The 61,385-nt window shown below is 65.4% G+C and overlaps 2 protein-coding genes across 13 annotated transcripts; one reads left to right on the forward strand and one right to left on the reverse strand.

Moving 5' to 3' along the window:
- The first annotated feature begins 640 nt into the window (after nucleotides 1–640).
- Rflna (refilin A) lies at nucleotides 641–12,461 on the forward strand. 2 transcript variants are annotated; one of them, XM_076866508.2, is made up of 3 exons: nucleotides 641–917; nucleotides 10,344–10,453; nucleotides 11,082–12,461. In XM_076866508.2, the coding sequence occupies exons 1-3, from the start codon at nucleotides 717–719 to the stop codon at nucleotides 11,389–11,391; spliced, it is 621 nt and encodes a 206-aa protein (XP_076722623.1). In that variant the 5' UTR covers nucleotides 641–716; the 3' UTR covers nucleotides 11,392–12,461. The 2 variants fall into 2 exon arrangements, with proteins under 2 accessions (XP_076722623.1, XP_076722625.1); XM_076866510.2 differs by having other exon boundaries at nucleotides 10,362–10,453.
- A 2,762-nt stretch (nucleotides 12,462–15,223) lies between these two features.
- On the reverse strand, nucleotides 15,224–56,427 carry Ncor2 (nuclear receptor corepressor 2). Of its 11 annotated transcripts, none has more exons than XM_077109079.1 (33): nucleotides 55,948–56,427; nucleotides 54,030–54,172; nucleotides 49,038–49,185; nucleotides 46,750–46,800; nucleotides 45,941–46,553; nucleotides 40,004–40,124; nucleotides 39,128–39,296; nucleotides 38,868–38,960; nucleotides 35,513–35,674; nucleotides 35,177–35,316; nucleotides 34,483–34,585; nucleotides 34,171–34,275; nucleotides 33,849–33,952; nucleotides 31,270–31,420; nucleotides 29,780–29,920; nucleotides 29,384–29,470; nucleotides 28,691–28,989; nucleotides 27,476–27,830; nucleotides 26,554–26,775; nucleotides 25,863–26,117; nucleotides 25,294–25,443; nucleotides 25,093–25,212; nucleotides 24,807–25,017; nucleotides 23,837–24,258; nucleotides 22,644–22,790; nucleotides 22,405–22,550; nucleotides 21,817–22,010; nucleotides 21,188–21,334; nucleotides 20,729–20,874; nucleotides 20,131–20,184; nucleotides 17,813–18,040; nucleotides 16,740–16,919; nucleotides 15,224–16,312 (listed from the first exon to the last, which is right to left on the reverse strand). In XM_077109079.1, exons 1-33 carry the CDS (start codon nucleotides 55,991–55,993, stop codon nucleotides 16,131–16,133), a joined length of 5,835 nt encoding a protein of 1,944 aa, XP_076965194.1. In that variant the 5' UTR covers nucleotides 55,994–56,427; the 3' UTR covers nucleotides 15,224–16,130. The 11 variants fall into 11 exon arrangements, with proteins under 11 accessions (XP_076965194.1, XP_076965193.1, XP_076965183.1 ...); XM_077109078.1 differs by having other exon boundaries at nucleotides 24,798–25,017; XM_077109068.1 differs by having other exon boundaries at nucleotides 23,723–24,258; nucleotides 24,798–25,017.
- Between the last annotated feature and the right edge of the window lie 4,958 nt (nucleotides 56,428–61,385).

The raw sequence follows: 61,385 nt of genomic DNA on the forward strand, positions 1-61,385 counted from the left end.
GAAAAAAGAGGACAGGGAAGTGTCATGCTCTTGAGCACAGAAGGAAGGGGCCACATCAGCAACACCCTTGTCAGCAAGGGAGACGTTGCTTGGAGAAGACATGCAGGAGCGGCTGGGGCAGCCGTGGACGGAGGCTTCCAGCCGGTGTGTCGGACCTCGGGTCCTCCCGCACCCCGAGACTTCCAGCCCAAGGCCCAGGGGTTTGCCTCCGTGTCCGGACGACCCGAAGCACCAGTTAGGGGCGGTGGGCAGCTAGGTGTGGGGAGGAGAGGAGCTCGGAACAGGTCTCCTCGAGGAAGCGTGTCCACCCCTGTGAATTGCAGATCCTCCAAAATGGAGAAGCTCCTGCAGATCTGTCACTGGGACTTCGGGGGAGACCGGCGACCGGCGACCTCGAGGGGCCCCGCGGGGCTCCAGCCCCAGCCTCGCCTTCCGCGGGACGCCCGGGACCCCCAGGTCCGCGCTGGCGCCGCGGGTGCCGGCGGCCGGAGGCGCGGTCGGGGAGGCCAGCGCGGCCGGGGCGGGGCGAGGCGGGCGGAGGCGGCGCCTAGAAAAGGCGGCGCGGGCCGGTGCGGGCGGCGGGCGGCGGGGCAGGGCCGGCGGGAGCGCGGCCAGGCGAGGCCGGGGCGCGGCAGCGCGGGCCGCGGGGCGCCAGGCCTGAGCCGGGCGCGCGGGAGGAGCCCGAGGAGCCGCGGCCCGCGCCCCGCGCCCCGGACATGGTGGGCCACCTGCATCTGCGGGGCATGGAGGGCAGCCCGAGGGAGCAGAGCCGCGAGGGCCTGCTGGACAGCCCCGACTCCGGGCTGCCCCCCAGCCCCAGCCCCAGCCCGCCCTTCTACGCGCTGGCGCCTGGCATCCTCGACGCCCGCGCGGGGGGCGCCTCCTCCGAGCCCCCGGGAGCCAGCGAGGCCGGAGCGGTAAGGACGCGCCCTCGCGCGGGGTGGGCGAGGGGGCGGGACCTGCTTCCTCCTTCCCGAGCGCGGTGCCCGGCCGCTGCCCAGCGCCGCAGGTGGGGACAGGGGCCCGGGTGGGGTGATCCAGCCTGACCCCAGACCTGCTCCCTCGCGGGCCTCCCTCCAGCGTCAGGGGAAAGGGTCCCGAAGTTGGCTGCCTGGGATGGGCTCAGCCGGACGCCCAGGATGCAGGACGTCCCTGCCCCTGCCTGGGCTGCCTGTGGACCGGGCAGTGCCAGCGCGAACCTTTTTTTCTAACCAAACCCAGACAGAAACCCTCCTTCCCCGGAGGCTGAGGTGTTGACGTGGAGCTGGGGCCTCCAGGGGGGAAGGCTGGAGCCCCAGGTCGGCAGGCCCAGGTCCGGCTCCTGCCAGACCCAGCTTAGCTTCCCGCTGTGCCGGTAGGAACCCAGCTTGGCGGCTGGACCCACACTGGATTGCTGGGACAGTGCGGGCAGAGTGGGCACCAGCACAATTTGAGGAAATGGCCAGCCAAAGGGAGGGGAGGTTGCTGCCAGTCCAGTGCTCAGGGGTGCCATCTGTCACCTCCAACCTCTGTTCGCAGGGTGGATAGTAGCACCGCTCTGCTCTGCTGGCCCGGGATGCTGACTTGGTACCCCACCAGGCCTCTCCGTGCCTCTCCCTGGTAGCGGGCACTTCACTGGCCTCTCTTGCTCTTTTGCTGAGTGGCCCCCAAGGGGGCTCTTTAAAGTAGATCCAGCCTGCAGCCCACTCCCAGGCATCCTGGTTGCACTGATGTAGGGCACAGCTCCCACAGTGGGATTTTAAAAAACCCTCCGTTGATTTCAATGTGGGGCACCGTTTGGGAACCAGAGTCGTGCAGTGAACTTGAACTTTGTTCTGTCTTTGGGGGGCTGGGGTAGAAGGGGCACTGGGGATCTCCCAGAGTTGATGAAGGGATGAGGCTCTTTGCAGGGAACTCGGTCTTGCTGTCCCATGGGCCACTGTCCCACAGTCCCGCTTCAGCCTTGGCACATCACTCAGCGGGGACTCGGGCTGCATGTGTGGTGATAAGTCCCTGTGGTGTCTTCCATGAGGAGGGGACAGAGGTGGGCCTTCTCTTTGATGCCTGGTGTGACCCAGGCACCCTCTCCCAGGGCCTTCCTGCTCCCTCTGCCTTCCAGGCCCAGCCCGTGGCGACCACAAGAATGGCCGGGCTTGCTTGCCTGGCTGTTCTGTTGGATTCTATTTTTCCCTTTTCTTGCTAAACCAGATGCCAGGTGTGAAGCGGTGCTGCCCTGGTCTTTTGGCTGCAAATTAAAGCCTGGCCCCCCTTCTGTACCAGTAATGAACCCTAGCAATTGGGCAGCCCTTGCTTCGGGCCAGGTGCTGTCCCCAACCCTGGACCTGCATCATCTCCGGAACCTTCTCAGCATTCCTGGGAGTGGACTCACTCCTTTTGTTCCCGTTTTTCCAGAGGGGACCCTGAGGCACAGAGAAAGTGAGAAACGTCCAGAACTTCACAGAAGGCTGTGCTGGGCTGGAGCCACCCAGGAGCCTGACTCCAGGGTCCACCCCTGAGCCCGAGGCCCCCCTGCCTTTTCATGGTGTAGCTGATTAATTACCTCTTAAAATTTCTCAATAGAAAGACAAATGCGCCCACAGGTTTGAGAAGTTGCATTTAATAAAAAGAGAGGAAGTGGTTGCCATGGGCAACCCCCTCAGCCTCGGGGCTCTCCAGCAGATGTGGCCCCACCCACCACCCTGTGCCCTGGTCACTGGAGTTTGCTGATCCGGTGCTCCGCAGCACCCCGCTGGCTGGTGGCTCCCAGGCCCTCCCAGACGCAGATGTGGGCAGACTATCTGCTGCCGGGTTCCCCCTGAGGAGGAAGGCACTGAGACCGCTCTGTGTCCCAGTCGACTGTCCCAGGTGCCCAGGGAGGAGGTGGTGAGCCAGCCAGGTTCCTCCGCATCTCCTCGACCCTGGGTTGATATCTGGTTACTGGCACTGCCTGCCTGATCCAAGCTGGTGGCCCACACCCTGGCCAGGGGAGCTGCTGTCCTGTCCTCAAGCCCTGGCCACTAAGGTCCTCAGCAGCTGGTCCACTGCTTCATGGTGCTGGACGCGCCTGTTAAAGTTGACCGAGCTTTACTTCATCAAGTTGACCGAGCTTTACTTCATCAGTTTCCCCACTGTTCATTTGTTTGTTTTCTGGTACCAGGGACTGACCCAGGGGCATCTGACCACCGAGCCACACCCCTGACCTTTATATATTTTATTCAGAGTCAGGGTCTTGGTTGCTTAGGGCCTGGATAAGTTGCTGAGGCTGGCTTTGAACTCATGTTCCTCCGCCTCAGCTTCCTGAGCCCCTGGGATTATAGGCATGTCTACCTTGCCCTGCCCCTACTTTGTTTTGATAAGCTGGACTTGCCCTCTGGACAGTCCCCTGCTGATCCAGAGCTTCCAGATTGTCCCCAGGACATAGATGGCATTGGGACCAGGCTGGGGATAAGGGGCTCCTTCCCTCGTAGACTATGGTTTTCCTGCTCATGCTGGGAGCACAGATGGCACCTTCCTGTTGACTCCCAAACCAGAGACCTGGGGCCGGTCCTGTGTCCCACCAGTTACCTACTGAGCACCTCAGTGAGCCCTGCGAGGCTTGGGGACATGGCAGTGCACAGGCATTCGAGGTCCCTGCCCTCAGGAATTGGCCTTCTACGCGGGGTCAGGTGGAGTGACTTGCATCCCTATGACAGAAACTGGGTCAGGTGCCACAGTTTGGGCAGGCGGCCCGGGCAGGGACACTTGACTAAACTCCACAGTGGGTTGGGACAGGACTGGAGTGCGTCTAGGTGCAGGACAATGGCCAGGAGGCCGGGCGGCTGGAGCTGAGCTCCAGGGGGTGGGAGACCTCCAGGTTGAGCTGAGGCTGAAATCAAAACCCCTGCGGGTCACTTTGTGCGGTGACTGTTCTCTTTTAAAAAGTATCAGCAGCCCCCACCCCTGGGGGGCGCTGGTGCAGGGCACCTGGGGCTGAGCTCTGAGTGCCCAGGACACGGAGCTGGACCCGGGGTGTCTGCCAGCTGCGTTTGGATTACTGATGTCCAGCCGGCCAGGCAAGGGGCACAGCACCCACAGACAGGCGCTGGAATCCCAGACGGAGTGAGCGTCCCTGTCCTCCCTCCCTGCTGCGACCTGCCTGCAGAGCTGTGGGCGCCAGGCTGGCTGAGGAGCCGGGAGGACCGTGGGGCCGATGCCCGTCTCCCCACGTCCACGCGAGCACTTGGGGAGTTGGCCCGTCCTGTCTTACCTTCCTCGGGGAGACTGCAGGTGGCGCTTGGGATCTGGCCTTGAGCTCTCTGGGGTGCACAGCTCCCCCGAGGCAGCCAAGCACTGACGCACCTGGAGGTGACAGGTGAGCTGCGACCCCCTCTCCGACTCGGAGGTGAGAGGCCTTTCACCTTGGGTTCCTCCGGCTGCTGGTGGCCTGGTGTCACCGGGTGCTCCTGGGCACAGGGCGTTCTTTCCCAACCCTCTCTCCTCAGGGGTGCACTGAGGGTTCCCCAGAGGACGAGGCGCTGGCTGTCCCCGTCCCCGCCGTAGAGAGCGACCTGTGGGTCAGACTAGGGGGGAAGCTGGCGGGGCTGACGCCCTTCCCACCCTGGAAGATCCCTCAGCCACCACTTGGGGCCTGGCTGTCACACTCAGGACCCTGGGTCCCCTCATCCATCCGTTTGTGGCCTGCGATGGCCAGGCCAGGCGCGACAGGAGAGGCTGAGGGACCGGGGAGTCAGGGCCGGGGTGAGAGGACAGAGGTGCCAGTGAGCTCTGCCTCCCTGTGACCAAGAGGCCTGACCAGGACAGCGCAGAGGAGGGAACGTTGATCCGGGCTCGCGGTGTCGGAGGCCCTGTCCATGGTGGACGCTCCACTGCCGTGGCCTGGGTGAGGCAGGACGTCGTGGTGGGGGTCGGGGGAGCAGCTCAGGACGTGGCACCAGGAAGCAGGGAGAGCTGTGCTCACCAGGGACAGAACATGAGTTCCACAGGCACCTGCAGTGACCCCTTCCTCCAGCCACACCCTGCCTGCCCACAGGTACTGCCCAGGTAGCTGTACCAGAGGGAGACCCACGGATTAGGTTAAGGCTCCCACCCCCGGTCATGTCACCTCTGAGCATTCTTGCCCTGTTTCACACACGAGCCTTGGGGGGGGGTCACCTTACATCTAAACCAAAGCAGATGGCCCATGGGCACCAAGTGGGTGAGTGGACAAATGAACACAGATGGGAAGACAGATAAAGGGATGGAAGGGTGGACAGGTGGGTGAGTAGATGAATGGACAGATGGAATGGACAGATTAACAGGTGAATGGATGAATGGACAGATGGGTGGGTGGATGGATGGACGAGTGGATGGACAGGTGGATGGGTTGGTGGGTGGGTGGATGGATGGGTGGATGGACAGGTGGATGGATGGATGGATGGATGGGTGGGTAGGTGGATGGATGGACGGGTGGATGGGTGGGTGGATGTGTTGGTGGGTGGATGGATGGGTGGATGGGAAGACTTAGAAGACAGGAATCAGTCCGCCCCATGGCCCCAGTAGGCCCACAGGGGGGTCCCTGGCCAGCGCAGGTGTCGGAGCCTGCTCAGGGGGAAGAGAACCAGGTGTATTGGACCAGGTGGGAGGAGCTGTTTGCAGGAAGGGACACTGTGAAGACGGAGGGGAGGAGAATGGACGCTGACGCCTCCTTTCAGCCCGTCTGCTTCTTCCCCGGGGAACTGGCGTCTTTCAGGAGGTCAGCCGCGTCCCTGACCGTCCAGCTCCCTGCAGCAGGCTCTCCTGTCTGAAGCTCGGTTTTATCGGTGGCTTTAGTATGAAAAGAAGACCGACAGGTCACACCCTGTGGGTGCCCTGGGATGTGGACGTGGGCAGGAGCCACTGTCATGGGAACGATGTCGCTGACAGGGCCTGGCCTGACTCTCAGGGCAGGTGTGGTCAGTCCTCCTGGCCTCCTGGCTGGGGCGACCCCTGAACCAGCGACACCATCTGGGCCGTATCTGAACCACAGGGTGCTGAGGTGCTGCGGGGCCCCTTGGTGGCAGCAGGTGACGCGCACTTTCTTTGGTGCGGGAAGTGGGCTGTGGTCTTGCAGCCGCCCGGCCACTCCCTTACCTCTGGAAATGGCCATGCTCTGAGTCTTCAGGGAGACTCTGCCCAAGCCTTTGACCCAGAAGGGGGCCCTGGGGCCCTGGGCTGGTGGCCCACCTCTGGCCGGCAGACCCTGTGGGTGCCATCCCACTGCCCCAGGCTGCTGCCACACAGTGCCCCATGCTCATGGCTCTCGAGGCCACCAGGTCTGACTCGGGTGGCAGGGCCAGGCTCCTGAGGGCTGCAACGGAGCAGGTGTCCCACGCATGTCCTGGCTCCTGGTGGCCGCTGGCCGTCCTTGGCCTGTAGGTGCACCAAGCCTGTCTCTGCTGCCTCCACACGGCCCTCTTCCCTCTGTGTGTCCTTCGGCCAATTTCACCCTGAGCCAATGACCAGTGACGCTGGCCACTGGCTGAGGGCCACTCTAACCCAGGATGCCCTCATCAGACCTCAATCCCCTCTTAGACTGTTTCCAAAGGTCACTTCTGCAGGGGCTCAGGACCGGACGTACCTTTGTGGGGGACAGAAAGGAGTGGGCCCTGGGGACATGGCTGTCCCTCTGGCCTGCCTGTCCTGGGGAGCGAGCCCACTCTGGTGCTCCTCCTGGCCCAGGGTTGTGTGCTGTCTCCCTCCTGGTGTCAGAGCCTGGGGACTTGAGCTCCGTGTCCCCTGAGGCCTCGAGGCTCTCCGTGCAGCATGGTCCTCCGGGCCTCCTGGACTCCTCGGAAACAGGCTCTTTCCACGGCCCCCAGTGGCTGCCCGAGGTGCCATGGGAGGGAGAGGAGAAGACCGGACCCCAGGCCCAGGATCTGTCCACAGCCAAAGCCCTGCAACGTGGGGACAGGGACTTGTAGTGCTTCAGTAGCCCTCCCTTGCTTCCTTTTCCTTGTGGGGACAGGTCAAGGCCAACCGTAGCTCTGCACGTGAGCCCTTGGTCCCAAAATATCTTCTGTAGCTGGGCACACGCCTGTAATCCCAGTGGCTCGGGAGGCTGAGGCAGGAGGATCGTGAATTCAAAGCCAGTCTCAGCCAAGGTGAGGCTCTAAGCAACTCAGTGAGACCCCGTCTCTAAATAAAATTCAAGAAATAGGGCTGGGACGTGGCTCAGGGGTTACCCCACCCCCCAAAACAAATACCTTCCAAGCATGCCAAGCATGTCACAGCTGATCCCTGTAGCTACGAAGCCATCCTGCCCGAGCAAGGCCACTCGAGCCCTTGCCGAGGCTGCACGTGGCTTGGGTGAGGCCAGGACCTCTGGCCGGGCAGGGCTGTCATTTTGTGGCCTGGTTATGTCCCCTGCTGGCTGTGGCCCCTGGCCTGGGCCCGGCAGCCTGGCTGAACCTCCACAGCCCTGCGTGTGCTTGGACTCCCAGCCACCTGCGCTCTTGTCCTGGGCTGCGGGAGGGCACCTAAGTCACCAGGCCAGGGCACTGGCCCTCAGCCATGTCTCTGGGACCCGCTCCCTTTCTGACCTCCCTGGGGCCCCACACTCTCCTGGTGCCCAGGGGGAGGGCAGGCCTGGCTGGCCCAGCCTGGAGCAGCAGCTGGGACCAGGGTCTGAGCCAGCTGCAGGGTCCCTTCAGGGGACAGTGGGGGTGGAGTCAGGAAGGTGGCGCTGGGGGAGGGGAGAGGGGCCAGCGTCTGGCTGCCGGCCATTTGTTCCTCCTGTCCCTGCACCCGGTGCTGCCCTGGGATGCAGACCCACCAGGGAGCTGGCCAGTCTGGGCCCCATGCCTCTCGCACAGCCCCTCAGTGCCACTGTGGGTCCTCACGATGGCACTGCCTCCCGTCATGAATGACCAAGCCCCGCTCGGTGGGCGACAGCCAAGGAGCTCGGCAGATTCTCTTCAGGACAGAATAGCCTGGCTGGGGACAGGGCGCCTGGGCAGGGGCCGGGCTGGCCTGTCCAGGAGCTTTGGTGCCGCAGCCAGGGAGCAGGGCCCAGCAGGCAGCCTGGGGGTGCGTCCCCACCCTGTGTGGGCCCAACTCCGTGCTCCGGGCGACCGTGACCATCCCCGAGGGGTGTCCCGTTCCAGGGTGGCTGGCTGTCCTGCTGGGGCCTCAGTGTGCCTTCCTGGTCCACTCTGCCTGCTGGCCGGGGAGGTCCAGGGGCCCCGCTGACAGGCCGCTCGGTGCAAACTCCCCCAAGGCCCCGTGTCTGCCCTTCTCCTCTTGGGAACGGTCCCTGGAGTCCTGAGCGAGGACTTCAGGAGCCGTCTGGCCAGCCGGGCCCCCAGCCTGCGCCCGGTTTTCACCGGCTTCTGGTATCTTGATGGCGGCCTCCGGTGTGGGCAGGGCCCAGATGTTTTTCCAGCGGGGCCCCTTGGAAGGCGGCGCCCAGAGCTTGGCCCCGGGCCCAGCCTGTGAATCGAGCCTTGTCTGCCGGCCTGGCAGCAGGTGGGGGAGACCCGGCCGGCGGGAGGTGGCTGTCCTCACCCAGCCTGCTGCAGCCGCGCCAGAGGCACCAGAGGCTTGGGAACGGCCAGTCGCGGCTGACCATGGTGTGACCGTCTGTTGGGGGATCCGCAGTGAGGCTCAGGGAGCCGTGGCTCCGCCTGCACCTCCAACGCCTCTGAACCCCGTTCACACCCCACGCCAGCCTGGCCCCTGCCCCTCTCCTGGGGCCACTCCCTCTTGCAGGGGCCACACGGGGCCACCTGGGAGGTGCTGTTCCTTTGGCCCCAGCATGCAGCAGTGCCCAGCGAGCACCTCGTGTTTGTGGAATGCCCTGCAGCAGGGAGGCCATGGCTCCCACCTTACAGCCGGGGCTGGGCCCTGACTTACCGGGAGCCGTGGTAACCCCTCAGCCTCTACAGCTCTGGGTGGGCTCCAGTCAGGAAGGCAGAAGCCTCATGCAGGGATGGTGTCTTGTCTTCACCCTGTGCTGGACACTCCCGTGTGGGAAAGGGATGCCACTCCCTGCCTGTGGGGGCAGCCATGGGGGAGGGGAGCAGACGGCAGCAAACCCAGAACTAAATGCACGTGTAAACCTGGCCCTGGCTGGCTTGTGACAGGGCCAGGCGCGGGCAGTGGCTGCTGTGGCACTGTCCCCCGTGTCTGTAGCATGCCCGGCCCAGGGCCGAGAGGCTGCTTGCTAGTGGGCTTGTGGCTGACCCGCCCTGGGGCAAGGGAGTTTCCTCCCCCGGAAGGTTCTTCCCACACCAAGGGCAGGGGACAGCCAGTCCCCAGGGGCCAGCTGTCACAGGTAGGACCAACTCTGCTGGGTCCACACTCCCGGGCTCCCACGAGATGAGGTGAGGCCAGTCGCAGCTGACCATGGTGTAACTGATCCATAAAAGTGGGAACAAGGCAGCGTCATGGAGGACTCCCAGCAACGGATGGACAGGGTTCTTGGGGAAAGCCTGAGTCTGGTGAAGACCCCTTCAAGTGGAAAGAACAGGGAAGGAGACAGTTTGGCTTCATGCTGGGCGGCAGGCACAGGGTCTGTATTTTAAGAATCAATTTGGGGCAGGATGTGCAGCTTCAGGCATGGTTTGATCCAGGCAACCACACATGTTGGCAAGACTAAATATTTCACCGTCTTTGATTTCAGTTCTTCTTGGTGTTGCTTCAATCTCCAGTGGGGACAAGTTGGTCATTCACCCTCTGTCTGCTTCGTCACTTGGGGTCTTCTCTGGCAGAAAACCTGGGTAGCCCTCTCATTGGTCGCACGTGGGCCACAGGCCATGGCTAAAGCTAACCTGGTCCTGGGGAAGACATAGGCTTTTTCTGGGAGAGGTGGATGCTGGGTAGGCAAGACCAGGGCGTCACTGCCCAAGACTTCCCACTGGTCTCCTGTGCCTGTCTCGGTGCTGGGGGCTCCCCTGTGTCTCCCCGGCAGATGAAGCCCAGACACCTATTCAGTGGGGTTCCTACCCCTCTGGAGCCTGCTGCAGCCTCAGGTGGTACCAGGGACACTTGGCCTCCGAGGAACACTGTTCCCGGTCCTCATAGGGTGTCACCCCTAGGGCGCCCAAGAGTGGTTGTTCCCGTCCCGCAGGCCTCTGAGCCTGGCTCTGGGGCTTGCTGGGGCCTGAGTGGCAGTGGGAACGTTACTGGGTCCCCTTCCTGAGAGTCCAGGAATGGGGTGCAGGCTGAAGGGTGGGTCCAGGTGGGCGTGCTGGGGCAGAGGGACACTGGGGTGACTTCTCAACAGAGCCCACAATGCAGCTTCCAGACCAAGCCAGGGTTGGAAGGGGTCGGGTGGCCAGACTGTGCCCAGCAGGGAGCTGAGGTCCAGCTACAGGGCTCTGCGGCCCCTGTCCACGAACCTCCCGCAGCCCTCTGCCCCCCTGCAGAACCCCCCGGCCCCCGAGATGAGGCCCCGGATGCTGCCGGTGTTCTTTGGGGAGAGCATCAAGGTGGACCCGGAGCCCACGCATGAAATCTGGTGAGTGGGTCACAGCCCAGTGGGGCAGGGGCGCTGGCCCTGGCCGGGGTGGGGTGGGTCCAGGCCAGCCTGGGGTTTTGCAGGCCCCTCCCTCTGGGTGCTGCCCCTTGCCCATGGCCCCTCCTGGAGCCTGTGCTTCTGGCTCAATTCCAAGACGTCTAGAAGGGCAACTGGGGCTCGGGTCAGTCACTGAGGCTCTCTCCTCTGGGGGCCCCAGGGGACCTTCTGGGACATCTTTGATAAACTCATTGGAAGTTGTGTGAACAACTCGCCCCGTGCCCAGCAGGCCCCAGATTGGGCATCTTCCTGCCTCCCTTCTTCCAGAGGCATGAGAGAGGGCAGGTGCCACCTTGCCCTGTAACTCCAAATACGTCCCTATTAAGGGACACTCCCCCATGACAACAGCTTTGTTGTCAAAACCAGTAAGTCCAATGTCCTCGACTTCTATCCTCAGCCCCAATCACGCAGGTTCATGCCAGTCCAGGATCCACGCAGGCTCGTGTGTTGCGTTGGGTCGTCCCCTCCTGGGACAGCCCCTGGGCCTGCCTGTGACCTCCTCCTGACCAGGGGTCCTTGGGTGGGGGACGCGGGGGACGCCTCCTGGCTCACTCCTCCCTCCCGCCCCCAGCTGCAGCTCTGAGGTCCAGTTCTCCTCCGAGAGGCGCTTCCGCGACAAGGTGTTCTACGCGCCGGTGCCCACGGTCACGGCCTACAGCGAGACCATCGTGGCGGCGCCCAACTGCACGTGGCGCAGCTACCGCAGCCAGCTGACCCTGGAGCCGCGCCCGCGCGCCCTGCGCTTCCGCAGCACCACCATCATCTTCCCCAAGCGCGCGCGCAGCTCCTTCCGCACCACCCTGCGCTGCAGCCTGGGCCGCGCGCGCCGCTCCTTCACGGCCAGCGTGCAGCTGCGGCTCTGCGCCCCGCCGGCGCCCTAGGCCGCCCGTAGCCAGCGCCCCGCACCGGCCCGGCCCGCGATGCCGGCCTCCAGCCGCGCAGGAGCACGTGGCGGGGTGGCGGCAGCTCCAGGGAGGGAGGACACCTGGCTGTCCTTGCTGGGCACAGAGGTGTCCCCGGCTGCGCAGGCGCCGCTCTGGGGCTGTGTGAGGGCACAGCGGTGCCACCCACGCCCGCCCCGCCCCTGGAGAGGGCGCTTTCCAACATGGGCCTCTCATTGGTGCAGCCCACGTGGCCAGTGGCCCTGAGACCAGAGGGCTGGGCCCAGCCCAGCACCAGCTCTGGAGGCCATTGAGCGGGAGGTAGCAGAGGCCAGCGCTAAGGCTGGAATGTGCCTTGAGCCCCTGCCATCCAGGGTCCTGTGGCCGCCAGTGTGGACAGTCCAGGGCCCTGCCTGCCAAGGAGGCCTTTAGCCTCCACACCCTGAGCCTCACTGCAGGGAGGCCCCAGCCAGCACCTGCCACACCACCATTACCCTTGGCGCTGGGACTTTGGGACCTCAAAGCCATCTGCCAGGTGCCAGGGGGAGGCTTCAAGCTCCTGGGAACCTGAGCCCTACCCAAGGCCAGTCTGGACTCCAGGCTCTGAGCATTGCTGTCTGCTTAAGGAGAGACCGCAGGGCCTCGTCCATTCCTGCCAAGGCTCCAGCTGACCACGTGATTCTGAAAGCCAGGAGCCCAGCCATACATGCTCTGCTCCCGCTCCCTGGGACACCTCAGGTGGCATGGGGCCACGCCCGGGCCACTGAGCCCACACCCCAGAGGCCCCTGCTGTGGTCACAGAGATGTCCCCCTGAACCTTCCTCCCCCAGACCTGAAGGCACCCAGTGGGTGGGCGGCTGGCTGGCTGCTGCTCCCCTGGGAACCCCCAGGAGTGGAGGGGAAGGGCCTCTGGGGCTGCAGCGCCCCCCACCAGGAGCCAGGAGGGGCACGAGGAGGTGAAGCCAAGTGACCTATGTATTTTTATGTCTATGCAGACAGCGGTCCCAAGGTACCTCCCTGATTGACAGATAACTTAAGAAGTCAATTGATCATCGGAATAAAATGTGCAAACCCCAGGGGGCTTCCTCTCCTGTGTCTGAGACCCTCCCAGCACCGCTGGGGTAGGGATGGGGAAGCCAGGTGTCCCTGGGTCAAATCTCCCTTGGCCCCACCCAGTTTCTCGGGGACCCTACTTCTGGGGGACAGGAAGCAAGTTCACCCCTATCCTGCTGACAGCCAGCCTCAGTGTCACCCCCACCAGAGGGCTGACCAACAGACGCAGAGGCCAGGTCCCCCCCGGGCGGGCAGCCTAGAAGTCCTTTATTTTGTAGTGCTGGCAGCTGACCCCTGGGCCTCGAGTCGCAAGAGCTCTGGCACACAGCCGCGCTGAGTCTGGGATAGGCTGTCCTCCTTTGCTCGTCCAGGAGTCCCTGTCCAGGGGTCCCAGGCCCACGTCTCCTGGGAGCTTCACCCCACCCCTCCCACTGGGTTGGTTAAGTGCATAAGACGAAGGTGGCATTTTTGGAAAACCAGAAAATGACCTCACTGAGCAACAGCTGACCCTTTCTTAGAAACTCTGGGTCCCCCAACTTGGCCGGTATCTGGTCACCTGATCTCCAAACAGTCCCCAGCTGAGCCTCACATGAGCCTGTCCCACAGCCTTGTCTCAACCCATCTCTCCCCAAGACTGCCACCCCCGGGAGGGCATCCTGACTGCACCCAGCAAGCCCCGGGGCCTGGAGGCCTGTCCACTCCCACACCAGGACTTCTGCAGAGCCCCGTGCCTTTCCTGTAGTCACTGGCTCAGATGGGGAGGCAGAGCCAGGTCCCAGGTGAGGGTCTAGCTCCAACCTTGGGCACCATACCCACCGTCATAGAGGGGGCTCCAGACAACCCCCCAGCCCGGCTCCAGACCTGGGGTTCCCTACCATCCATGTGGGGCAGGAATCTCATTTCTGCCAACCTCCCAATGTCCTAGAATATGGTGACATTTGCCCACAGCTGTCCTCTATGAAGCACTTTCTAATTTTCTGTTGTTTGGAGGTTGCAAGAGGTTTGGAGCAAAATACAGGGTCAGGAGGGGAAGGGATGAGCTCCACTCCACCCCCGGGGGTTCTGCTTGGTGTGATGGGCACAGCCTGCCCTGTGCTGAGAGGACGTGAGGGGGGCAGTGAGTTCAAGGACAAATGCCCTATTGGGTTTTGAAATGTGCCTAGGAGTTTTCCTGGGAGACGAAGGTGAGGGGAACTGCATAAGTCTGCATTTTAAAGATAGAGGGAGGAAGAGTCCACGGGGGTGGGGGTGGGGGTGGGTGGAATGGCCTCCGGCTGGATGCAGGTGGGAGATGGCCATCAACCAGGTGGCACCAGATCACACCCTGTGGTGGGTTGGGCCACCGTCCTTCAGAGAAGGCAGATAGAGAGGCCCCGTGGCTGGCCTCTGGTCTGTCCCCACACAGCTCTGACTGCAGCCGAGGGAGGGGCCAACCCCTAGCAGCTGGTGTGGCCAGCTGGGACTGACCCATCTGGACCCCTGCAGGGGGCTGGTGTGTGTGGAGGAAGAGGGTCAGGGAGCCCACACTGCCACCTGCCTGCCACCTTGGTACTATAGCTGGGGAGCAGGCTGACCCCCGTCGGGAGGCGTCGGGATCCTCTCTGCAAAAGAGAAATAAAGCCCTTGAGGTGGACGCCACACCTGGAGGCCAGGCCTGCACGGGTCTGAGGCCCTCGGGTCCCCACCACAGCGGTGGCTGAACCTTGCCGGGCATTGAAGGCTGGGGTTGACAGCAGAGGCTGGGCAGGGGTGATGATTTCTCTCTTCGGGGACCTGGGCTCTCCTCTGTGCTCTCCTCAAGGCCCTGCGAGGGTTGGTCTCTGTGGGGCCAAATGGGAGGCTGGAGACAGGAACCGGCTCAAGCCCGGCCGTCGTCCCCCGGGAGCCTGTCGGAGCCTCGGAAGCGGCTCTCCAGCTGCATGACCCCTGACCCAGGCCAGACATGGTGGCCCTGCTAACCAGCCACTGGGCCAGGTGGGCCTCCTTCTGGGGACAGGGGGCCATCTGTCCCCAAGTGGGCTGGGGCTAACATCCTGGGGTGCTTGGGCCTCGGAGGCTGAGGGCGATGGCTGGCTGGGTGCCATGACCTGGGACTCCCGTGCTGGGCAGGAGGAGCAGAGCCACCCCTTGGTAGACACTGCCGGGGTGCTCACCCTCTCAGCCCGCCCTGGGCTTCCCTGGCTGTCCTCTGCCCACATGCCTGGTCAGTCCTGGGGCAGGGTGGCTGGGCAGGGCTCCGCAGAGGCCAAAGGAAAGAGCAGGAGGTGGGCAGAAGCCAGGCTTGGCCGAGGAAGATCGGCGCTGTGGCTAGTTCAGGCTGAATCTGCAAAGGTGGGCAGCTGCAGACCAGGAGCTGGCGGCTGCCCCCCTCTGCCCGGGGTTGGAAGTGAGTGTGGGGAAGGCTGCCCACTCCTTAGCACCAATGTAGGGGGCAGGCGTGACAGGAAGACCAAAGGACCAACAGTCATAGGGGACCTGTCACCACAGCTGACGTCTGGACACACCAACCAAGGTGTAGATGCTGGGCACCTCCTCCAGGGGTCCGCCGGTGTGAACACTCAACACCTCTGCCATGGGCAAGTGCCATGCTCCCTCACCACGTGACTGCACCTAATGTGACTTTTCAATGTCCCGAGGATGACACCCTTCCCTTGCCTTTCTCATGGCAAAGGGTGAGTCAAAGGGGATACTCCTAGCGTCCCTTGGCCCCCAGTTGCCCGCCCTCTTGGCTGCCCCGTCCAAAGCAGAGAAGACACTTCTGTATCGAGTATGATTCGCTTTTTAATTAGAACAACGTGTGTAAATGACAGAAGGCCACCACCATGCGCAGATGGTGGCCACAGAACACGCATCAAACTCGTTCTGCCCAAGGAAGGGAGGGATGGAGGGCGTGGCGGCTGTGAGCCGGCGGCCTGCCCCGGGTCCCGTGGACAAGGGGTCACCGGTGGTCGGCCTGCACGCTCCCCAACGTAAGCGGAGATCCAAAGCACAGCAGCATAATACTGGGTGAGTCCTTCCTCGCATAAAACATCTGAATTAATTCATCGAAGGTATCAAAAATATACCCTGTAAACCAACACGTCGCCCCGCGCCCCCCCCCGCGGGCAAGAGGGCCACATCCAGGTCCTGTGGTTCTGCTGCCCCAGGCCGTGCCCAGCCCTCCCGTCCCCCGCCTGGTCTGACGTGGTTCCCAGCAGTCTTGTGGGGCAGCCTATGGGGACTGACAGAGCGCTGCAGGCTGGACAGTGCCCGTCCGTCTGTCCCGAGCGCTAAGCGGGATGGGGGCGGGGGCTAGCTCAGTTTAGACTTTGGTTCCAAATGGAGAAAGGGGAGGCAGTGGCATGGAGGCGCCTGGTCATCCTCTTTCGGGTCCCTGGTCACCCCGGCTGCGTGCTTGTGGTCACCATGCGCTCACTGTGTCCCCTCCCCGGCCTGCTGCCCTCCCCTCCCCTCCCGAGCACCAGGTGAACGTGCCCTGAGTACGGTCACTGTGCAGGGCCAGCCGGGGTGGGGGTCTTAGTTAAGGCTTTAGACAGGCAGGATGCCAGCTCCGGGTGGACAGACGGACGGACGGAAGGACGCGCGGGCAGACTTGGGGCTCCTTCCTTGGTGGGGTGCGTCGCAGCCACCTGTCTGCCTCCTGGGCCGTCCTGCTGCGGGCGGGGACCTGCACCGTGCCCACCGGCTCACTCGCTGTCGGAGAGCGTCTCGTACTGCGAGCACAGGAGGGGCTTGGGCTCCTCCTCCCAGGCGTGGTGGGGGCCGGCGAGGGGCCCACTGCCCGCAGGGAAGCCGGGTGGGGGCGGGGAAGCCATGGCACCCGCCTGCAGCCGCACGAACAGGGGGTTGTAGGGGAAAGGCGTGGAACCTGTGGCAAAGACAGGCAGCTGCTCAGGAGGCCCGGCCACTGCCCTGGACTAGGCCTTCCAATGTCTGCCCTCGGCCCCACACTCCTGACCCCCAGGCCTCTACCTGGGTCACCTGGATGGCAGCAGTGACCTGTGCCCCACCGTCTGCTCCTGAGGCCTGGGACCCCTCCAGCATCCCCAGACCACCCATTCCCTACTCAAGGCCTGCAGCGCTCCCCGGTGGCCACAGAGGGATGTCCAGCTCCATCACAGACTGCCAAGCCCAGTGCCACACCTGCTCCCGCAGCCTGGTCTGTGGCTTCCCTGGCAGCTCCAGTTACACTGTGTCCTAGCCTGTGCCCGTCAGCCGCCAGGACGCAGCTGGCCAGGCCTGCACCGTGCTCAGTGGCCCTCCCTGCCCAGGCCCCATGGCCGACCAATGCCCACCTGCGGATGAGGGCCGGTCTTCCCACACACGGTTGGTGAGTGGCGTCCGGCGGTTGCAATCTCCCTCCGAGTGCACCGAGGAGACAGAAGGTGGGCGGTCCCCGGACGCCAGGCCCGGGGCAGGGGACTTGGCTTTTCGACTGCTGGGTCTGCCAGAGACCTTGGCTTTCCCACCACCACCTACAAGGGGACAAAGTGGGAAGGGCTGTGTTGGACACTGGAGATGACACATGCTGCAGAGGGTGGGGGAGACATCCTGCCCAGGGGAAGCCACCTGCTTCTGGGTCCTCCGAGGAGAGGCCAGAGCACAATGACTCCCTGCCTCCAGGAGGCCAAGGTCGACCAGATGGCCAGACCCAGTATGGGCCTGCAACTTGGGAATCAGTCTCCCCTGAGGCCAGGCTGCTGGCCCCTCAGGCTGCCCTGCACCTCCCCACACCCTGGGGCTAGAACTCTGGGCAGGAAGCCTCTGCTGGACTCTGAACATTGCCCAGAATGGCACTGGGGCTGGGTGGGCTGCAGGCCTCTGCCAAGAAGCCGGACCCTGAGGCCAGGCCTGACCCTAAGAGTCCAGAACCTCCTGGAGCCTCAGTGTCCAGGTTGGACACCGAGCCCAAGGTCCCCGCTTGGCTCCCTGCTGAGAAAAGCAGGTCCTAACAGGGCAGGGAGCTGGCCCTTAGGCTCTTGGGCACGATAGGAATGTGGGGCTCCCTTCAGCCCCAGGGCCAGCAGGCCACATGCAGGGGACCTGGCTGCTGACCCCACTGTCCACGCAGCACAGGTAGGTCCTCCCTGCAGCCTGGTCTCCCCAGGGAGACACGAGCTGGGCACGGGCACGGGCAGAGGCCCAGCGGGGGCGGGGGCAGCCGTGGGCAGCAGTGAGCGTCCAAGAAGCAGCAGGCCCGGGCCTCGTGGGCACTGGGTGCCGCAACCCCAGGTGCCAGCCCAGCTGCAGATCAGCAAATTCCAGAGACATCAAATGCGCACAAAATAGTCACAAGCTCCAAAGCTCAAGGGGGGCTCAGAGGATTAACGACACAGGGACGGGACAGAGGGGCGGGGGGCCTGCAGACCTGGCGAGGCGAGCGTGTGGTCGCTCCGTCCGTCAACAGCGGTTATGGGCATAGCGGCAGCGGGCAGGCTGGCACTGGCATTCAGAGGGTTAAAAGCATTGGCGCCGAGTGGCGGGGGCTCTTCCCACTGATCATATTTACCCATGAGTGCCTTTCTAATAATGGCCTCCAGCCCCATGTTGGTGCTGGCGTGCTCCTGCACGGCCGGACTTCTAGAGGTCATAAGGCCTGGGGGAGACAGACAGACGCACACAGAGGGTGGCCACACATGGGGCGGCCGGGGAGAGACACGTGAGCACGTTTCTGCAAAGCAACGCCCTCCACCTCCCGCTCCTCCTGCAGGGTGAGGTTGCCTCCGGTGCCTGGGCAGGCTGGGCAGGCTGGGCTGGCAGGGCAGACAGCCCTCGGCCTCGGCTAGCCGGGCTGCTTTGCTGTGACTCCCAGTGGCCCTAAGAGGAAAGGTGGGGCTGGGAAGGGCGGGGCCGAGGGGACACAGAGGACGGGGTGGGGCGGGGAGACCCGGCCTGGGGTCTAGGTGGTGGGACTGAAGGGACCTAGGGAGGGAAGTGACTGGTTGTCCTCCCTGTGCCCTTCCCCTGAGAGGCCTGGGGCCCGCTGTCCCTGCTGATGCCCCCAGCTGGGCCTGACTCTGCCCTCTTCCCTCTCCCCACCCAGAGCCAGAGAAAGAAGGGCCAAGACGGGCGCGAGGAGAGGGGGCGCGAGGTGAGGGGTCATAGCCATGCAGTTATGTGCGTGCAGGGACAGGGTGGAGCTGGGGGCAACTGCGGACAGCCTGGCCACCCCACTGGCACGGCCCCCCATGGGACACAATGGCCACCAACACATGAGCCCTGGCGAGCCGGCCACAGAGGCCCTCTGTGCGGTCCCGCTGGGCCTCCTCTTGAGCCACAGGCCTCCCCCTCCATCCACGTGTCCACCTGGGCCTCTGCAGCCCCCTGCAGGCACCTCTGTCCTCGGCATTTTGCTTCCAAAAATTTCCGAGGAACCCCCAGCACAGGACAGGCGGGGCTTCGGCTGCCCTTCACTGGTCTTAAACTAGCTCACGGCTTCCTGAGCCAAGGGGCCACTTTTAAAGCCCCCGCTCCTGGGGCAGCAGATGGCTGTTCACTTCCCTGTCCTTCCCTGGGTTCAAGGGTGCTGGCCACTGGGACCCCTTGCAGCTACTGGGCCTCCCAGTCAGAGGCAGGGCCCAGTGCAGCCAGTCAGGTCATCTGTCAAGGTGAAACCTGGGCCCAGGGACCAGGGCCTGGGGAAAGTTGGTTTTGTGGACTAAACTGCTTTCAAGAAACAACAACAAAAAAATAATGATAAGAATGTTTTTAAAACCCTGGTACAGTCTGCACTGTCGGCTCGATGCTCCACACCTACGCGCCCGCTACACCCCACCAACGGCCATGTCTAACCATCTGCTGCTGCAACCCTTGTCCCCTTGTGCCTGGTGCACGGGTCTCTAGCAGGGACAGATGGACACGGTCCCGGGGACCATAGCCCCTGGTAACATCCAACACTGTCCTCTGCTCACCACAGTCTAGGGCTCTAGGCCACCAAGAAGGTCAGCACAGCTCCCCTGCCCTCCAGGAGGGTGATACCAGGTAAATGCAGGAACCAACCCCACAGACCCCAGCTCCTCAGCCGGCAGGGGGTCACCCCAGTCTGCCCTAGGCTCAGCCACTGCTCAGAGGTACTTCACCAAAGCCCCACCCCTCTGCCTTCCACAGGGACAACTGTGGACGGCCCAGCCACCCTGCTGGCATGGCCCCCAGTGGGACTCGGACAGGGCCCCACTAGAGGCTGGGGTTGGGGAAGAGTCTATCCAACAAAATATCACAGGAGTCTTAAATTTCAGTGTAAAAACACGTGAGCTTCAACCCAGCAATTCATACGTGTGCATTTGATTTGGCAAAAGTCCATCCATCGTCCCCCGCCCCACCCCCGCTTGAATTCGTGAGTAAACTGGAGGCTCAAGCCATGGAAAGTGACCACCAAGACCCCAGGGCTTCGCTCCTTGCCTGGGCCCACACCTGGTCTGAGCGCTGCAGCCTCCACCAGAGAAACCCGTCTCCGGGCAGCGCCCACCAGCGCTCACTGAGCTCAGGGGACCGTGACCTTGAACTCCAAAGACACCTCATTGCAGCCATAGCTCGAGTGCCTGCCGTGGGACTCTGGACCTCACGGCAGGGGGGGACTGGGAAGAGGGCCACCCCTGAACTAGGAAAGGCTCTTGGTCCCCGTGCAGCAGCTGGGGTGGAGGTTGGGTGGGGAGGTGGGCAGCCAGCGGCCAGCGCAGGGTGTGTTACCTGCTCCAGTGATGGCGGGCATATTGAAGATCTCCGTCCCAGGCTGGCCGATGTCTGCAGTGGGACAACAAGGTGGGTGAGGCTGATGACTCGCAGTCCTGGAGATGGCCACCCACACCTGTCCCCTGCCTGCGTGGTCTGGCAATACCCTGGGACCATGCTCCTCAGACAGGCTGCAGGTCTGGGGTGGCAGTGACACCCTGCACTCCCAGCGACCACCTGGGGTTGGGCTGGGGCCCCAGGACACCACATTGCCAGCCAGGTCTGGAGGGACTGGCCTTGGCGAGGGTCAGTTTCCTCTCCAGCCCCACAAGGGTAGAGGCCCCGGCCGGGCATCTGCAGAGGGGGCTTCGAGGTCCTCTGCACTAAGTGCGGGAGTCCCATAGCACTCAAGGGGGCACTGCCACCCAGCCCCTGTGGGTGGAACCAGCCCCGGTGCCCCGCACCACTCCTGCCACTGCATCTGTGCTGCTGGGCGCCTGCAGAAGGACCTGCGGACAGGACTTCCCAGGGTCCTTGAAGGGGGGCCCCAGGTGGGCTCAGCAGTGCTGGGCTTGGCCTCACCGGGGCCCACTACAGGGCAGCCGGGCTCCCTTACTGTATTCCGGCTCGTTCCGGTTGTGCGTGCTCAGCTTCTTGTTGATCTCCTGCTTCTTGGACTTGACCATGGCCGAGTTGCTCTCGGTCAGCTTGCTGAAGAAGGCCGGCGGCTGGCTGGTGTTGCCTGGGGACTTGGAGCCCGTCCTGCAGCAAGGGTCAGACACCCATCAGCGGCCTGCCTGAACCTCTGTCTGGTGCCCCCTGGCTGGCCCACCACACTTAGCCCGCCTTCCAGGTCCTCAACAGGGCGAGCGACATGGGCCTAGTCTGAGCTGAGACCCTGGCTCAGGGCACAGTGAGGGCACACACCCCGTCCCCCAGGTTTGTGGCATTTGCTTGGCAGGCCTGAGGTCACTCAGCCTAGCCTGCTGACCCCCACTGGCAGGGACCAGCAGAGGACAATGCTGGGGGAGGGGCCAAGTCATAGTCTCTGAGGGGCCCTGTGCTGCCAGGGTACCTGGGCTCTGCCGGCTCCCCGTCCCGATACAGCAGGGGGTACACGGCACTCCGGGGGTGCCCTGACTCTGACATGCCCTCTGGTGGGGACACAGGTTCAATGCCATCCTCGGTGCCTAGGACTGACGTCTTGCTGGGCTCTGGAGACCTGGGTGAAGGGAGGGTCCCAGCTGTAGTTAACACATCCCTAAGTGACACCCCTGTCCCCAGTCTCCATTCTGGCAGCCAGGATGCGCTTCCCGCGAGTGCCCAGGCAGCAGTGTCCATCACCAGCCACCTCCGCTCCTGAGCCACACAGAGCAGGTCCTGGGCTGGGTCTTGACCTCTCCTCTGACCCTGGTGGCACCCACGCCCTGCTCCCCAGAGACACCTGCTATCTGCCTCACTTGCAAGGCACGCCCTCGGGGGGCCACCCGCCACCACGGAGCCCTCGGTGGGAGTGTGCACAGGCCTGTGGTCACACGTGTGTGCTGGGGGAGGTCCCAGGAGCCAGTGACCACTTCCCCAGGCCTCGTCTCCTCACCTGTCAAGGGGCACGATGTCCCTGCGCCCAGGGGTACAGGGAGGCTCCCAGTCCCCCCACGTGGTAGACTGCTGGCCAGGTGCCCACAGCCCCCACCCCGTGCTCACCTCTTGCCCCCTTCGCTGTGGGGGGAGCCGCGGGCCGGGGCACCGTGGTCCGGGGGTGGGAGGTAGAGATCACTGGGTGGGCGGCGCAGGTCCAGGACGGGGCAGCTGGCTCCGGGGAAGGAGTAGAGGGGGGCGGGCAGGGGTGCGCTGAGCTGCTGCGGGTGGTGCCGGGTGTAGTCCTGCGTGATCACCTCCTGCAGGCGGGGCAGGGGTTAGGAGGCCCTCCACCAGCCCCTCCGGATGTGCCAGGGGCTGGCTTGCTCAGTGCTCAGCTTCCTGGGCTCTGGACCTGCCCCACTGCCTTGGGGCCTCCATGCCCTGTGCGCCAGGAAGCGGGCTTGGTCAGAGGTCTCCAACCAGCGCCCCCAGGTGGGTTGGCCTCAGCTGTCCAGCAACATGCAAAAGACTAAGGACCTGTGCAGGGTCTTGGCACTCCTGGAGAAGTGGCCACGGGAGTGGCTGGTGTGGGCACTGCCTCTGGGATCTCGCCCGTTGGCCACCCCGCCAGGACTGAAGGGCCATGTGACCTCCCCCCTCCCTGGGCCTGGTTCCCACCCCAGGTGCAGAGGGCAGAGTACAAGTAGTTACACTGATGTGCTGTGCCAAGGTGACCACCCGCTGGTGACCTTTGACCCCAGGGGCAGTCTGGAGCAATGGGCTGGATGCAGGCTGGCTTTCAGGCAGCGGCCGCAGGTGTGGGAGGTGGGTAGCCTCAGGGCCGAGCTTCGCGGGGCCTGTGGGCAGAGTCCAGTCAGCCAGGGGCGGGGGCACTCGGGGCCAGCTGAGGGACAGGCCAAGGCTGTTCCTGTCTTGTGAGTGGGACCCACCTGGCTGCTTGTGCCGCAGCTCGGCCTCCAGGTGGCTCTTGTCCAGCTCCTCCAGGTGCTTGGGGAGCCCCTTGTCATGGGTCAGGCTGGGCGAACTCACTGGGCTGACGGGCTCCACCCCATCGGGGCTGTACCCACCGTGGTACCCTGCAGGAAGCAGCTGGACTCAGGTGCAGGCTGCTGACTGGGGTCCAAGGGGAGAAGCTGACCCCCGGCTGGCTGGGCCCCTGGGGTCAAGGGGAGGGGGCGTGGGGCAGGGTGGAGGCCTGAGACAGGGACCTGGGATCGAGGGAGATGACCCCCCAATTGGGGGATCTACAGGGACCAGTGGACACGCAGACAGACCAAAGTAAGAGCCAGACAGCAGATGCAGAGAGGCAGGGGAGGGAGGGTCAGACTCAGGGCAGGACAGAGGGGACAGGGCAGGAGTGTGGGGTGGAGCATGGGACAAACAGGCAGTGGAGCAATGCCCGGCCCAGGAGCCCTGCCTGGGCCCAGAGGCAGCAGAGAGGCTGCCTGCAGAGGCGTCCCGGCCTCTGGGCACTCGGGGCTGGGCACGGGCTTTCCCGGGCCCCTTCATGACCGGGCAGGACGCAGAGCTGGGATTCCTGGTCCTCCTGGACAGTGCGGCCCCCTCCCCTCCCCTCCCCAGAATCTCCCTCCTGGGCTTCCTCCCAATCCAGCTGGGCCCACGGCACCAGGCTGAAGCCCCTGGCCTCCCCCCCTGCTCCCCAGATGAGGGCGTGAGCGGGGAGATGCAGGCACGGCCCCAGTGCAAACCACAGGTCCATCCACCAAAGGGAAAGCGAAAATCCAAAAAAAATATAAACAAATAAAAATAAAAATAATAAAAAATCATGATAAAACAATGTGCGAATGGTGAGGTGTCCCCAGGTCAGAGGGACAGGCAGCAGCTTGAGGATCGTCAGAGCGTGCAAATCCACAAGAATGGGCTTAAAAACAAAATGCCAAAACCAACAACAACAAAAAAAGAAAAAAAAAAAATGGGGGAAAATAAAAAGCAAAGATCTGAAACGTCTCTGGGCCCCGAGGTGGCGGGGGCGGGGCCGGGAGCTTACCATCGCGAGGGGAGTCGGCGGCCAGCGAACCTCCTTCTCGCGGCCCTTTATCGTGAGCAATTTGACGCATGATTATCGCGTCTATGAAGGTGGCCGCTGTCAGGGTGGTCTTACCCAGAGAGCGGAGCTCCATTTCCTGGATGGAAAAGGGTTTACTTTGAGTCTTTTCCCGGTGCAGGTCCGAGGCCGAGGCGGACGGCGCCGGCTGGTCCGGGCTGGCGTGCTGGGCTGCGAGGCTCTTGGCTGGGGTGCGGGCGATGGCCGCCGCATGGCTGGAGCTGGGGGGCGCGAGGGGCCGGGGCTCGGAGGTCTTGCCGGGGGAGGAGGCAGGCTCACGGGCCAGGGGCTTGGGGAGGAAGGCATGGCCGGTGTCCGCACGGGGCCGCTCGGGCCGCGCCACCCGGGAAGCCTCCTTGGGCAGCAACACAGGCTCCATGAGGGTGGGGTAGACCCCTTCGAGGGTGCCTCCCAGCGGGCAGTGGGTGGCGGGCGGGAATGTGGCAGCTGGGCGGACAGGCGAGGAAGTGGAGGTGGACCTGGGGTAAAGAGAAGGGGGTCAGGTGGCTGTCGGCTGGGCCACTGCCTCACCCCGCCCCACCCTAAGTGCCCTGCAGGGGCCGACTTGCAGGAGGGCCAGTCCCACGGCCCCACCCGCCCCAGAGCTGGCTGTTTTAACTAAGCACCTACTAGGAACCAGCCCCTTGGAAAGGGCAGGGAACAAGATGGCCAAGGGCACCATGGCTAGCTCCTCCGGCCGAGAGGCCTTCTACAGACCAGCAAAGGGCCAACTGACTGGCTGAGGGCAGGGACTGCTTCTCCCCAGAAGGGCAGGGCAGCCCAGAGGGTCCCTGGGGTTCGGTGCTCCTGCACGTCCAGCACCAGCCCCACATCCCTGTCCTTTGCAAGCTCACTCCTGGGGCCTTGGTGTCTGGTTGTCACCACCCCACCCGCCACCCTCCCCTCAGGCCCGGCCGTCTGCCTGCCCACCTGCCCCGGGGCCCTGCCACCACCCACAGTGTCCAGCACACCTGCCGCCCACCCTCGCCCACCCTGCCCTGCCCGCCCTGGTGCCAACCTGGCCCACCTCAGGACCGTGGGCGTGCTAGGCTCCACGGGGGTGGCGGTGCCCTTCATGCCCGTGTTGTGCAGCACGCTGGGTCTCTGCTGCAGGGCGTCCTGGGTCCGGGGGGAGATGGGCGAGTGCTGCTGGCCATGAGGGTGGGGCGCAGGGCGGCTGCTGTTGGCCCCACCCCCGCTGCCACCACTGCTGCTGCTGCTGCTGCTCTGCTCCGTACCTGGGTACAGGCTGTCATCAGGGAGCAGCCCAGGCCCCCGGGGACCCGTGGGCCCGGGGTGGAGCCCACGCCTACCGGGTCTCCAGATGGGCGCGTGCTCCACGGTCGCTGTGGACGTGAGGATGGACTTGTCCCGCTCCCGCTCTCGCTCCCGCTCTGACGAGGCTGTGCCCGTCGGCTTGGTCAAGGCACCTCCTGGGGACCCAGGCCAGACTCAGCCCCGATCCAGGGAGGGCTTCTCCCTGCTCGCACCCAGTGCTCGGGGACCCGTGGTACCTGGGGACAGTGGGGAGCTGCTGTGCCGGCTGCTGAAAGGCGGGGGCGCTGTGGGCAGGTAGGCCAGGCGGTCCATGGCGGCAGCTGGGGTGCCTGGCGTCGGGGGCACCAGCACGGGCAGGTGTGGCACTTGGGACAGGTCGATGATGCCTGGGGTGGGGACAAGGGGCTTAGCCACAGAAAAAGGGGCATGGCGACGGCCAGCAGCCCCGCACCATCCAGGGAGAACAGACTCACTCCCTTTCCCAGAGTGTTGGACGGGCAGCCCTCGCCCCCACCCCCGAGGGCCACTCCCTGCCTGGGTGGCCTGTTTTGGGGGCTGTCCCCTCACCACCAGCCTCACCCAGCCTCACTGTCCGTAATGCCAGCGACGGGTTCTCGCCTGCATCACTACTGCCCAGCGCCCAGGACACCAGGGCTGCCCCCTCCAGCCCCCTCCAGCCTGAGTGCCAGGAGAGCACCGTGCACACACACGCCTGTGTCATAGCCCCACACCCCCAACCAGTGGGCGCGCAGTGACTTCTGCACCCCAGCGAGCCCACAGAGCCAGGGAGAAGCCCACCGCCCACCTCGCGGGCCGGCGGCGTAGTTGAGTGCCAGGGAGGACTCCCGGGGTGAGAGGCCCCTCAGCATGTCCGCGCGCTGGGCCATGGCGCTGGCCGCTGCGTTGTGGTGCATCTGCTGCGAGGTGATGTAGTCGTTGATGATGGTCTGGCGGTTCTCCAGCGCCGCTGTGTCCGGGTAGCCGCGGATGAGGTAAGGCGGGTACAGGTGTGGGTACGTGGGGTTGGGCGCCAGGTGTCGCGGGAGGTAATAGGCAGTGGCTGTGGGGAGGGGACCGAGGTCAGCCAGGCCACAGGGCATGGAGACCCCTACCGTCCTTCCAGGTGACATGGGCTCCCGAGGAACGAACAGTACACGCCTGACCAGGCCACACGGCATTTCAGCTGAGGTGCCCACGCGAAGGCCTCAGGAGGGGCCTGCTGACCCCCCAACAGGTCTGTCCTTGGACAAAGGCCCCAACCTGGCCGTGTGGCAGAAGCCCCTGCCCAGCCTGATCCAGCTCAGGTCCAGGGCAGAGCCAGCCCCCAGCCCAGGGTCCGCTCCAGGCCCAATGCGCCCACCCGGCGCTGGCTCCTCTAGGCCTCAGCACCCCTCCAGGGAGTCTGGCTGATGATCCCTGAGGGTCCCTGTGCTGGTGCTGCTGAGGTCCCCACCCGTGTCCCACCTCCCAGGGCGGGGGTCCAGACCCGCAGTCACCTGCGTCCAGAGGGATCCCGCGGGGTATGGAGGTGGGGTCGAAGGCCAGCGGGATGTGTCCCCGGTACAGGTCCACGCCACTCACGCCGCGCAGCAGGTGCTCGTAGGAGGAGAGGGGGTGCGGGTGGTGCTCGGGCACCGCGCTGTGTGGGGACTTGGCGATCTCGCGGGGTGTTGAGGTCAGCTTCCGGTCCTGGGACGCCTTGCTGGAGGACAGGCTGCCTGCAGTGACAGGGGACACCTTGCTGGAGGACAGGCTGCCTGCAGTGACAGGGGACACCTTGCTGGAGGACAGGCTGCCTGCAGTGACAGGGGACACCTTGCTGGAGGACAGGCTGCCTGCAGGAACGGGTCACAGGACCCGGGCAGGGTGGGGGCTGGCGTCTGGGGAGCTGCCTCGGGGAGCTGCCTCGGGGCTCCCCCAGGAAAGGCTCCTCCCTGGGCCGCGGCCCTCTCCCCGCCCCCCGCATTCTCTCTGCAATTCCTTCAACAGAACCCCTCGTCCACTCCTTCCCTCTGGTTCCTTCATTCAATCTACCAAACATCTGCGGGCCTCCGCCTGGCACCCAGTGCTGCCCACAGCACGAAGCCCCTGGGGCAAGACAGACCCACATCCCAGGGACAGACAAGGACTCCAGGACAATAAACATTCAGAATGAATTGACCAGAACTGAGAGGAGGGGTGTAAGAGTGTCCCGAGGATGTGACCTTTGAACAGAGGCTGGGGACTGGGCTGGGCAGGGGAGGTGCCGCTGGGGAAGGCAGAGGGGTTGGCACGTGCAAAGGCCCTGAGTGAGGACCAGGCAGAGACGCGCTCTGTGGGCGTTTGGAGGGAAGGCATGGAGGGGGGAAGAGCCCCTCCCGCAGGCCTGAGGCCACGGTGGGCCCCTGAGGCAGGAGCCCACCGCGCCACCCATCTCACCTTCCTGCAGGCGAGGCGTGGGCTCCCGGGTGGTCACGGGCGAGCCACGGGGCAGGTGGCTGGTGAAAGGTGCTCCATGGTCCTCGTAAGTCAGGGGGCTCTGCCGTGGCTTGCCGAGCTCGGGCACGATGACCGGGGCCCCACGGGTGATGGAGCCCCCGGAGCTGCCCACAGCGCCCGGCCGGCCCTTCAGGCTCTCCTCGTAGCAGGCACGCTCCAGAGCCCGTGCGTCCGCCATCACGTCAAGCGGGTGCACAGGCGGGAAGGTCCGGCCAGGGCTGCCAATGATGGAGCGCACGTCGTGCTTCTTGGAGCCCGTGGAGGACGAGCCCGTGTCGTACTTGAGCGGGGTGCCCTGGGGACAGAGGGCGCCAACTCTCACGCCCAGCCCAGGACAGATGCCGGCGTCCTGCCTGCCCGGGCCTGGCCTCATCCTGGCCAGAGCTACCTGGGAGCTGCAGGAAGGGGCAGAAGGCTCAGCTGTCAGTCAATCCTCCCCAGGCAAGTGGTGGACCCTCCACGGTGTGCCCAAGACCTGGCTGGGAACCCCTCCCCGCTGTCCTGAGCCAGGCAGTGGGTGCCGAGCTTGAGGACGAGGTTCACGTTTGCTCTCTGGCCACAAAGGGCAGCTGCGGAGCCAACGGTGAACAAGAAGCCAGGTCTCCCAGGAGCAGAGCCTGCTCTGTCCCAGCAGGCTGGGGAGACGGGGTCCATGCCTGGTCCTCTATTCAGCCATGTCTAACCAGTTTCCTGAAGAGGAGGAGCGTTCTAGCTTCTGGGAGAATATTCTAAAATCAGCCTTGCCCCATCTTGGACACAAGGTGGGTCCTTCCCAATGGCTCCACCGCTGCCCAGAGCCGAGAGCCAGTCCTTCCCCAGCCTCTGTGCCCCGGGGGGTGTGGACATCTTCACCCAGAGACATGGTGCCGGGAGCCCTCCTGACCCTCCTCACAACTATACACCTGGCCACCTCCGACCATGAGGGGACAGTGGCCTGCAGGGGCTCCACAGACTCCTACTGTCACCATGGCAGCAGGTCCTCCCCGCCCGGCTGGGGCCGCAGGGGCTGCCACTTGCAGGACACAGGCTCGGGTTTGCTGGGACCCTGGGTGAGTCCTTAACTTCTCTGAGCCTCGGTGACTCACCAATAAATGGGGACGGAGAACCACGAGGGTCACCGTGATGCCCCACGGCCCGCCACCCCTCTGCCCGTACCTGGGTGATGGAGCCCTCCTTGAGTGGCCGTGGGGCCAGGGGCAGCTCGGGGGTGCGCCGGAGCTCCTCGCGGGGGATCTCGTGGATAGAGCGGCCAGCTTCCTTCACAGTGGCCACCAGGCCCTCGTGGGCTGGCTTCAGCTTGAGGGGGCCCAGGGCCTCCAAGGGCCGGGTCTTGTAGGCCTCAGCCAGGTCCCGCGGGGGCGGAGGTGGCGGGGGCGGCGTGCCCTCACGCTTCAGCAGCTTGGCCTCCCTGCGCAGGTAGTCCTCCTGGGCTTCCACGTAGGACCGCGGGATCCCTGCCGGGCGGAGGGCCGACCTCAGCACACGCCACACACCCTGCTGGGCCACCCGGGGTCCTCCCAGCCAGGGCTGGAGCCCAAGTCCTCCCGGTGTGACATCCCAGGGACAGCACAGATCAGGGCTGGGTGCAGCACCTGCCCACCTGGGCCAGCCTGGGCTCCACCCCAGACCTGGGAACAGGCACAGGGCTGGTACCTCTGGCCACGCGCACCACCCTCTGCAGGCCCTGCTGGACCACCTCCACCCCACAACAGGCCCCGCAAGGCGATCCCTGGAGGCCCGTCCACCCTCACACGCCCTGGGCAAGCACCTGCGCATCTGCGCCCCCCAGCTCCCACCCTGCTCTGCACCCTGGGCTGGGCCTCAGCCCCACAGGCGCGGGGGCCATACCTTGGGTGATGGAGCCGCGGATGTGGTGCTGCTCCTTGAGGGGGTGGGGGCTGTGCCGCTCGGGGGGCATGGCGCGTCCCATGAGACCTGGGGAAGGCAGGGCGTCACGGCACATCTCCAGCCGGCCGTGGGCAAAGGGCAGGGTCTGCTAACCACTAAACCCACGACACAGGCTGGGGCACAGCAAGTGCCCGTCCTCTGGGCCTCGTGCTGCCTCCAGATGGAGTCCAGCCTCAGCCGTCTGTGAATCAGGACCAGCCACCCCACCGCCTCCCTGCGAGGCATCCAGAAACCACTCACTTTCCCTTGACACCCCCCAGCTGGGAAGCCCAGGGCAGGAGCGAGGGCCCACACTTGTGTCCCTGGGGTGGGCAGTGGACGGCGGGCGGAACCCACCCTCAATGCCTGCTGAGGAAATGGTCCTGCCCACACGGCCCTCCATCACATCATAGGTGCGCTTGGGGGCCGTCGCCTCATGGGGTGCACCTGAGCTGCTCCTGCCGTCCTCCTTGGAGCACTGGGACACAGACATGCCACCTGGAGAGCAGACGGAGGCACCTGAGGAGCTGGCCTCTGCCCGCTGTGGGCCTCCCGGCATCCCGGGGCTCCTGGACGGAGAGGCAGAGACGCTGCCTGCTGCCACGGCCCAGGCTCTCCTGCTGGCGAGAGGGCATGAGTCTGGCCCCACGCAAGGCCCCCGGGAGGTGTGGACATGGGCACGCATGTGCAAATAGTCGTGAGCCTGCCGCAGAGGCCTGTGGCCATGGACAGAGGGGTGACAAGGGACACCCACACAACCTGTCTGGGCGCACGCGCAGATGTGCGTGTGCCCTGGGTCAATGCACATGGGTGAAGGAGTCCCTGTGGAGAGGTGACTCCTCATCCCCAGGCAAGGCAGCATCTGTGCAGAGGGGACAGAGGTCAGTAGCCGTCCCCCAGACCCCATCCCCCGGGACTCCACTGGGGCTGAAGAGGCAGCTGCAGCTCATCCCCAAGCCACAAGGCATCGGCTCCACTTCCGGGGTGCGGGGAAGCAACTGGATGCAGCACCTGGGGTCCGCACCACTGAGTGCCCAGAGCTGCCAGGAAACGCCCATGGCACTGACCCCTGCCCACTCTCACCCCAGGGCTCCTGGTTCCAGAATCCAGAGGTGGAGGGGAAGGACTGGGAGGGGCAGGGCCAGTGGGGACTGGGGTCATGCTGGCCACGGGAGCATGCAGAGCTGGGCCCAGCGGGGAGCACGGGAACCTAGGCTGACCACAGCGCTAGTAATAAAGAACTGGGCACTGGGAGAAGGCCCCGGGCCAACAATTGCCTGGCCTGCACTGCCCTTCAGACTGCACTCCTAGTCTACTCTACCCCAGCCTGCCCGTGAACCACATCCAGGGGTCAGGCCTCATCCCCTGGTCCTGCTGTCCGTCTCCGAAGGCCAGGAGGACGCCCACATTGGGACCTAGGACCTGGGTAAGGGGCACCCTGTCTCCTCCACCCGGCTCTCAGCACAGGAGCCAATAGGAGGCAACCCCTGCCCTGGCTTGTCCACAGGCACCTGGCTGCTCTCCCATGCCACTGTGGGTCTGGGACACTCCCTCTTAACCAGCGGTGGACGTGCAGAGGCCCATGGTCTGGTAGACAGGCCTCACGGGAAGGGCAGGTTTCCACAACTCAAAATTAACAAGGGACTTCTGACTCGCCTCTGCCGTGGTGTCCCAGGAGCTAACAGGGTGGGACGTGGCCTGGTCTAGCGTCTGCTCTGTCCCCAGCCCTGGCAGTGACCAAGTGACGAGCTCCCCAGCACCCTTCTCCTCCCAGCAGTGAGCTCTGGGCACCAGAGATCCCTGCGATGGGGGGAGGGGAGGCCAGGGGCTGCCCACCCTGCACTCACCCTCATAGGACAGCACATGGCCCTTCTTTCCCTCGTAGATGACGTGGCCCTTGGGCAGGCTGTCCTCCCGGGCCCGGTCCAAACGACTGGGGCTGTCCTCGCCGATGATCCTGGTGATGGTGCCCTTGTACAGGACGTCGGCCGGGGTACCCTGTGGGGACGGAGAGCTGAACACGGAACCCTTGGTGACCTGATCCACACGTGGCCCACCTGAGCACATGTGTGCACACACGTGTGGCATCTCCATGGGGGCATAGCCCACGGGGACACAGGGCACAAGGCGAGATGCACCAGGACCAGGAGCCCTGCTTTACAGAGGGCTGCCACGTAGCGATTGCCTGCCCACCCCATCCTGATCTCTCAGTCCTGGGACTGACCCAGGGTGGACAGGGCCATGTGCTGCCTCAGACAAAGCGGAGGCTCGGGTGAGGTGCTCCGCCCAGAGCTGCCTGGCCAGCGAGGTAGGAGCTGGACTTGACCCGAGGCCTGGGCTGCAGTGGTCCCACCCTGTGCCAGGTGGGGCGCCACTATCGGGGAGCCCAGGGGTCAGATGTCTCAGGGCAGCTGCTGGCCCAAGACTCAGCTCCTGCCCCGGGTCCTCGACTAAGTGCCATCGCCCAGGCTTCTCGAAACCAGGACAAAGGCTCTGCTCAGTGCTGGGTGTCAGACACTGGCTCCTGAGCCTCCCAACCTGGGGCTGGTGACTCTGGCCCTGGCGAATGGCTGGCAGCGACCCTGGCCTGGACATGCCATGCACACTCCCCAGCCCCTCTCCCCAAGCTGTAACGATCCAAAATATCCCCAGATGCTGTCCAGTGTCCCCTGGGGGTACGACTGTCCCCAGTGGAGAGCCACCCTTTAGAAGGAGCAAGCCCCTGAGGGGTGTGCTCACGCAGAGGGCAGGCCCTGCTGGGCGATTTCCAGGAACACTGGACACATCAGGACACCACTCTAAAGACAGGTCTTTGGGGAATCAAACAGCAAGCTGACCCAGCTGACGTGTGGCCTTTGCCAAGTCCCTGTCTGTGTGGACCCCAGTTTGCACATCTACAAAATGAAGCCCCGACTCTGTCTGAGACTCTCAAAGGCACCTGGTACAGACAAGGTGTCCCCAGATCCGCAGCTCCCTCTTCCCTTCTGTGATCTCAGGAACAGACTCAGTGATGTGGAGTCCTACTGTGTTCCAGGCCCTGCCCTGGGGAACTGAGTCTCCTGTGGGACTCTGCTGAGGAGTGTGCCCTGGGGTGGGGACAGTGCCTGGCAGAGGCTGCGAGCCAGGACCCCTTGCTGTGACATGGGTTCAGAGGCGCAGGTGAGCATCAGTCAGGCCAGGTGGCAGCTCAGCTCACTGGGAGAGTCCTCAGCAGGGGATCCGACATCCTTGCAGCAAAGGCCGTACGCGAGTTGCTGGCATTAGTGCACCTGTCACCATATCTTGGGTGACACCTGGTGGTTGGGGTGGAGCAGTGTCTGCTGGAGCTCAGGGGCTTCCCCACAGCAAGGTTCACTGGCAAGACGCAGGGGCCTCACGTGCGCCCCACGGCAGGGCGGATGACGGACACACAGCCAGGCTGCTGGCCCTGTCTGGGAGGGTTCGCTGGACAAAGCCCGTGGAATACAGATGCCTGTGCCCAGGCCTGTGGCCACTCGATGTCGGCCCCATGAGCTTGCCCCCAAGTGGAAAGGAGTGCCAATCAGGACGGGGACGACCTCGGGCTTCCAAGCTGATCGTGGGGCAAGGTGTCTCAGCGACCAGCGCCCCATGGCCAAGCAACGCTTCTGCGTATGGTGGGCAAGGGCCAAGTCCACCCTGCCCTCACGGCAAGGCTGGGAGCAGTGTGACCCTCACCTGCCTCAGATTCTCTGGCAGCTGCCACTCTGCCAGGATCAGCCAAGGGGTGGGCGTGGCCCAGACAGCTTGGTCCTGGCTGCCTTGACCCACGGCAGGTGCAGGTCAGGGGCTTCCACACTGCCCCTGGACCCCTACGACCTCACCATTGGCTCTCCGGCAGGGTGTGTCCCTGCCTGAGTGTGGCAGGGCTGGGACCCAGCTGCCCTCGGCTGGCCTTTGTCCCTCAACCTTGCTCTTACACCCCACAAGGCTGCTGGGATTTCAAAACCTTCCCTTCCAGAGGCACAGCACTGAAGGGCACCGTGTCCCCTTGGTGGCCACAACTCCACTGAGTGTGCACACATGGCACAAGGCCGGGAGCATGTGGTTCCTCCTCCAGCAGGCGAGCCAGACATGTCTGGCACACTCAAGGGTCTGCCATCCCAGCAGGCCAGAGCCACCACCTCGGCCCTCTGCCTGCGGCCCCTGCCCTGGATTCTGGCTACTCTGGCTCACAGCCCCCCGGTTGCCCACTAAATGACTTTTTGGGGAATAGGCCTGCCAGCCGCGGGGCTTCACTGGCTTTAAAGTGCTCCATCCTCTGAAGCCACCCTGCCCAGCTGCCACCTGTCCACAGCCACTCCCTGTGCTACACGTGGGCTTGGAGGGCAGCGAGGCTGCAGCTCTGCCCGGCGTCCCAGCCTGACCATGCCCCAGGAGGCCCACCCCGCCCTGCCAGGACACCTACGTGGGTGATGGAGCCCCGGTAGGCGCTGGGGCTCTCGGAGGGCCCCCGCGTGCTGGGTATGCCTCTGGTGATGCTCCCGCCCGTAACGGAGCCCAGAGATGTCCCTGCAAGACATGAAACACGGGCGCTTTGGGTGTCTGCAGCTGCCCCCCAGGGCCCAGGTTGGGGGGTGGCCCAGGGGCAGATGTTGGGGACCGAGGGACGGAGGCTGGGGACCTAAGGAAGTGGTCCGGGGGCAGATGTCGGGATCCATGCTAGGGTGACATGGGGCAGAGGCTGGGGACCTGGGGAGGGGGCCGGGGCTGCTGGCGATGGCCCTCACCTCTCAGCACAGACATCTCCTGGGCCGTTGGTGCACCCAGGCTCTCGGGTGGGCCGGCCTGGCCCCGTGGCGACAGCTGTTCTTGCTTCACCCCACTGAAGGGCGCTGCAGACCAGCGAGAGGGTGGGCCGTGAGGAGCAGCCCACTAGCCCTCATCCCAGGGCTGCTGCCCGGGGCTGCGGGTGCAAGGCCCCCCACAGGCATCCGGCTAGGACTGCTGGGCTGCCCACTGCTACCTAGAGCCCCACAGGCCCAGACTCCCACCCTCACCCCCTCTGCAAGGCCACCAGGTGGGCGGGCCCAGGTTCTCACCAAGCTTCTTGGGGTCCATGGTGAGGGGCAGTCCCATGCTGATGGGGCCCACGGGGGCCTTGGCGTGCTCGGAGTATGGGACGTGGAGCTGGACCGACATTCCCTGCAGGGCCAGAGTGTCGGGTCACAGCGGCCCTCAGCCAGAGTAGCCCGGCTGACCCTGGGCTGACCCTGGGCTGAGGCTGGAGAGGGCTGCAGTCCACCTGCTGTGCACCCGTGTGACCGCACTCAGGCAGCACCCAGCCCTCCCCTCCCTGGTTCCCTGGTGCAGTTCAAAGAACACGGTAGGCAGAAGCAGCTCAGGCCAAATGGACGCCACATTCCTGAGCTGGCTACACCAGGGGCGGGGGGTAGCCCAAGAGGTGCTGGGCAGCTGGCCACACACCAAGCACTCACCCTGGGAAGCCCTTCACTTCTATTAATCCACCCACCACTGAACAGAGGGCAAGCTGAGGCCAGAAACCCTGACTGGCCCGCAGGAGGCCACGGTGCGCTGGCTGCCCCACGAGCGACCTCCAAGGACCAGATCCCAGGTTTCCAGGGCAGGCACAGACCTAGCACTGAGTGCAGGGACCCGGACCCTAAGGAACCCAGGGCTCCAGGGTCCCACCCCATAGGTGGGCAGACCCAGCTCCTAGGGGGAGGGGCCACGCCCTGGCACCTGGCCACAAAGCTGCTCCACAATGCCCCTCACCTGGGAGATGGCGCCCATGTGCCTCTCGAGGACGCCGGGGTGTTTGGTGGAAGAGATGAGGGGAGGTGGGTTGGAGATGGCGGGTGGGCGTGGCAGGACAGGCCGGGCACTGTCGTGGAGGCCCAGGGGCAGGGGGTGACCTGCAGGGCACATGTCTGCTGTGAAGACCCCACAACCCTGGACATCCTCCACCTCCCTCGTCCCGACAGGAGATCCCTGGCTGGCCCCCAAACCCTCTCTAGGTTCTGGACCAGGGCAAACAGCCGGGGCCCAGCGACTGAGGCCGGGCTGAGTAAGTGTGTCAGCCGAGAAGCCGAGACTGGACCAAGCACTCACCAGGTGGTGCGTAGGCAAAGGCTGAGGGGTCCGGGGCATGTGGGGAGGCCTTGATCACCTCCCGAGGGGGCACAGGGAAGGGCAGGCCCGAGGTCCAGCAAGGGGGCTCTGCAGGCAGCTTCTGGCCCTCGGCTGCGAAGGCTGGGAAGAACGCAGGCTTCTCTGTGGAGGGCGTGAGGTGGGCAGTCAGGTGGTGCCCAGCTGCCTGCCTCTGGCCACCCAGCAGCAACAGGGGCTGTGCTGGCCTGGGCATCCTCCTGCCTGCATCCTGGAGGCTGCGCTGTGTCCCTGTGACCTGCTCAGCAAGGATGCACAGGAGGTGCCTCAGGGTCGGGGCCACCCTGGAGACCACAGGAACCTCCGGGGACAGGAATGGGCAGTTGTACTGAGGGCACAGAACCAATGCCAGGGAGTGAGAGGGCCTGGGGCGCCACCCTCACCAGGGCAGGGCTGCTCTCTGAACTCATCTCCTGCAGACTGAGTGGCTGGGCTGAGGTGTCCACAGAGGGGGATGCGGCTCGCTGACCCGGGCGCCAGCCATCTGCTGAGCAAAGTGCCAGCACCATGCTGAGCCTGGTCCAACAGAGGCACCTCTACCAGGGCTAGTGGAAAGTGGGGTCCCCAGCAAGGCCCTCTGTGCACGCAGCCCTTGGATGGGCAGCTGGCACTGAGGTCCAGCTTCCAGCCCTCGTGAGGTCCCTGAAGGTGCCCAAGGGTGACACCCAGACACAGCAGCAGTCACAGCCAGTAAGTGGCCAGGTCATGATTTGAACCGGTGTGGCGGTCAATGGTGACAGGAATTGCTGCCCTCCTAGGGCCTCCTACAGACCGACGCTGAGCACGTAAGCCCAGCTGTCCCCACAGCACCCTCCAAGGCCATGGCTACTGACCTCTGTCCCCTCTGCACAGATGCTGCCCTGTCTGGGGATGAGGAGTCACCTCTCCACAGGGACTCCTTCACCCCATGTGCATTGACCCAGGGCACACGCACATCTGCGCGTGCGCCCACAGACAGGTTGTGTGGGTGTCCCTTGTCACCCCTCTGTCCATGGCCACAGGCCTCTGCGGCAGGCTCACGACTATTTGCACATGCGTGCCCATGTCCCTGTTTCATAGACAGGAAAACTGAGGCCCCAGATACCAGGTGGGAGCTTCGAGGAAGGAGGCTCGGCGCCAGGCCTGGCTCTTCCCCTCCTGGCCACCAGAAGAGCAGCCACACATGACCCTCAACTGACACAGCCAGGAGCCCTAGGCTCAGGTCTGCCTTCACAGTGTCCCCCCACTGGCCCCTGACCCTTTGCTGAGTCGGTGCTAAGCTCGAGACAGATGCTAGGGGGCAGAGGTAACTAGTTCAGAGGTGGAGAGGGACACAAAGTGGCAATGACGGAGGTCTGGGGCCTGGGGGCGGGACAGTAGGGAGGTGTCATCTTTGTCGGCCTGTGGAGTAGGGCAGGGGAGTGCCGGGATGGATCAGTGATGCCCGCTGTGGGCATGGCCTGGGAGGGCAGCCTGCAGGCTGCAGAGTGGACCTTGCCTCCTACGAGACGTGGCGCTTCCCCGCACTGTGTGCTGGAGGGCAGCTGCCGTGGGCAAGGGCAAGGGCACAGAGGGCCTCGCTGGAGACCCCACTTTCCACTAGCCCTGGTGGAGGCGCCTCTGCTGGGCCAGCCCAGGCCAGGAAGCTCTGAGAATACCCTGGCTGGCCACACTGGCCAGCCCCCGCCCACCTCCTCAGCTGCTCTCCACTCTGGAGGGCGGGGGAGGAGGCCTCGGCCTGGGAGGGACTTGGGGCCCGGCCGGGCTGGCGGGCAGCCGAGGGCTGGGAGACAACCTGCTCCTCCAGCTGGGCCCAGGGGAGCCCCGGTGGGGCTGCTCTGCAGAGGGGCTGGGGCCAGGGCCGGGGGCTGCTTCCTGAGAAATGAGAGGGTCCTGGGAGGAGCCAAGCTGCCGACCAGACCAAAAATGCCAAGAGCCAGCGCCAGGTGCGCCATGTCCGTGGAAAACCGCGCCTAGGAGCCGGCCCAGGCCCGAGCTCATGGAGACCTCTTCCCCAGGGGCTTGTGACCCAGCCCAGCTGGCTCTGGCTGGCCCCATGTGGTTCCTGCCCCACTCCAGCTGACACCAGCCCGAGCTGTCCAGGTCCCTGATACACATACACAGCTGTCCCCAGGCTCTTGTCCTGAGCCTGGAATGTCCTTCCAGAGAGCGCCCCGCATCACACCCCTCACCTGTCCCTTACGGCCACCCCTCCCGAACAGGCACCCTAGCCCAGGGAGATAGCTCGGCCACACCAGGCGGCCACCAGGTCCCCGGCCTGTCTCTGAAACCTGCTCCAGATCCGTGCTTCCTCCCGTGTCTAAGGCCAGGCACCTAGTCCAGGCCACCTCACTGTGGCCTTGTGCCTCTGCCCGACCCTGTAGCCCTTCCTGCCCCCCAGCAACCTGAGAGATGTTCCCAGCACAGGGGCCCAGCTGTGCGTCCCTCTCCAGCGCCCACTCACCGGAGGCTTTGCTGCTGCGAGACAAAACTCCCACCCACGGCCCACACCAGGGCCTCCGCCTGAACAGCCCTGCCCACAGCCTCGCAGCTGGCCCCTCACACTCCCCAGAGAGGCCTTCCCTGCCCTGGTTGCTGGCCCGTCTCCCGCTAAACACTCTCCTGCGGTCCTGTTCTGCTCAGGATCCCCTCAGCAGCTCTCAGAGCAGGACACTCAGCCTCTGGCCACCAGATCTCCACTGCCAAACAACCACAGGCATCCCACCCGCCCTGCCCAGGAGGAGGGTTAGGAGGCTCCGGCATGCTGCTAGGGGTGCTTGTCCACTCTCCCCAGAAGCCCCTGCAGCACGTGAAAATGGCCATGGGGAGCACAGGGTGGGCATCCATCACTACCACCTTCCAAGGCCGTCCACGGCCAAGGGCCAGCTGGGCTTCCTCAGGAGATGCTATGATGGAGGCTGGGGAGGGCAGCGGGCAGTGGTCCCAGCTGAGCCTTGCTGGTCACGGAGACCAGCCTCTGGGCCGGCAGCTTTGGACCCCTGTGGCCAGCAGGTGCAACCTGGGGTCGGTCGTGTGACGAGGCCCACATGAGCCTGTAGTACTTGCTGCCTGTCAGGCCTTGGGAAGGGGGACAGTTTGGGAACAGACTTGGGAGTCCTCGGTCCAGCTGAAATGGGCAGAAACAAGACGCAGAGGGCAGGAAAGCTGGCCTCAGCCTGCCGACCCAGGCCTTACAGTGACACTGCAGCCGGGGGTCTGCCCTGGTTCCCTGGTGGGCACGGCAACCTCACCCCAGAACAAGGTCCAGGCAAGAGCTGTATTGGGCAGCACGCCCCACCAGCTGGGCACCCGGCCTCACCTGGGGTTCTAGAGACCGTGTGTGGACAAGTCTCCCCAACGGGGGCTACGGATGCAGTTCTGCACGGGACCACGCTCTGGACACACGGAGGAGCTGACCGTGGAGAGTGAGGATGTCGCATGAAAAGACAGCCCCGAAGGCCACCCAGGCCCGACCTGCCCTGCACCAGCTCTCCAGGCGGCCACCACCCCTAGCTGCAGGCCTGGACTTGCCCACTATCCCCAGAGACACCATCCGGCCCTCCTCGGGGGCGCACTCACCCTCCTTCTCGGCGGGAGGCGCGGGGCTCCTGCTTTTGACTGGAGGACTGGTGCTGGGCGGCTGGGCAGGGCCACCCTCCGGCTGAAGGTGCTGCGGGGTCGCTGGGGCAGAGGGACTTGGCTTAGGGGGCGCTGCCTCCTCCCGGGGTGGCTCATGGACCTTGGTGACCTGCTGGGGAGGGAGAAGTGAGCGTCCTTGTAAAGGGTCTGAGGTGACAAGTCAGTGAGTGTCCTGCATGGGCCAGTCTGGAGGTCAGGGCCCAGAAGAGGCAGTGATATACTCAAGGTCAGAGGAGAGCCCTAGCACAAAGCACACAGGGTCACCACCCAGCTCCAGGAGAAGGGCCCGTCCCAGCTGCCGGGTGGGGTGGCAGCTAAGGGCCAGCTCCACTCCCCGCCCCTCCATCCCTAGAACCCGAACTCCACAGAGATCAGGGCTGGGGAAAGGGCAGTGCTGACCTCGGGGTGTGGCAGTGTGGCCTGGCATGTCCAGCGCCCAACACTCATGAAGCCTGACCAACAGCCCCACCTGTGGGCTTGGAGCACCTCTGAGGCCCACAGGCCTGGCTGGGAGACTGTCCAGGGCTGGAGGCTCCTGAAGGGCCCTCAGTGAACTAGGGCAGCTCCCGGCTCCCATGGACTAGTCTGGGGCCTCAGGGGACCCACGCAAGGAGGAGTAGGTCGCAGCTGGCTCCTGGGGCGGGGGTCTAGAAAGACCCGCGGGCTGCAGGCTCCCGCCTCCCCCGCCAGTCCACCGCCCCTCCCCAGGGACCTCCTCAGGAAACAGGAGGCAGGAGGAGCGGCCGCAGGTGCAGACTCCAGCCCACCCGCTGCTGGGAACAGGAAGTCAAGGCCAGTGGGGGGGCTCCCACTCACAATGGGGGGGATGGCGGCCGCCCGCTGCTTCAGCTGCTTCAGGTCCAGTGGCTTCTGAGGTGACGCGTTAGCCCTGGGATCACTGGTTGGGGTCAGGAGGCTGGGCCTCGGGGACAGTAGCCTGTGGGGAGACAGGCGTCAGGCCACTTGGGGCTCTTGCTCTGGGCTGGCTCTTCTGATTCCATGGTCTCAGCTCCAGGTGCTGGGGCAAGGAGGGACCCGCCAGAGAAGCCCTGAGAGGGACCATGACCAGCGTCACCCAGCCAAGGCCAACCGTTTCTCCTGGGGAATCTGGCCAGCACAGAGGGGAACGCTTCTCTGCTCCATGCAGCCCTCACTGTGGCCAAGACTGCCTTTGACCCAGCCCAGAGGCCAGGAGGCCAGGCATGGACAGAGGCCCAGGCCAGGGCCACACGGCCCCCAGGAGAGCTCCAGGCCAGGACACGCCAGGGGCCCAGATGAGCTGCCATACCGCGCGGAGCCGCCAGGAAGCCAAAGGCCCAGGCAGACCAAGGCAGAGAGCGACGGTGACTTATGGAGGTCACTACCCACCCAAGCCTGAGTGATGTGGTGCTGGGTCAGGGCCCTGGGCGCGGAGCCCAGTCAACAGGTGGTGGGGGGCTGGACCCCTGCACACCACCCCACGAGCAAACAGGTGAGCCCCGGCTTCCTGCTTAGGAGTGGGCAGTGCGTCCAGCCGGCGGCCACAGCGGCCATCCCGAGGGGCTCAGGGCTGTCACCTCCTTCAGCTCTATGAGGCCCCAGCACATGACTGCTGTGTGGCTCCTCCTTGGCAAGGGACATCTGAGGCAGAGTGGCCTCCTCTAGCCGGGGGCATCGGCCGGGCACAGAGCAAGCCCCGCCCTGGCCTGGGCACAGAGGCAGGCAGACTTGTCCTCACCCCAGGATTTCAGAATTGCAGGGTTTGATGACACATGGGATGCGTGAGGGCAGCCACCTGGGGCTGAAACGCCAAGCTAAGTTGGGGGGTCCCCAGAATCCGCCCGTGCACCGTGGCTATGCTGGTGATGTCACACGCAGGTGGAAAGCCACATCCACTGCCTCACAGGAGAGAGCGTGATGGCCAGAACCCGGCTCATGCCACCCACCCTGCCCCAGTAGGAGAAATGCCACCTTTCAGCACATGCCCATCTGGGGGAAGCCCCCTCTCCACCCCGCTGCGGCAGGACCATGGGCATGTGACCAGCCAGCCCTGTGGATACCAGCCTCCTGCCCGCATCTGCCACATGCCTGGCTGAGCAGGGAAAGCAGACAGACCGGGTGACGCCTGCTGAAGCTGCCTGCGGCATGCAGGTGGGGCCAGCCGGGAAGGTCACCCTGACTCCTGCGGCAGGCAGCCCGCCCGCCCCCCTCTGTCTAGATCCCCAAACCTTGCTGCCCGCCTTCCTGGCTCTGCGGCCCAGGCCCGAGGTGAGCCCTGCCCTGGGTCCACGCAGGATGCTACCCCCAGCCGCGCACTCCCTGCCCCCCAAATGTCCACACTCCCGGGCAGCTCATTTACCCTGCTGCCTTGAAACTGGCTGGCACTGGTCACCTCAACTCCCTAGCTGCTCAGAGGCAGTATGGCGGCTCCTTGAAGGCCTAACCCTAGGTGTCCCTATGACCCAGCAACGCCATCTCCAGGTGTGCGCTCCGGGCATGCGCACAGTGTCCACACAGAGGCACCCACCGCTGCTGCAGCTGCCCCTCCCAACGGGGTAGCCAGAGAGCAGAGGCGGAGGGCGCCCAGCAGCAGCGAAGAACAGCAGAGAACAAAACGCCAGACAACCCGAATGTCCACTGACTGAGCACAAGGACAAGACGGGCCATGTGGAGCACTGCGGGGCCTAGGAAGGACCAGGAGGTGGTCCTGCCACAGTGTGGGCGAGCCTCCCAGATGACAGAGCCCCAGGCTGGGACTGCGCGCCCATGAGGTGCCCGGCAGGCCGACCCTGGCACAGGGAGCAGCCAGGGGCTGCTCAGGGCTGGGAGAACACTGGGTGGTGACAATGCCATTCCTCAGTGGTGGCGGCTGCGCTGGAGACCACTGGACGGAGTCCGTGGCCCGTCTCTGCGAGGCTGTCACACACGGAGCCAAGGGCCCCACGGAGCAGCTTCTTTCCTCTGCAGATGGGAAACCCACAGTGTGAACCTCAGAGCTGAAACTCTGACTCCCCGCACCCCATCTCTCCCAGTCCCCAGGCAGGGAGGCGGGAGGGGCTGCCTCTCCAACCTGTCAGCAGGCCCTCCTGGGGACACTGGGAGACCCAGGCCTTCTTTCTGAGCCCCACCCCACAGTGAGGGGGGACTGGAAGGAACTGGGCTCAGGGGACAGCACTACAGACTCCCAGAGGCCTCCTGACCCCAGCCAGACCTCTCAGGGGCAGAGAGGGCAGAATCCAACCCAGAGTCTGGGTTCAAAGCTGCGGGGAGTCTGAGGACAAGGCCCCTGGGGAGGAGGGGGAGGGAAGGAGGAAGGGAGGAGGGAGGGGAGGAGGGGGAGGAGGGGAGGGGGAGGAAGGGAGGGGGAGCAGGGGAGGAGGGGAGGAGGCAGAGGCCAGGGCTTACAGCCCTCCCCGTGCTCAGGCCCAGGTCCTTCCACTCTCCTCTTTTTCCTCTTGGAAGATGGTGCTTTTAGTCTCCTCCCTGGGGGCTGGCTTGGAGCATGTGACCAATGGGTGCCGCCCATCAGCCCTCCGTTGCAGTGGAGGCTCCCCCTGCAAATTCCTCCAAGCCAAGCATGCCTCAGTGTCTTGGGGTGCCCACAGGAGAGGAGAGGTGGCAGGGCCACCCTGCAGGAGGGAGGCCAGATGCTGAGGAGGGCTGGGGACCACTGTGGAAGGCCAGGGCAACAGGGGTCAGGGCTCACGGGCGAGGAGCACTGGATAGGGCCGGTGCATCCCTATCCTCCTGGGGCTGGCTCAGATCCCATCATCACTGGGCTGGATGGCCCTTGCCACCAGTCATCCTGGGACTGAGAGGGCACTACAGCTGGCCTGTGAGTGGCATCTGCAGTGGCAGCTCTTGCAACTGCCTGCTTCCTGGGCCCCGAGGAGGATCCCTGGCTTTCCTCCCCGACTCCACCCTGGGTCCTCCCTGCACTCGCCTCTCCTCCTCCCCACCTTCTGAACATGAGCTCATGAAGCCACAGGGCCTTTGCAGGGCTGTCCCTCCTGTCCGGCTGGATCTGCCCACACTAAGGCTCTGACTGTCTGCGAAGGTCCCCCTCCTAGGAGAGGCCTTCCAACGGCCACTCCTCTCCCCACCCGTGTCCCCCATAGCAACCCCGTCTCCTTGCACTCCTGCTTGTGTGGCTGCTGTGGAGTCAGGGAGTCCCCGGCCCTTTCCCAGCAACCCTGGGGCACACGGCTGTGCCTGGCATGCGCTGGTGTCCAGTCCCTGCCTGAAGAACTGCTGCCACAACTCATCCTCACCCCAGGGTCCTGCTGGAGTGGCCGTGAGCATCCCCCTCTTGGGGCACCCTCTGGGGTCCCGGGGCTGGTCTCTGCAGGGTGCTCTTGTGCTGCCCTGATGGTCAGTAACACAGATAGGCTGACAGCGAGCCAACACAGGGGGACAGCCTTGCCCACTGTACAGATGGTCAAACCAAAGAAAGGGACCTTGCCAAGCTCTCCACAAAGCTGTTCAGGCCCCTTCTCTGGGGAGATGACCAGCAAGGCAGGCAGCCTTGGGCTCCGCAAGCAAAGCCACCACCTCTGGTGTCCACTAAGAGACTCCCAGGCACGGTCACCCTGCAGGAACGCAGAAGGAGGTGGATAGTTTCCCTCTGTCACCAGACAGGGTCTAGGGGCCATACGAGACGCATACTGCGTCCATCCAGGGCGCAAAGCTCGCTGGGCTGGGCCTGCTGGTGGGAGTGAGGGCAGCCGCGGGCGGGCGGGCGGCCGGCCAGGGCCTGGGCTTGCCCGGGGCCCACCAGCCTGGGCTCTCCCCGGGAGGCCCTGGCTGCGGGGCCTGCTCTGACGCATCTTGCCTGCGTCCTCCGGCGCCCGCCTGGCCCTGCGTGGTCACAGCTGGCGGAGAAGGGATGGCGGGCTGCCAGCCAGGAAGAGGCCGCAGGTTGGCCCAAGTCCAGAGCCATCCGCCAAGAGGACAAGACAGGCCCCAGGGCGGGGACTAGTCCGGTCACACAGGGTGTGGCAAGCCAGGTGTCCTGACTCCCAGCCCAGGACTCCTGTTCCCTGGGGGCTGAACGCTGGCCATGAGGCAGGAAGGGGGATGGCTTCCAGACCCCACTGCAGGAGGCAAGGGCACGTCCCTGGCAGGCCTGTCCGAGGATGGGGTGGGAGCACCCCAAGGGGCACCAGGCCCAAGGGCTGCTGGGATGCAACCTCCAGCTGTCCAGCCTGGGAAGGCCACGTGGACCCCAGACACAGCCTCCAGGAGGCCACTTATCAGCAGACTGCCCACAGCTCAGCACTCTTCCTGGGAGCAGGACGTGTTTCCAAGGCTCTGAACTCACAGCCAGCGGAACTGGGCGCACAGCAGTCCCCCTGCCTGCTCCCCAGCTCAGGCCCTGGCCTCGGCCCTCCAGGGGACCCGCCCTGCCCTGAGCACTGTTTTCCAAGCCACGCCCGTCGGGCAAGAGGCTCCAGAACTTGGTGCCCTCAGAAACCTGCCAGCCAGGTCTTTGCCCAGCCAAGGGCCACAGTCAGGCTGTGGGCACACGTGCGCAGTGAGGTTCCCATCTGTCGGGGCCCCGGGACCAGGCGCAGGAGGCAGCGACAACAGAGACACCTCCTTTTGAGGAACGCAGGGGCCCTAGGCGCTGCAAGGATCTCTGTACCAGTGGGCCCGGCCCCTCCACCACGCCCAGGGTGAATCACGCGGTGCAAAGGCCCTGCGTGGACCTTGAGGTCAGCGTTTCCTCCCTTGCGCTGCCCGGAACTTTTCCGAGACTCCAAAAGAGAAAACAGTCCGCACTGTTTTTAGTCAAAACACAATGACCCGCCTGCCTCGCTGGACACGGCTCCCGGCCGTCCAGACGCCGCGGCCTCCCGGCTCTCCCTCCAGCGCCCCATGGCCCTGAGCGGGTGGACGGCCTCGGGTGTCAGCACCTGCACTGGAGGGCTAGGTCCTCCGTGTCGGCCAGGGCAGGGGCCATCGGACCAAGTGCGCCACGACAGGAAGACCCACTGCAGAGGCGCGTCCCTGGCCAGTGTGGTCCCTCCAGTTGCCCATCGCAGGGCACCCCTCGGGGACACCTTCACCTGCTGTACCCAGAGCCCAGGCTGGGGAGCTGAGTGGTCCCACTCTCCTGAACCCACGCTTTCCCCACCCTGGTGGCTACCAACTGTGGCGGTCCGTCATACCCCAGGACACCAGATCCCAACCACCCTGCCTGACCCACTCAGCTCCATGCACGGCAGCTGGCCGGCTGCAGAGGGCAGACCATGGCCCAGGCTCTCGGGCACCTGGAGTCCTCCCACTGTCCTAAATGAGTCGGGCAGCTTCCGGGCCTCTGTACCTGCCATTGCCACCAAGAGCAGGGCAGGAGGGGGTCCCCCAGATGCTCAGGTGATCACCCCGGTACCTGCGCCAGTGACCTTGTGAGCTGCTGCCCAGCCGAGGGCTGTGGGCGGCCACCAGGGTGGGTGGGGCAGGGGTCCCTCCTGCATGGCTGTCAGAGGAGCAGGTCCTGTGCGCACCTGGGCACAGCAGTGCTCCCTAGGCACAGGAGGGTCCCAGGGGGCCTCCTGCAGAGGACAGGTGACCGCAGGGCTCCCTCCCACCTACTCCTCAGAGCTGAGAGGCCGTGCGGGGCCAGCGCTCCCCGCAGCCCCCAGGGCTCTGGCTTTCCAGGTCCCACTCGAGCCCACACCCCTCCCTCCATGGCCACAGGCGCTGGGGACAGGCAGGGCTGGCCTGAACCCACGGAGCTTGGAAGCCCTCGAGGGGGCCGCCCGGGCCACTCACCGGCTCTTGTCCCCTCCCTCGGGCTCGTCCACCTCGTCGGCACTGCAGGTGGCACTGGAGTCGCTGTCCTGGGGGGCACCCGAGGCCTTGGCGGGGGCTCTGCGGCTTCCGCCCTCCTTCTTCTCCACCTTGAGCGGCCCCTCGGGTGCGGCCTCCGTGCTGGCCTCCCCAGCCCTGGCCTTGTCCGGGCCTTCCTCCTCGGCCTCCTCCTTGCAGTCACCCTGCTCGGGCTCCTCGGGGACTGAGCCAGACTCTTCCATCTTCCCCGCGTCCCCCTCAGGCTCCTGGGCCACGGGGGGCTTCTGTTCCTCCCCCTCTTCTGCTGGGGGTGCCACGGTGGCCGCCTCCTCCTTCTCCTCCTTGGGGGCTGCAGGAGGGGGCACCGCGGGTGACGCGGGAGCAGGTGGGGGCGTGGGGGGGCCACTGGCGTCTGCAGCGGGGGTTGGCTGGGCAGGGGCCGGGGCGTCCTCAGGTGGGGGAGTGGGCGGCTCAGCGGGGGTCCCAGCAGCACCCAGGGCTGGCGGGGGCTGGGGCCCACTCTGCCCCGCGTCCTTGGTGGCCTCGGTGCGGGGGGAGGGGATGCTCTCCGTGTCGGAGCTGTTGTTGACGGCAGCTACAGGGAAGAGAGAGGGATGAGCAGGGGGACCGGGCCTGGGGCCAGGAGTCAGGCCTGGTTCTGAAAGGCCTCCAGGCCCCACCCAAGCCCCAGTGCACAGTGGGGTCCCAGGGGGCTCCTGCAGAGGACGGGTGATTACGGGGCTCCCTCCCACCTGAGCCCTGCCCGCGCGGCCAGCCAGCCACATTCCTACCTGGGCCACTGCATTCCCCTCTGGGCACCTCGTTCCCAGAGGTGTGGACAGCTGGAAGGAAGTCAAGACGGTCAGAAGCCAGGTGCCCACCGCGCCCCCCACGGCACCCCACCGTCCCCCACAGCCCGGACCCATGACCAACATGCCCCCTGCGGTGCTAGTCACTAGCAGCTACAGGACCTGCAGCAACCCCAGGCAGGCAGGTCCAGGCCTGTCCATGGCCGGGCAGTAACAGGGCCACACAGTATGGGCAGCAAGGTCTGGCCCCCCTGAGAGGCCTTCCACGGGTCCAGGTTCCCAGGACCCCAGGGTGGGGTTTGGAGGGACAGGCCAGCAGGGACTGCTACGGCCCACAGGCAATCTCCCTTCAGCCTCCTCTGTCCCCCACTGTCCCTGGGCACTTCCTGCTTCTTTCCTCCCTCCAGGGCCTGGAGAAGGGCCACCTCCCCTTCCAGAAATGACACCAGTTGACACAGACGCGTGACCACACTAAGCTGCACGCAAAGCTTGTCACAGGTGACAACCGAGCTTGACAGCCGCCAGGAAGGACGGCGAGCCCTCCGTCAAGGTGAGGAGACTGGGGCACAGAGAGGCTGAGCGAGTTGCTCAAGGCCACAAAGCAAGGATACAGGGTGTTGAACCTGGCAGCCAGTGTCCTTAACCACTGGACTTCCTTCCCTGTGTGGTGACTCCCCTTCACAGTGGGACAACAGAGCACAGGAGCTGACCATGCCCCATAGATGAGCGTCTAACCCTCTGAATCGCAGTCTGTTCCCCGTGACTCTGAAGAGGCCTTCACCAGAGGCCATCAGAGGGGACAGCCCAGCGAGGATCCAGCAGGTGCAGCGAGGGGCTGAGAACCAGCACCTCTAGCAAGTGTCCAGGGGCACTGCTGCTGGGGGAGAGCCTCGGCCTCCTCATCCATACCTGGGATGAGCCACCTCCTCCTCCAGGCTGTGTGACAACGGGGGACCAGCTCAAGACTGCCTGAGGTCCTGGGGGAGCGGGCCTGGGCCACACATGCCCCCACCCCGCCAGGGCTGCAAAGCGCTGCTGGTGCCGGCCGGTCTTCTGGGAGACTCCGCGGGGCGGCCCGGCCCCCGCTGGCCCTCCTCAGCCCTGACCAGCTGGGTGCCAGGCTGCAGCTGTGGGGGCTCCGAGGTGACACAGGAGCCTCAACCCTGGCAGACGGGTCCTGCCCCCACCCCACGTGAGCTCTGCAGCTGGAGGCCTGCCACCCCGGCTCCTGGCCGACACAGCGGGGCCTGGCTCCCTTCCACCAGCCCAGGCCTGCCCACAGGGACAGTAGGAAGGGACAGAGGAGGATGCCCGAGGGCCTGGCGCTCCTGGCTGCCCTGGGGCGTGACCCACAGCAGGGAGCAGCCAGACCTGTCCCCGCCCCGCCCCAGACTTGGACCTGATGACCCTGTTCCACCTGGAAGCGGACACCTGGGGCAGAGTGCAGCCCGCCTGAGGCCGGGCTGGCGCCTTCCTTCCCCAGGCTCCTGGAGCCCGGGAGACTAAACAGAGAGAGCCCCCGACAGGTGGAGGGGGAGCAGGGCCCTGAGGGCTGGCGGGGTGCTGTGGCCAGGGGGCCCGGTTAAGCAGCAGGTCCTCAGAGGTGCTCTGGGGGGGGTGGGAACTGCCATCAGCTCCGACAGGGAAAAAGGGGGCAGGGTGGGGGTCGCGGTGGACAAGGCGGTCACTGGGGGCATGGGGTCAGGTGTCAGGGTCTACAGACACCAGGAGTCAAAGCGTGTCTTATAGGGCCCATCTCTGCCACTGAGGGGGTGTGACAATCTCCTGTGACCAAATCCCACTTTCTGAGTGCCAACGGTTGCCTGGTGGCCCACATTGTCACCTTACTCTATCCCCATGCTCCTTGCCAAGCCCGTGAGGACTCCACTAGGACCACTGGCTGGGTGCAGGTGTGACCTGGGGCCCTGAGCTGCCTGCACCTCGGTCCCATGGCAGGAAGCGGCGCCATCATTGCCCACCCGAGTCTGGACTCGGGAATAGCCAGAGGTGCAGGCGGCGCAGCTCCGGGGTCCACGTCCACTAAAGCCGCTGACTAGACCCAGCTTCCCCCAGAAACCACCTCAGAAAGTAAATCCACTGCCAAGAGGTAGCACCGGACAGGTGGCAGGTAGCACCGGACAGGTGGCAGTTAGCACGGCCCCGAGTGCGGGGTGTCCTCTGCTGGCCCAGGGGGACGTCACCAGGTACAGGCATGGAGGAGCTGTCACGGCCACTCACAGCCACTGCCCTGGGCTGCCGTGCCGCCTCACCTTCAGCCTCCTCAGCCATCTCCTCCTCGTTCCCGCTGACGCCCGAGGCCTCCATCTCCTCGTCCTCCACCACGGGCGGGAAGGCTGCCTCCTCGCTGGCCGCGGCCGGGGCTTTCTTCTTCTTCCTCCGCGCACTCCTCTCCTTCTCCTGGGGCACCGACAGCAGGGCTCAGGGCCGCAGCCAGGGCTGGCCGCCCGGGGCCTCCCCAGGGCTAGGACCTGGCTGCCGCCGCAAGGGACAGGAGCAGGGCCACCTGGCCCTGGGCCACCTCCCCACCTTCCACTCAGGGCCACATGCCAGGGGCTATTTCTACCAGGGCTTCCTCCGTCCACCACGTCCTCGGCACACCCCAGCACGGCCCCAGCCACGCTGCCCTTCTTGAGTGGGTGAGTACCTGCAGGACCCGCAGCGCAGAGACCACAGCCCCGGGGCTCCCTGTGGGCCCCACTGGTCAGTGGGCAGCTGGCCCAGGCCAGGCCAGCACAGGAGGGCCTGGTCTCAGCCCCTGTGGCCTACAGGCCTGCAGAGGGGCCGCGGGACACAGGGTGTGAGGCAGGCAAGGCCGCCGCCCTCAGGCTGGTCGGGAAGAGCCACAAAAACCCCGGAAGACGCAGGTGCCGGCAGGGCCCTGGGAGGGTCAGGGCTGTGTCCTCTAGGTCCTCACCCACTCAGGAATGGGGCACAGGGTGTGGGCCAGGGGGCTGCTTGGGAGAGGACGGCCAGGGAGGGAAACTGCAGGGAGCTGGCACAAGAATCAAGACCTGAGTGGAGAGAGAACCGGCTGGGCATAGTTCTGAGAGTGCAGCCCAGGGAGGGCACTGCACATGCAAAGGCCCTGCGGTGCCACAGATGGGTGCATTCGAGGAACAGAAAGAAGCACGTGTGGCGAAGCCTCCCGCTGGCCGCACCAGGCTCCATGTCCCCTCCCTGCCTCCTCCCTCACACGGAGCCAAGCCCTCGCCCTCCTGGCATGCTTGGGGACAGCTCCTGTCCTTGTTCCTCTCCCAGAGAGACATCCCCCCTCACCAAGCCAGGCTGAGCCCAGGAGGCACCTGCCCTGTGACTCACTGGCTTCCAGGCAGCCATCAGCTCGGTGGGGGAGAGGGCCTGGGGGCCAGGGGCCAGGGGCCAGGGGCCAGGAACTGCAGGGAGCAGCCTGGGTCCCCAGCCTGCAGTGACAGAAGGGACGCAGCCGGAGCTCTCCGGGGTCTCCGGGAAAGAGGACAGAAGCTACGGGATGCCTAAGACCACCCCACGCAGAAAGGCAGCACCTGCCCCCGGAGCAGATGCCCGGCCAGGCTGGAGGCAGAACTCAGGGGAGCAGGGGTCACGCTCCAGATGTCCCTGGGGGCAGGTGCAGCCCGGGGTGGGACCCCTTCCTGTCTTGTCCCCTTCCTGAGTGGACAAGGTCCCAGTGTGGCCACTGGGAGGGCCAGAGGGAAGGGGAAGCGTCTGCCTGCCGGTTAGTCAGAGTTTCCGTCACCAACGCTTGGCCAGAGGGCCACAGCCCCACCCTGCCCTACGTCCACAGCCCCATTACAGGGATGCCCAGCTCTGCTGCCCATGCAGGCCCCCAGTGCGGCCTCAGCCCTCCCTCCCCGAGCCCTTCCTGGGAGGGCTCCTGGCGCGAGCCCGGAGGCACGAGAGTCGCGGCCTGCAGTTCTGTGGTGGCGAGGCCCCGGGTCCCCCTGCTTCCCCCATCTATTTCTAGCCAACAGGGACTCGGGCACGCGCTGCGCTGGGTGATGTGGGCGACCGCTGCCTGGGCACAGGGCACAGGGCACAGGGCACAGGGCACGCCGCGGCCTGGCAGGAACGGGTCACCCGGCCGGTACAGCGTCCTGGAGACAAAAGACCCTCTCCAGGGAGGTCACTGAGCCCTGGACACAGGTGGTTAGGTGGACACCCCGAGGGCCCCAGAGGCTGGCCTGGGTGGCCCTCCTGCGGTAGCACCACAGCTTCCCGAGGTGAGCCAGTACAGGGGTGGCGGGTGGCCTGCCACCACCTCCGCGTCCCAGGCGGCGCCTACTGTGTGCAGCAGGCACGTCCCAGGTGCCAACTCGCTGGACCCACAGTCCTTGCAGAGCTGGTGTCCCACTTCCAACCCTCCGGCCCAACCGTGTCCAGTCCCCACCACCTCTCCCACCCCCGGGCGCTGCTGGACGCACAGCGTGCCCACCTGGAAGGGCCTGGGCGAGGGCTCACGTCTCCCTACCCTACCAGGCCTCAGGGGCCCTCCCTGTCACACTGAGTGGCCACCCCATCCCAAACCTGTCACTGTCCACCCATCCCCCACCTCACCCTGAGAGGACCCCTGTCCTCTGGTCTCTGGGGCTACTTCTCCCCCAGGACACGGCACGGCCTGCCTCCGGCCCCTTCCTTCCATACCAGGGACACGCCTGGACAGAACAGGCCACCACAGCGGCCAACGGATGGGACGCGACTCAGAAGCAAAGACACCTGCCCGACACCACACAGCTCCCAGGTGAGGTCAGTTCACACCGCCTCTGCCTGGGCCTGGTCTGTGCAGCCCGTGAGGGACCACAGGCGGGGCCGGCCGGGGCCGGGCCTGGGAGTCATGGAAGCTGAGCCCCGGGGCCTGGACCCAGATGGGAGAAGAGGGTGACCTTCGGCCATGGGGAGGGGAGGGCAGCCTCTCGGGATGTGGGAGCCACACGCCTGCTGCCCTCCCAGCCCTGCTTCCTGCTGACCCTGTGGTGGCCATGTCCAGGCCAGGCCTGGGGCAAGGTGGGGGTGCCCGCCGACCCCCTGCTGGCCGAGGGTGAGCCACCTGGGGACCTGCCTCTTCCCCAGGGCTGGAGGGTGCAGGGGCAGGGGTGCTGATTTCAGGGGCGTCACCCGGCCCAAGGGCCGCCAGTTGGGCCTCCCTCAACTCTGTGCCTCTGACCCCCTGTTCACCAGGCTCCTTCGAGGCCAGCTGGGCAAGAGGACCCTCCCACACTCCCAAGTCACCGTCCTACAGGACAGGGTTCCCCTTGGCCACGCCTCCTCCACAGGCCGGAGGCGATGGGCCCAACCACCTGCACATTCCGAGACGGGGACGCAGAGGGCCCTTTCTGATCCAGCTCCGGGACAGTCCACCTTGAGTCCAGCCCTGGGTGGGCTGCTGCTCAGCTCAAGAATCATCATTGGCTCCCCACGGTCCACTGAAGAAACGCCCAGCAGGAAAACCCCACCGAGCGCTGTCCCTAGGAGACCTGCTGTCGCTTCTGTGGCATACAGCAGGCGCTCGGGAGGGTCCATGACACGAACAGTGCTCAGTCCAGGCCCTGGGTCCTCTCCTCCCGTCTCTCGGACAGGAACTGAGGCCCAGAGTGAGGCCACGCGCCCGAGCCACGGGCCTCCAGACCACATGCCGGCTGTCACGGCATGCGCATGGCTCCAGTAGCACCCCTGCGGACGTCAGTAGGGCAGGGCGCTAGTGACCTGCCGGCCCCCTCCCAGTACCCACAGGCGTTAACCCAAAGCTGCTGTTCCACAGCCCGGGAGGCAGGTGCTGCACGGTCCCCGTCACAGGTGGAGAGGCAGAGGCACAGAGAGGGCAAGTCACCTGGTGGAGGCCACAGAGACCCTGAGCAGCAAGGCTCGTGCCTGGGACTTCTGGGCCTGGAGTTCCTGCCATCTGTCCACCCACACCCTCGTGGCCACTGCTGCCCAACACCCACGGAACAGGAGGAGCTGGAAGCGGGCAGTCACCTGGAGTGCCTCCCGGGGACGGACCTGGGTGCTCCCCACCTGAGCCGAGGGCAGCAGCGCCCCCAGGGAGGAGACTGAGGCCAGCCCAGGGCTCGCAGCGCAAGACGCAGGCGGCACTCACCCTGTCCTCAGACCACTCGGGCCCTGGACCCCAAGTCCCCAGGTCCAGAGGTCCATGGGGATGAAGGGGAGGCTGGGCCGGGGGCAGCCCAGCGGCAGGGTTCCCGAGCCCCGAGGCGGGGCTGGCAGGAGCCGTGGAGGCCGGGACGCAGGGAGGGAGGACAGTGGGCGGGGACGCTGCTTCCAGGAGGGGCTCCAGGCCACCCTCTCCCCTGGCTGTCCTGTGCTGACCACCTCCGACTCCTGACCTGTACACAGACATGGCCAGGTCACACCCCGCCCCGCTCAGCAGTCTGCCCTGAAGTCCCTGTGGACCCAGGAGACGAGGCCCTGTCTGAAGCCCACTCCCGAGGCCCACTCCCGAGGCCCACTCAAGGCCCCGTCTGGACGGCAAGGGCAGGGAGCCCGGCCTGAGTGGAGTGCCAGGGACATGGGACGGCTTCCCTTTGGCCTGGAGCCAATAGCACACGTGGTTCAGAAAGAACCCCCCAGGAGGGCTGGAATGGGCCCTCAAATTCTCGGGGGGGGCTTGAAGACAGTTCTAACGGGTGATGCTACCCCGGGCCGGCCTCCATGTGCTGTGTGACCTGCTCACCCTCTCTGGGCCTCAGCAGGTTGCACTCAGCACACCAGCTGCCCAGAACGTGCCGTACAACCTCAGTCCAGCCAGGTGGGGGCGCCTTTCCGGCCTTCAGAGCCACAGCAGATCCACGGGGGGGTGGGTGGGGAGTGCTTCTCACCCGGGGCTCACACCCCAACTCAGTGGCCGGCAGCCTGGCTGAGCTTGTTCCCAGCTTTAAAATCGTGCAAATGCTCATCAAATGTATCCAAGGGAGATGAAGAGGGAGGGAGTGGGCAGGAGGAGGGCAGGCACCGTGGCCTCCCCAAATGGTCCTCAACTCCCAGAAACAGCTGTTCAGAGAGTCTGGGCCTCCAGCCCTCAAGGCCCCCAGCCCAGCTCCCTCCCACTGAGGCACTGGCCGAGGGCAACGGCCACTGATGGGCTCTGGGCCTTCTTTCGAGGCTCTGAGGCCGCAGTTTCCTGGCTGAGTCAGCACAGACCTGTGCAGCGCCTTCCCTTGCTGGGAGCGAGCTGGGACCAGGCTGGGAGCTGCCCGTGGGCAGGCGAGGGTCACCCCTGGCCACGCACTCACCATCTTCAGCTTGTGCTGCTGCAGGATCTCGTCGAGGTTCTGCCGCTTCTTGTAGTTGAAGTAAAAGTTCTTACACTGCGACACCGTCTTGGAGCCCACCATCCGGGCGATGGCCGACCAGTTCCGGCCATGTTCCAGGAGACCTGCAGGCAGAGGTGTGGGTGAGGATGGGGACAGCCTGGGCTCAAGGAACAGGGTGATGGCGGAGGACACAGGGCCAAGGGCCCCCTTCAGGATCTGGGGGCTGCCCCCCGCCCCAGCTGCCGACGGGCCAGGCGGGCTGGGTGACCCAGCGGCACTCCCCACAGCTGCTGAGGCCCCGGGAGACGGGACTGCCTTCCGGCCACACCACGGCCAGCGGGAAGAGGAGGGCGGGGGCCACCCAGAGGCCCACCGGCCACGAGGCCCACCTGGCTCGGTCAGCAGTGGGAGTGGATCTGCCCGCAGGCGCCTACTGCCCAGAGCGTCCCCCAGCCTCCCAGACCACCTGGTGTGAGGAAGGCCCAGGAACCCGCAGACCGACCCCTGCCACCCCGGCCACAGCAGTCCCTGCTCTCCCTAGTTTGGGCCACCGCTGCACCTGCCCCTCCTGCCCTGGAGGCTACCAACCTCAACCTCAGCAGAAACACGGAGGGTGCACTCAGAGGCCTGGCTGCCCACCTGCCCACCGTGTTCCTGCTCCGAAGCCAGCAGGGTGATCGCCCTGGCCCAAGCGGCCCTGCAGCTAAGGCTGGCCACCTTCCCAGGGCTGACGAGATGGAAGGGGTCTCTGAGCCCCAGGGCCACACGCGTCAGGACTCTGACAAGAGACCCTGCAGGCAGGCTTTAGGCCACCTGGCCCCAGTCATTCAAGCTGCCCTACAGGGGCGGGGGCCAGGGTTCCCTCCACCTCCCACCCGCTCATTCCTTCAGGCCTGAGCCTCCACACGGCGGCAGCACAAACCCAATCGACCACCCCGGGGGCCGAGTGGGCCTTCTGTGACCCAGCCCTCCAGGGCCTTGGTGAGTCCCCTGCTTCCTGTCCAGGCTGTGGCCATGTTCCCACCCCAGGACGGAGAGCTGGGGCTCAGGGGGTCAGCCACCTCACCAAGCTCACGGCACAGGCCACAGGGCAGAGGAGGTATGGGGCCGGCTTCCTGCTCTGCTGGCCTCTGGGCCTGTGGGTGGGGGTGGCGCTGGACAGGCCACCTGCTTGCCTGCAGCGGCCACAGCAGCCACGTGGCTCCACACCAGCTCCTCAGGGTTCCTCAAGGACAGGCGGGGGGGCCGGGGCGTGGGATCAAGTGTAACTCGGCCCCTGACCTTTCCTGCTGCCCGCGCCAGCAGCAGCTGCGGCCCCAGAACCAGCGGACGGACTTGCGTTTATTTATATTTCCCAGCCGGAGCCGGAGTCTAGGCAAACAGGCCGGCCAAGGAGGACCGCGGGCCTGGAACCTGGGGGCGGGGGCAGGCCTCCCATCTGGGCCTGCGGGGATGGGCGGGTGGGCGGGGAGACCCCAGGGAGGCCGACATTTCCAAACTCCACAGATAAACAAGGAGGTGGCCGGAGCCGCCGCCCTGAGACCTGGTGCCCCAGACTCTGGACGGGCCTGCGCCCCTGTACCTCTGTGGGGAGGGCTGGCCAGGGCCTCTGGGCATGGACTTCCCGGGGCTTGCTTGGGGCCCCAGCTGATGTCCAAGAACAGGGGGCAGCGTCCCAGGCTCCCGCCACAGAGCCAGCCCAAGTACCTGGGGACATCCGCAGAGCATGCCCGGCAACAGCCGCCAGCCCTCCCTGCAGACCCAGGGGCCCCTCCCTCCATGGATGAGGCTCCATGTCCTCCTGCCACCCCCAGCTGCCCTCTCCTGAGAGCCTCATCAAGGTCCTTGTCCCTGGGCACCCGCAATCCCCAGCCCCTCCCCGGGGCCACTCACTCACATCCTCTTATCCGCGTCTCCCCGTCGGCCAAGTTTTCCGGAAACATCCGGCTGGGAGGATGCTCCAGGGAGCGGGGCTGGGAGCAGGGGCTGGGAGCTGGCGGCCACGGAGCTGTGGCTGCTCTGCTCCTAGCGGCTCAGCCTCAGCGGCCAGGAGGGGAGGGGAGGGTGGGCGGAGGCCGCTCAGAGGGCGGCAGCAGCTCCAGCGCCTGGTGGCCCAGGGCTCCCAGGGAGCGGCCACCTCCAACAGTGAGGAGCTGAGAGCGCCTTCTCCGCGGGGGAGGGGAGCGAGGTGCCGTCACTTGTGCGTGCAGGGTGCCCCTGTGCCAGGCGTCACCAGGATGCAGTGTCTACTGCTCCTCTAGGCACCCACATGCCCGGGGAGGACACAGCCAGGGACACTAGTCAGAAGTCCCCGACACCCAAGCTGGAGAAAACCTCCACCCTGAGCAGCCTGCTGCCCGCTCCCTCTGCTCCTCCTGCTGCCCGACCCAGCGAGCCGCGTCAGGACTGAATGTGACCTCCAGACAAGGCTGGCGGGCGGGCGGCGGGCGGGCGGGGGTGCGTGGCAGAGGTCCAGGCCCAGGAGGGGCGGGCCCACTTGGCACAGCCCCTCCTCTCCCCGTCCTGGCGTCAGCCGCGGTGAGAACAGACAGGGCTCCAGAGAGGCAGCTCTCTCCCCGGCAGACTGGGAGCACACGCTTCTCCTGCTGCCCCTCCCCTGCCAGTTCCACCTGCTGTCTTCCCCCCACCTGCCCTGCTACTGGGCCACTCAGGCCCTCCGAAGGGGGCAACGGGTGGGCAGGGGATGGCTTTGTGTTCTGGGAGGAAGCTCGGGGTTTGAGGAGCCTCTAACTGTTTGGGGTGGGGCAGGTCTGGGGTCCCCTACTGGCCCTGCTGCCCAAGGGTCTAGGGCACAGCTGCCTCTCCAGTCCTCTGAGACCTGGAGGACCAGGTCAGCCCATGCACGGGGACACCTGCTGAACAGCCCCAGGTGGCTCCGGGAGGCTGAACGGCAACTGAGCTGAACTTTGGAGTGAGATCCAAATCAGCGCCACCTCTGTGCCTCGGTCATCGACCTGCCCTGCTCCCTCGCCTCAGCCGTGCCACCCTGCCACAGAAGCCAGGGCAGAGGGTCCCTGGGGCTGCCCTGCACCCTCCCGCGCCAGGCAGAGGCAAGCAGCAGGTCCCAGTGGGACCAGGCCCGTCCTGCTGAGCCACACCATCCACACCATGCAGCAGAGGGCTCGGCTTGGGAGGCCACCACCGTGTCACTCTTCCCAGGAGGACCGGAGGCTTTGGGGAGGGCGGCCAGAGGCCTCCAGGGCCCAGGACAGGCAGGACAGGCGCCGGCCTTGGCTTTGGCTAAGGGCACCACCAGCGGTCCCGGGGCATTCACACCTGCTGGGGGTGGGGACCAGCATTCTCTCAGAACCACGGGGACAGCCCCCTCAGGGCCTCCCCTCAGTTGTAGTTATCTTGGTGGCATCTGACCCCCTGAAATGGGCTCTTCTGTTCATGCTCACGGTGGCTGTTCGTCTACCCTGGGGGCATCGGGCGCGCAGGAAGCACCAGGCAAAGAACTACAAGGTGCCAGGCACCCGAGCCTGAGCCTGGGGCAGCTGGCACCCCGGGGACCCTCTGCTCCTCGTCTGGGAAGTTAGGCTGGAGGGCACCAGGAGGGTCCCGCTGCAGAAGCCGCTCCTCCCCGCGGCACGCCGAGCTGGCCCTGCGGTCTGGATTCCCCAGCTCCACTTCTAATTTCTAAGGAAGGAGTTTCACTTTGAAGAGTTGGGAACTAGGAAGTGAAATCACCCAGACAGGAAGTGAGCAGGGGCCGAGTCCAGCCGCCTGAAGCGAAGGTGAGGGGGCGGTGCGGTGGCCCCTCTGCAGGGTCCACAGCGGTGGGGGGGGGGGGGGGGGGGGTTGGCCGGCCACAGGGACAGCTTCCTCGCCCACCTAGGGCCTGGGACCAGCTGACCTCCAAGAACCTCGACCGCTGCCCGTCCCCGTGAGGCGGTCCCCAGGGCTTGACACTCCTGCAACAGTCCTGCTTGGGTCCTCCCAGAACCTGGGCCAATGGGGCCTCCACAGTCCTGCCTGGAACCCCACCTGGCCCTCCTACTGTGTCCCCGGGGCCAGCCGTCTCCCCTGGAAACCAGCGCAGACCCTAGTCCAGGGCTCTGGCTCTCCCCAGAGTCCAGCTCCGAGGGGCAGCAGAGCAGAAGGGGCACGGCCCCACCCCCGCCTGCCTGAGAAGCTCATCTGCAAAACAAAACCCCCGGCCCAGCAGCCCTGCCTTAGAGAGGAGACCCCCACCTGGGGGGGCAGCAGCACCAGCAAGGACAGAGCCCCCCGGGACACAGAACAGGCCCAGGCCCACCTCTGCTAGTCCTGAGGTCCACACCCCACCCTGCCGCCCACCTCCCCTCTGGCCTGCCTGAGCCCTGCTCCCACCTCCCTGGCCTCAGAGTCCCCAAGGCCACCCCTTCCAGGACATCAGGAAGGACACAATCATTAAAATGCAAAGAGGCCTCCTGGCCCAACCTCGCTGGCTCTGCCTGAGAACCCCAGGCTGCCCTTCCAAGGACAGGAGGCAGTGACGGGGACCCAGGGGACCCAGGGGACCCAGGCCACAGGGCCAGGCATCTCCTCCGAGGCCCCAGCTTGGGCTCTGCCGCACCACAGCACAGTGGCCAGGGCGCACAGCATGCGGTCACCACTGCACAGGGACACAGCTCTGGCCCTGCCATGCAGGGACCGACCTGGACACTGAGACGTCCACCCCAGCACAGCAAGGGTGCCTGGCTGCAGGATCTCGACTCCTCCTCAGCCCAGCACAAGTGTCCTCAGGTGTGGCCCAGGCTGATATGCTCTGGCCCAGCAGCTGACCTGCATCGGTCCCTCCCAGTGCCTCGGTCCCCAGCCCTGCCCATCGGCCTGGGTCACCCACCCCCCAGGCCGGCCTGCCTGTGTGTGAATGGACACGTCGGCCCCCCACGTGCGAGCCACGGCACGAGCCCCAGCTGCCCAGGCCATGGGAGGTTGGCCTGGCGGGGCCTGTTCTCAGGGACAGCATGAGCCTCTGACCCAGTGCTGGTGGCCGGGCAGAACTCTTGTCCAGGGCTATCCGTAAGCTCCCGTCTCCCCTCAACTCCGTCCACCATGAGAGCCCCCAGGAGGGCTGAGGCCAGCGGGCTCTCCCCCCACTGCCTGGAGGTCAGGGAGGGGCAGGGCAAGGGCGGGGCCCACTCCCGCTCTGGGGAACTTGCGAGGCTCCCCACCCTCCACAACGGGAGGAGCAGCGGGCTGGCGGGCCTCTAGCACCACAGGGCCACACTGCGGGCCAGGCTGGCTTTCCCAGGGTAACCAGAGTCCTGCATCCCAGCAGCAGGGGCTAGTTCCTCCCACCCAGCGTGGCACTGGGCCCAGGGCAGGTGGCCCTAACCTCATGCACACACCAGTGACCGTGGCCCCAGGGCCTCCCATGCTCTCACAACAGCCCAACTCCACCAGTGCCCTTGCACCTCATCCTCGGGCTTCCGCAGCTCCCACCTGCACACGACAGGCCCTCTGCTGGGCTACCCTCCCTCTCTCCTTACCTGGTGACCATGCACTGGACTGCGTCCTCAGTCCTCATGCCAACCATGCTTTAGAGGGCCTGGGTCCCAATCCCCGCCCCAGGACTCCACAGCTGTGATAGCAGGTCACCTCTCAGAACACCACTGCCCCACGCAGGTGAAGGAACTCCCCCAGCAGCCGCCTCCAATCCGCGGGAAGACACGCCTCCCCCAGTCCCAGCGCCCAGCATCCAGGCTGCGCTACCTGGGGCTGTGGGGTCCGCCCTGGCGCCTTCCTTGGGGAGCCTTCCCTGGTCTTGGACGCCTCAGTGGTCCCCATACACCTGCTGGGCAGGCGCTCGCCTCAGCTGCCCCAAGGTGTGGTCCCTGTCAGGGCCAGACCCAGAGGGGTGGAGCTGGAGCTCAGACCCAAGAAGGACGCTCTGCGGTGCAGTCTGCACACCGGGCCGTGGGTGCCACCCAAGCACCTGCTGCATACAGAGGACTGAGCGCACTTGGCTTGGGCCAGGACGCGAGTGGCGAGGACCTCGGTGCGCCTAAGGCACCCCTGCCCCAGCTCCTCAGCTAGCACCCCAGCCCCAGGGCAGCCATGCTGGGCTGGCACGTCCCCATCCTGCCCACCCAGAACCTGTGAGCCCGTTTCAGGTAAGGGGCTTCTGCCAAGGTGGCCAAGACAAGGTCATCCCTACAGGGAGGCACCCGGACACGGAGACACCGGGAGAGGCACGTGCCACGGGCAGCGGTCACCCCAAGGGTGGAGAGGCAAGGCAGGCCCCTCTGGAGCTCCAGCAGGAGTGGGCCCTCTGACACTTGATCTTGGACCTCTGGCCTCCTGTAGGTTTGAGATCACCCAGCCAAGATGAAGAAACAGGCAAAGAAAGGTCGGCTGACTGGGCCGAGGTCACACAGCCTGGAGGTCTGGAGGCTGAGACCGACTCTTCTCCTGCAGCTCACCCTGAGGCCAGGCTAGGAATCTTTCCAGATGCTTTGGCCAGCTCTGTGGTCCCAAACCTGGGGACACACGGCTGCTGGGCTCCTGGGCTCCCTGACGGGTGGGGACTGGCTTCTACCCCAGTGCCCTGGCCCCACATGGATGCCATCTGCCTTGGGTACAGCTGGCTCTTGGGTCCTTCTCCCTCTGGGTTTCCGAGGGCCAGGCCGGGGCTCCGGGACACGCCCAGCCTCCACACCCCACTGTGGAGAAGGGACCCCTGCCAGCACCTGGCTCCCCACCCCCACTCGGAACAGATGGCCGTGAGCAGCCACCCAGCCGTGAACGTGCACATCACTGTGATTCCTGGCAGCTGGGCACACTGGCGCTCCAGCATTATCATAAATGTCACTGAGCAGGCCCCACGCACAGGGACCCAGGGCCCTGGCTGCGTCTCTGCAGGCAGGACCCAGGATGAGCTCACCAGGCTGCAGACCCAACCTTGAGACGGCCGGGGCACCCAGGCCTCGCGGTGACTCATCCCCGCTACCCTCCCGCCTCCAGGTCTGCCCTCCTGGGAGCCAGAAGGCGGCCACCTCCCGGTATCCAGGCAACAGCGGTGGGCTGCGGTGAGGACAGAGATGTGCACGTAGGACCCGAGAGGCCGTGGGCCGTCCACGTGGAGACCCCCACGCGTGCAGCTGGGGTAGTCCCATGGCCAACAGGTCGAGATCCCAGGACACACCTGTGGTCAGTAGCCGTGGGCCCCTCACCAGAACACAGAAGCCACCAGGGACGGCCCCCCACCCCCACAGAGAAGCCGACGAATGAGCACATGCCCATCCCGCGGACACCTCGTAGTGAACCTGAGGACACCAAAGATCCCGACACGGCTGGAGCAAGACTCTCAACAGCAGGGCCCAGGGG

Source organism: Callospermophilus lateralis, chromosome 1 (assembly GCF_048772815.1).
Source record: "Callospermophilus lateralis isolate mCalLat2 chromosome 1, mCalLat2.hap1, whole genome shotgun sequence".
NCBI lineage: Eukaryota > Metazoa > Chordata > Mammalia > Rodentia > Sciuridae > Callospermophilus > Callospermophilus lateralis.

Excerpts from the sequence above, each read along its gene's own strand:
- Rflna (XM_076866508.2), top strand. The coding sequence starts at position 717 with ATGGTGGGCCACCTGCATCTGCGGGGCATGGAGGGCAGCCCGAGGGAG. Across the intron at positions 918-10,343 it reads GAGCCAGCGAGGCCGGAGCG|CCCTCTGCCCCCCTGCAGAA; the intron begins GTAAGGACGCGC and ends AACCTCCCGCAG. Across the intron at positions 10,454-11,081 it reads GAGCCCACGCATGAAATCTG|CTGCAGCTCTGAGGTCCAGT; the intron begins GTGAGTGGGTCA and ends TCCCGCCCCCAG.
- Ncor2 (XM_077109067.1), bottom strand. The coding sequence starts at position 55,993 with ATGTTTCCGGAAAACTTGGCCGACGGGGAGACGCGGATAAGAGGAT. Across the intron at positions 26,118-26,553 it reads CGGGATCCCTCTGGACGCAG|CCACTGCCTATTACCTCCCG; the intron begins GTGACTGCGGGT and ends CCCTCCCCACAG. Across the intron at positions 24,259-24,797 it reads ACGGTCCTGAGGTGGGCCAG|GTCCACCTCCACTTCCTCGC; the intron begins GTTGGCACCAGG and ends TCTTTACCCCAG.